General features: G+C 39.7%; 1 protein-coding gene across 1 annotated transcript; it reads left to right on the top strand.

Annotated features, from left to right (window-relative positions):
- The first annotated feature begins 38,221 nt into the window (after window positions 1-38,221).
- On the top strand, window positions 38,222-44,643 carry LOC141587049 (ethylene-overproduction protein 1-like). The gene is made up of 4 exons (XM_074408468.1): window positions 38,222-40,668; window positions 41,317-41,608; window positions 41,864-42,173; window positions 43,713-44,643. Exons 1-4 carry the CDS (start codon window positions 38,612-38,614, stop codon window positions 43,943-43,945), a joined length of 2,892 nt encoding a protein of 963 aa, XP_074264569.1. The 5' UTR covers window positions 38,222-38,611; the 3' UTR covers window positions 43,946-44,643.
- The last annotated feature ends 27,446 nt before the right edge of the window (window positions 44,644-72,089 follow it).

Here is a 72,089-nt window from a genome sequence, read left to right as displayed (position 1 = left end):
AGAAGTGGGTGATAAATGTCTATCCACCGAATTCATGTTGATGAGGGATGAATCGGCCCTACCGTGCCCAAGTTGATGTGGATTTGGATCATGGACACATTTATTCGAAAGTTGGATTGAGCTCAACGGAAGTATTCGTGACCGTAGTCGCATGTGTTCCGGGCTAAAGATAAATGTTAATGTAATTTTATCGACAAAGAGTTCTAAAAGTAGAATCAATCAAAGCGTTAATCCACCGAGTTATATTGATAAGGGATGAATCGGCCCTACCGTGCCCAAGTTAATATGAATTTGGGTCTTGGAATCATTTATCAAGTTGGGTAGAGGTCACTAGATAAATGCAATAAAACTTGTTTAAATTAAATTTTTACGAGTATTATTATTTCGAAAACGACATATGTTTTATTCCTTTTATTTTGTTTTGTAGACCACTCTTATTTCTCATAACCAATGGCCGCTCCAAATACCAACGCCACACCTCTCACTAATACTTCATGGCTCCGATCATTCATAGATCGTTGTAAACTTGAAAAGAATGGGTCAAATTTCTCCGATTGGGATGCCCAACTCAAATTAGCCGCCCAAGGTGACGACAAGCTTCGTTACCTCACCGAGGCCTCTCCACCCGAACCTAATGCTAGGTCGAGTGCCGCTACTAGGGAAGCATATGAGGCTTACCACAAGGAGTCCGCTGCAATGAAAAATGTGTTGATCTTTGCGATGGAGGCGGATCTCCAAAGGAGAGCCTTTAAAATGGGCACCGCTAATGAAATCTATTCCAAGCTTGTGACAATGTTTTCACAAACTCCGAGGATCGTCCAATATGAGGCGGCCGCGACATTCTTTGATCTCGACTTTAAGGAGGGCCAAAAGGTTAGCCCTCACGTGCTCAAATTGATGGAGCTAGTCGAGACCTTGAAGATTCAAAAAGTTGAAATCCCCAAAGAACTCATTGTATATAGGATTCTACACTCCTTATCCAAAGTCAATGCATATATGTTCAATTCCGGGTGAATTTTAACATGCAAGACAAGGACGTGTCTCTTGAAGAGTTGCACAAATTACTTGTGCAAGCCGAAAGAGACATGGGGTTAAATGTTAACCCACCTAAGGATGTGCTTAACATAAGCAACAAGAGCAAGGGGAAGTTCAAGAAGAATGGGAAGAAAGGTAAGAAGCAAGCTCCCACTTTCACCAAGGCTAAGACTTTTGAAGCTAGCACTTCCAAGACCAAGAAGAGTCCTCTTGACAAATGACATTATTGTAATGGTGTTGGACATTGGAAGAGGAATTGTTCCAAGTATCTTGGTGACATCAAAGCTGGAAAGATCACTCCAGTAGGCAAATGACTATCCTTTCTTTTATGTTTCTAATTCAACTATGGTATTGTGATACAAAGTTGTGATAATGTATCCTCTTTTTATTGTAAATAGGGCCTCCACCAAGCAAAGACAAGGGAAAGGAAAAGCAAGCTTGAGAAATCATCAAGAAGCTAGGAGTAGCTTCCATGAAGCTTGGCTTTTTTATTGTCTTATTTTAATTTATGTTTTGGATTTTTAGAACTATTTTGATTTCCGTGTTCGACATGGAAATGTTTGATCCTTTCTAAACAATTGTTGTATTTTGGATTATGATGGCTTGGTTTGCAACCCAAGTCACCCGTTTTATCGTATTTTCTTTGTTCTAAAAATTCGTCTTTATATGCTTGCTCATAGAAACATATGATCATTCACTTAAAGTGATCTAATAGACAACTATAATGATGGGATTCATTATATGTCCACAAGCTTAAGGCTTGTGTATGATCAATTAAAAGTGATGATTGAGTTGATGAACTCTCTAGTATTAGGATTAGTCTTACTTAAAATTTGACACAAAATATTTATTTGTTCTCTTGAAAATATTTCGGTCCAAGAGGAGGAGATTTTGTGGTTTTTATTTCTCTAAAAGTTTCATAAGATGTAGAGAGAATCATAGCAATTCCTCCTTATACTTCAAAATCATTATTTGTGTCTTATAAGCTATCTTTGAATCTCTAGTGTATTTATTCTAAAGATAGAGTGGGAGAAAAATGAAGACACAAAGAACACAAAGTAAATTTGGATACTTGTGTAAATGAGATCTACGCAAGAAAGAATGATTTGTATACCTATATAGATAGTGTACACAAATAGATGAGATCTATGGTCTCGAATAGATGAAATCTACATGACAAAAGAGACCAAGTGAAGTAATCAAAAGAATATGTTCTCAAGATAACCACACGAGGAGACCAAAAGAAAGTTTTGGAAGAAGAATGGCTAATGTAAAGTCTTATCAAGAGATTTGGCTAGTATATGAACGACTTTTGACCAATAGTTTCAATATTGATATTTACTTAAGAGCCTAAATGAAACAAAAGTTGCATCCTCGAAAATAAATGTGATTTATGACTAAAAGTTGCAAAGAAAGATATGCCGATATCTACAAAAGCTAAATTAATTGTTAACCACGCTAGTGTCATTACTTAACCTCATTATGAAAATGAAATGGTTAAACCTCCTTCCGAAAAGGGTATTTTGAGAAGGACGTATAATAAATAAAATTCACATTTAAATAATGACATTGCTACGCATCATTATAAAATGAATGAGTTAGAGATTAAAAATCTCTTTCCATAAGTTTAAGATTGAAACCTTTTCTAAATAGGTATTTTGAAATGATATGTTGGGAACATATATGGTTTGAATCTTAATAACTAACAAAGCAAATTGTATTGTTTCGATTGAGTGGTCAACTACGAAACATGTGGAATTAAGTGGGAGTTGGAAATTATCATGTGAAGACATGGAATTTAGTGGGAGAAATCATCTTGTAAAATTTATAACTCACTACTCATTGAAAATGACGAGCTAATACTATCTTTCACAAAGAAGTATTTGAGTTTTCAATTCTGGATGAAAATTGACTATGATGAATCCAAATCACATCATGAGATGTTGGATAAGTATTGAGATATACACATCGAATCAATGAGAAACGTAGGTTATTCACGTCAATGAAAATGGAATTGCCATTAGCAATCATGGTCGTTCATTGAACCTAAGTATGGTTGATCACATGATTATTAATTACTAATGTTTCCGCCATTAGAATAATCATGAACATGTCCAATTATGAATCATATGCATAAGAGCATGATGATTCATTGACAAGCCATAGAATAATCGTCATGAATTCTCGAGGAGAACCAATGAGCGATTCCAGTGTTGGACAGAACAATCTGTTATGTGTCAAGAGGTTGCACATATTGAAGTTCGAACATACGTAAGGATTTATGAAATTCCTAAGCTATTCAAGCTAAAAGGAGAAATAAGAAGTTTGGAAAGATACTTAGTTAAAGTAAGAAGTTACTCAAAACTAATATTTTCTAATATGCTAGGACTTATGAGAAGTGCTAGGCTAATCACCTTGACAATTGTTGCAAGACTCTACAAAACGTATACCTAGTGCATTGTGAGTGGGTAGAACACTTGACCAGTGCAAGTTATATCATCCACCACAAAAATTCGTTGGTTATGTGATAAACCACCAGAAAGTTCTTTCAAGATAAAGAACCCAAAATCTAGGTTGGGAACCTATATGTGTACTTGGTAAGGTTCATGCTATGAAAGATAACGTGAATATAAAGGAAAATGCAATTAAAGAAGTTTGAACACATGGACACATGGTATGTTAAACTTCTGTTACAATCGACTAGTGTTTACACGCTTACGATATACATCACAAGGTTGTAATATGGTATTGACTACCCAGATGTGATGTCGACATTCGTCGTTTGAGTTATTATTAACTCACCTTATACTTTGTTATATCCAAACGGGTCGTAGAGACAATTGAACACCGTTAAAGTGAATGCGGATTAGCATTGTATTCGCCCATAGTTACTTACATGAGGTGACGTCTCGAAGTGACTAGAGTGTGATGCGATTGATGGCAAGTTCAAGTGCCATGAAGTCATGTGAGATGACTAGTCGATCACATAGGCGGTATTAGGAACACTTTGTCGGGCCTTATGACCGCTTATAGAGTTCGGCAAATTTATATAGCCTGGTCGTGGCGAGAGCTACTATAGTATTCTAATGAGTCGATTCTTTTGACTAAAAGACTGTTCGCCTAAGATGGCACGATTTCGGATTAACTTTGATTTGTGTTACTACGACCTTCGTAAATGGGGTCAAATGGGCATATTTTGGGTTATGATGGCTGTGGCTAGTCGAAGGGAATGAGTGCAATAGGAATTGTCCACCCCTAGTCAGGGTTATAACAATATCTCAGGCCCACTCGAGGAGTAATGAACTGGAAATGCGTGGCCACGCTCGGAAGATATCTTTGGTAGATAAATCCGGTCAATCAGTTATTCTCCAGATCGAGGAAACCACACTCGATATGATCACTTGCAAGTACGACCTGAAAGACACCTTGCATTGAGTGGGAGATAGTAATAGGATAAGAGAATTGGTGACGCACACTTGTCGAGGACAAGTGGGAGATTGTTGGAATATGTGTCCTCCGACAATAATGCGATCACAACTGTCAATCATGATGATCACATGTTTAAGTCTCATTTTCAGAATACATGTGGGATGTAATTATTTTACTGTCAATTGGTCCACACATATCGGTAATGATTGGCTGACTAGAGTTTGACATTACTGTCGTGCGACGGTGGTGATCAGTTGATCCTCTTAGGTCATACCTAAAGGGTAACACTCTTAATTGATTATTTAATTGATCGTATGACGATACGGGTTAATTAAATTACTTAAAATTGACGGACGATTTTGGAAGTAATATTTACGTATCTCATTATAATTTGATGAGATACGGTCTAAGTGATCGAATTGTTTTATTACTTAGATGAAATTTTTGTTTGAGGAAACAACTGCATTTGAATGAATAATTTATTATAAATACAAGATGTTGTGATTTATAATTGGTAAGTTATTTTGGTACAAGTAATTATGAATTACTAAAGTCGATTTTGTACATGACGTATTTTTATTAATACGTTGATTTTTAATATGTTAAAAATGCATAACAATTTTACATGACTTGTGACATGTGACAAATTGACAAATTGACAAAGATAAAATGGAATCCATTTTATCTTAAATAGACCGAAATAAGGGATGTATTAGGCTAAAAATTGTGTTGATTAATTTTAAGTGGAAAACATAATCATTTGCCTACTTACTAGCCATGAAAACCTAGTTGTTTTTGTGAAGAGCAGCTTGATCATGCATTGGCCAATACCATCCCCCCCCCTTTACCCGGTTTTTCATAGAGAAATGCCAAGGGGTTTTTCTCTATAATTTGTCTAATATACACTACTTGAATGCTAGTGTATTATTCATTCATTCATCATCTAAAATAGAGTTTTTAGAGAGATAAAAATCACTTCTTCTTCTCCTTCTCTTAAACCGGAAATTAAGAGACCAAAAATAATATTTTTGGGTCAATTTTATTTAAATTAATATTGTTCTAGTATCAATAATATCAATTTTATTAAGAGGTTATCTTGGGTATTATTCCTTGGGAGGGATTCTATACTTGAATCCTTTGTTCATCCATATTATGAGAGCTCAAGAACAAGTGAGTAGGAGAACTCATTTGTGCCCAATAATCCGAAATTTCCAATGTAAGAATGATGATTTCTTTTATACATTTACTTATGTTTGCATGCATAAGATCTATATTTAATTTTATGACTAAATTATTTCAACACATATATGAATATGTAAAGTAATGAGGTATAGATTTCTAACAACTAGGGCAGAGATGAATGACATGGTTGAGACTGTTCAGGATTGTGAGCTCTATGACCTGAAAAGCTTTGGCTCATTTTACACCTGGAATAATAAACATGAGCATGAGGGGAAAATATATAGTAGATTGGATAGAGTTTTGATTAATGAGCAGCGGGCTAATGAATTCTTTGATAGTTATGCTACCTTCCTGCCAGAGGGTCTTTTGGTTCACTGGCCGTGTTTATTATGTTTTGAGGGTACTAGAGTAAGGAGTGGAGCACCTTTCAGATATTTTAACATGTGGTAAAGGGCCATAGATTTTGAAGGGATTATGCACAGAAGTTGGACTGAGGAAGTACATGGCACTTTAATGTTCAGGTTGATCACTAAGTTTAAAAGATTGAAGAATGAGTTGAAAAATTTGAATAGGGAGCAATTCAGTGACATTGAGAACCTTACCAGGGTCACACTGCCTTGTCTCTTTCTCAGCTACAAATCAAGTTGAGAGCTGATCCCCTCAATGAGCAACTCTGTTATGCTGCAAAAGAATGAGCTAAGGAAGTGGAGTTCTTGGCAAGGGCTAGAACAGACTATCTCAAACAAAAATCTAAAATTAATTGGATGAAGGAAGGAGATAAAAATACTTCCTTATTTCACACTAGCATCAAGAGAAGACGAGCTAGAAATAGAGTGTACCAAGACAAAGACATGAGGGATAACTTGTGCATTCAGCATGATGATGTTAAAGCAGCGTTTGAACAATACTATATCTCTTTATTGGGGTCCTCTAAGCCAGTTAACCCTGTTAAGAAATCAGTGGTGAGACATGAAGGTGTCTGAATAGTACTCATTATGAGATTCTAATGGCTCCTGTGACTCATGAGGAGGTTAAAACAGCCATGTTTGATATTCCAGGTCCAAAGCGCCTGGACCTGATGGCTATAGTAGCCAATTTTTCAAGGACTATTGGGAGTTGGTAGGGGAAGAGGTCACTGCTGCTGTCTAAAAAGTCTTCCAGACTGGGAAACTTTTAAAACAATGCAATAATACTGTTATCACTTTGATTCCTAAAGTTGATGTGCCTGATAATGTGAAGCAGTTTAGGCCTATTGCGTGCTGTAATACCCTTTACAAATGTCTCTCTAAGGTGATTTGTACAAGATTGGGAAGAATTTTACCTGATATAGTGAGTACTTCTCAGGGAGCTTTTATCAAGGGTAGAGATATTGTGGGTAACATATTGATCTGTCAGGACCTCATCAGGTTATATAAGGGAAGATCTTGCTCTCCTCGTATTTTGATGAAATTAGATATGCAAAAGGCCTATGATTCTATTGAATGGTCATTTGTGCAAGAGTTACTGCAGTATTTGGGATTCCCTGAGTTAATGGTGACCATCATTATGCAATGTGTTTCTACACCATCTTACTCAATTGCTTTAAATGATGAAGTGTTTGGTTTCTTTAAAGGGAAGAGGGGCTTAAGGCAAGGTGATCCATTGTCCCCACTTTTGTTCACTCTTTGTCTTGAGTACTTGAGCAGAATCCTTATGATTACTCAGAAACATTGTAAGTTCAGATACCACCCTCTTTGCAAAAGGATAAGGCTTTCTCATCTTTGCTTTGCAGATGACCTCATTCTTTTCTGCAAAGGTGAGAGGGCATCTATTGGTCTGATGTTGAATGCTTTTGACTTCTTCTCTAAAGCATCAGGTCTTATTATGAATAGTGATAAATCGATTTTTTACGATAATGGAATGGATGAGGATCTGATACAGGAAGTTGAGAGGCTTACTGGCATTAAAAGGGGTGTTGTGCCTTTTAAGTATCTTGGAGTGACAGTATCTCCTAAGAGGCTCTCTGTATTGGATTGTGAATGCTTGGTGGAGAATGTGGTTAGCAGGATCAGAGGTATGTGGACGAGACATCTATCTTATGCAGGTAGGGTTGTCTTGATCAAAACTGTGTTTAGTGTTCTGCATAACTACTAGGCACGAATATTCATTATCCCAAAAACGGTTATAAGGAAAATTGAGGCCATTTGCAGGACTTTTCTATGGCATGGTAAGGAGGCCAAGGCAAGCCCTGCACTGGTAGCCTAGGAGAAGATATGTATGCCTAAGAGGAAAGGAGGTCTAGGGTTAAAACATTTGTTACATTGGAATGTGGCAGCTCTGGCCAAGTATGTCTGGTGGATTGAACACAAGGAAGACCACCTATGGGTTAAATGGGTCCATGCTATATATATTAAGAAGAACACTTGGAAAGATTATACACCTACTGCCAACACTAGTTGGGCTTGGAGGAAGATATGCCAAGTCAAGGACCTGATGAAGGATTATGTTTTTGATTCTGCTCGCAATACTCAAAGATATTCTGTTAGTCAGGGGTATAAGTGGCTTGTACCTGATGTTGAGGATCTATGGTGGCATCCGTGGTCCACTAATCATTGGGTGGTTCCTAAGCATGGTTTCATAGCTTGGGTCATGGCTCATAGGAAGTTGTTAACTCAAGATAGATTGTAACATATGCAATTGACACAGGCAAATCAATGCTTTCTATGTGGGGTGGCTGCTGAAGACCACTCACATCTTTTTTTTCAATGTGCATATTCTGAAATCTACTGTAAGCTTACACTACTACAAATCCAGGCAACTACAACGCCCCTTTAACAACGATTATTCACGAAAATCACAATAGACGTTGTAGAATGTATGGCGTGAATTTTACTAAAATGAATTACAACGGGTATGGTTATAAAAACCGTTTGTTTTGTGTGGATTTTGCGCAAGGCGAAATCAGGTCAGGGTGATATTGTGCAGGGTTAACTAGCTCTAATTAGATTTCTGGTCAGGTTGACAGGGTACGATTTGAACAATAAATAAAATAATAGAAATAACAAGACAAACAATTTTGTACGTGGAAAACCCTTAAATGGGAAAAAACCACGGGCACCAAGCCAGGAGAGGATTTCACTATATGATTTTGAGAGAATATTCCAATGATAACAATAATGCTAATGGTTTTGTGTAGTATGTGTTCTTCTTCTTGTTGTACGAATGTTCTCCTTCCAATAGCTCCAAAGTGTTCCTTATATAGTCTTTTATCTTGAACGGTTGCTTTGATCTGGTCATTAAAAGGTGAATATTCTCCATAATTCTTTGGTAATAATTACCAAATATATCACTCTTAATTACAATTCTTTGCATAATCTTTACACTTAATCTTTGCATATTTATTTCCTTTAATGTCGCGGATTTGGTCAAATATTGTCGATATTTAGACCATTGTCCTCTCCATGGCCTGGGCGCCTAACTTCATGTGCCCGAGAGCCTGGCACCCCGAGAGCCTGGCGGTCAGGTCGGTGAAAAGCGATCGGGGTGGTGCGGATTTCCAGGCCTAACAATTGCCCCTTATCTCCTTATTGGTAGTGCCCGGACGAAAAAATGAGGAGATAACTTCAATTTTGATAAGATCACCCAACGGTTAATTTTCCCGATCAATTTCTGTAACGGCTCTTTTCGCAAGCTGGCGACGCGTGGATATTTCTGCAACTTCCCTTAATGATTTTAAAATTTGAAACCCTAATCTTTTTTGCTATAAATACTTGGGTGCTTCATTAATTTGATCTCATCAACATAATTTCTTCGTCTTCTTTTTCTTAACTTTCTTTCTCTTGATTATCTTAATTCTCAACTTCCCAATTCTCTTAATCAATCTTCCATAATTCTTCAAACAATGGCTGCAAAGAAAAAAATCTACCGGGCGGCGGTTCTGCAACTCCTCCTCCTCAAAATCGAGGAAGTCTCCTGCGAAACTTTGCACCGCCTCTTCGGTGCTCCTTCTCCCACAGTAAATAAACGAGTGATCCTCCATTGGAGATGATCTCAATATCTCATGGTGCTTTTCAATTTAAGCCCACGAAGGCTTTAAATGAAGTTCGATCTCCCAAACCGTTTGAAGCCCGAGTTCGAAAAAATTTTGAAGGATAAGGGAATCATCCTCGCTGACGCCGAAGTCTGGATCCCTAAGGATTCTCCCATCAGGGTGACTGGGCTTGTCTGGTTGGTTCTGCATTCATGATTTGGGCTTACAGGCATTTGTAAGCTTCCTTTTTCTCCTCTTATGGTTGAGGTTATTAAGGAGATTGGTGTCCCTTCTTATAAATTGATGCCGATGGTGTGGAAAGTTGTATGTTCTATTGAGAACCTCTGTAAAAAACACAATGTCTCTTTTTCTCTTGATGATTTGAAGACTGTTATCTTTGTTAAAACAAACGATCCTGGCCGTATAAGTTTCAAGGTCAGGCCGTCAACTACTCCCCTTCTGAGCAATTTAGATAGTGGCCATGATAAGGGTGGGTTCTTTGGCTATATGTTTGTCGGGACCAGTGCGTGGGTCCCGATCGGCGTATTTAAATCATGAGGCCTGTGTGGCTGGTGAGTCCTTTGATTTCTTTCTTTAACCTGCATGTTTTTCTTGTTAGTGAAAAAATGAAATGAAAATAATAAGTCATACCTCTTATGTGTGCAGTTGATGATTGGGTTCTTGGCGAGTACCCTACTCCCAATGTCTCTGCTTTCCTCGCTATTCCTCCTTTGGAGAGGTCATGGCCTCTTTGTTGTGGGGTTGGTCACCTCCCTCATTGTTTGAAGGTGACGGTGCTCCTGTGGAACTGCTAAAGCGTCGGGGTCTTGGTGCCGAGCACTTGAGCGATAAGTCTTTTCGATTTTTCCTTTCTTTCTACCTGGACTTCCGATAATACTTGGTTTATATTCTTTGATATAGCATTTCGTGTTGCAGCTACTAGGTCGTCTATTCGTCTTGCCGGGTTTGGTATGGTGACCTCTCGGCCCGAGGTTGGCTAAGATTAAGGAGGAAGGTCCTCGGGGAAGTGGGGATCTTGAACTGTCATCGACTTGGTGAGCGATCGATCTTTGCCAAGGTCGCTTTTGCACCCCTCGTCCCTTTGAAACAAGTTCAGCTTTAAGAGAAAAAAGAGGAAAATTGAGGATGTTGATGTTTACGCCCCGGTCGGGAGGTGAGAGCCAGGTTGGATAACTTTTGGAGGCTGCTAGGGTGAAAATCGGGGACTATGCGGCTTCTAAATCGGATGTCATGCTCACCATTGACCCTATTGAGCTGCTACTCAGGCGGTTGCTTGATGGATCATTGAGTCGGCCTCTTGGTGGTGCCGTAGGCTCTTTGTAAAGGGAGGTATGTTGGAATCATTTCCACGTGTTTTGTTTTTGGTAGTCTTCTATTGTTGGTATAGGTTACTCATACTTTTCTTGTCTTTGGTCGGTCTTGCAACTTTGTCTCCACAATGCCTATCAGGCTACTTCTTTGGTAGCCAGATTGATCGATGAGATCAGTTATGATAGGTTGAAGTCCGATTTGGAATTTGCAAGGGTGACTTGGGCCAAGGCTGATTTGACAAGAGTGCGGTGAGAGGATCTTGCTAAGACCGAGGCGACTTCAAGCACGCGGTTGTTGTAGGAGGCCCTGGATAGGAATGAAGAGCTTACCCGGAGAGGGATGACTTGGAGTTCAAGTTGGATGATGCCTCCCTCTATTTCTATATCAAGGAAGGGCATTTTGCCATGTCGGAGAACTGTCGAGGCCAGGGAAAAATGGAACCTGCCAGTGAGATGGCTTTTCTTTGCTTCTAAGTATCTGACCTGCATAATTTGGAAAATGAACAGGAGGTCGATTCTCGGGGAGCGAGAACATTGGTGAGCAGGCTAAGAGTGGGGAGCATGTTGCGTCTTGCTGCTTACGAGGAGAAGCGATAATATTTTATAATTTTCAGTTGGTATTTTGGCCCATCCAGGGGGGATGTCCCTGGACAAACATTATTTTCGTTTTCCTGTTTTGGGTCAGGGGGGCTCTCCCTGGCCTTTATGAATATTTCGGTACATTTGCCCCAGGGGGTAAGGGTTTATTAATATAGATATGATGGCCTTCTTTTGGCTGATTTCACTTTTGTCTTTGGTTTATTTGTGAGTTTCATCCTGTTTGACCTGTCAAATATTTTGTTTCCATGATTTGCACATTATTCTGGTTAAATAACCTGCATATTTTTGTTTCAATGTTTGTCATAAGTATTTCAACCAAGTATAGTTTTTTTGCTATAATGGTTGAAAGGGTGGGAAATCCGGCCTGTCAGGAGGGCTTATGTCCCCTGCCTAGCTGGAGGGCTTGGTATTCGGCCTGTCGAGAGAGCTTTTTAGACTGATGGTCGGGATAAAACACCCTTGCACCGTCTTGCTGCTTCCAGCCGGTTGTTTTATCCGTGGCAGTAAACCTAGTCAGGTCAGGCAATTATTTCATGCCTGATTGGTCCTGACTTTTTACTGTATCCGGTGATGGTTACCAACTCGTTAGGCACAATTAAGTGCTAAAAAATTTTTGTTTCAGGAATGATGTGAATACGAATCACCTTGATGAAATAATTCTCGAAACAAGCGACCAAGACAACCCGAGTCACCAAGCTTGGATCGGTTCGAATAATAGTCGAGAAAAGTGCATGATCACCCGCCAATGGGACGGGTAGAACCATGTGGAGAACCGTGTGGAGCAAGGAGAACCGTGTGGAGCAAGGTCTAACCTCGAAAATGGGCTAGTCCAAAGGCATTGAATAAAGCTCACCTAGTTTTTGTCATAGCCTAGTTTTTACAAAGGTCTTACCTAGTTTTTGGTTTAGTCTTACCTAGTTCTTCCACATAGCCTAGAAGTCACAACAAAGCATTAAAGGCTAGCCTTGGGCATCAAGGATTTCGGCCTATATAAGGCTTGTAGTCCTCATTTGTTTATAATCCAATTTTGAAGTAAAAACTTGAGAGTATTCTCTAACACTTGTCTTGTCTTCTTGTGTTGTTACACGAGTAGTTTGGCTTAAGAGGTCGAAACGCGATTTTGCACCTTGCTTGAACGAGGGACGTGATCCTAAGTTTAAGTCGGATTGTTTGACGAGTATCAAACAATTCACCCATTGGCGTAGCTATAGGTCTAGCTACGACAAATATCCCATTGTTTTCGAGGTCTTCATTGATCTTGAAACAAATATCCCCTTTATTTCAAAACACAAAAACAACCCTACAAAAATGTCTTCCGCTTCCGCCAAAATTCACATCAAAAGTGGTATCAGAGCTTCGGCTCTTGATTTCCATTAATCGAGACGATCCAGGGGTCTTGATTTATTCATCAAAAAAAAAAAGTTATTGTTCACGTCCGGTACTGTTCACGGTACTGTTCATCCGCGGAAAAAAAAACGAAAAGAGATGGAACAATACAAAGATGAAATTTTGTTCATCTTGAGACGGTCACGAGAAATTGAGTGTCTAAGGATTGGAAGAGAAGATTTGGCACGTTGTACTATGTGTCATGGATTTGGACATTCATATATTTCTTGCCCTAATGAGGAGTACATATCCTTTGAACAATATCGATGCTTGAAACAATTACGAATTCAAGAAAAGCATGGAGAGACGCCACGAAGCGTCGGAGTTGTAGAAATGCTGAATTTGTTGAAACGAACGGTGGAGTAGACTGCCAGATAGGCGACTGTCAGTTTCAGGGTGATGAACCAAAAGAAGATGATGAGATTATCAGAATAGAACCCTTAAGTGATGATGATCAAATTAAAGATGTGATTGAAGATAACATATTTTCTTTAGAGGATGAATCTCATACAGAAGGTACTTCTTTATTTGATCCCAATCTACCAATTGTTTTTGATGAAGAATTTGAAGAAGTTTATGATAAAGCTCACGTGGAAGAAAGTGATCATACAAGTTATGACGATGCAAATCAAAATAAACTTAATCTTATGCCAATCTTGGATGAGGAGTTTCTGGGCAATCACATCAAATCAGATTCTCAAGCTAAAGAACCGTATCAATCACCAATTGATAAATACATTGATGAGAAGCTATATGGTGGGAACTCTAACTTCTTATTGAAGTCAATTTTTATGGAAGCTCATGATGATCTTGTTGTTTCGAGCAACGATTATTTGGATTTTGGTAGAATTGTGCACGGAGGATGGAGGGGAGGAAATCACAAGCAAAGATGGCACAAAATGGTTTTAATTTACAATACTCATTACAAATTCAATTCACTGGAGATGGATAAACATGAAGACTATATTGATGATGATGAGTTGAAGAACAGATCAACGGTGTGCGCAAATAGCTTCATGTTAATAATCAAGTTGAATCTAACTTCAAGATTTGTTTTTGACCCCGGTGGCATCAAGAAATTCCAGGAATTGAGGACAATTCCTTTCAAAGGGGGAGGAATTGATGTGAATACGAATCACCTTGATGAAATAATTCTCGAAACAAGTGACCAAGACAACCCGAGTCACCAAGCTTGGATCGGTTCGAATAATAGTCGAGAAAAGTGCATGATCACCCGCCAATGGGACGGGTAGAACCATGTGGAGAACCGTGTGGAGCAAGAAGAACCGTGTGGAGCAAGGTCTAACCTCGAAAATGGGCTAGTCCAAAGGCATTGAATAAAGCTCACCTAGTTTTTGTCATAGCCTAGTTTTTACAAAGGTCTTACCTAGTTTTTGGTTTAGTCTTACCTAGTTCTTCCACATAGCCTAGAAGTCACAACAAAGCATTAAAGGCTAGCCTTGGGCATCAAGGATTTCGGCCTATATAAGGCTTGTAGTCCTCATTTGTTTATAATCCAATTTTGAAGTAAAAACTTGAGAGTATTCTCTAACACTTATCTTGTCTTCTTGTGTTGTTACACGAGTAGTTTGGCTTAAGAGGTCGAAACGCGATTTCGCACCTTGCTTGAACGAGGGACGTGATCCTAAGTTTAAGTCGGATTGTTTGACGAGTATCAAACAATTCACCCATTGGCGTAGCTATAGGTCTAGCTACGACAAATATCCCATTGTTTTCGAGGTCTTCATTGATCTTGAAACAAATATCCCCTTTATTTCAAAACACAAAAACAACCCTACAAAAATGTCTTCCGCTTCCGCCAAAATTCACATCAAGTAATATATAGTAGAGTAGCCCTCAATCCTGAATATTTATGCGTATAATCTTTTATTATGTATAATTGTTCAGGATTCAAAAAATAGATGGGTTAGTTGAGCAGGTATAAAATACAGGCAAGTCATATAAAGCATATAGTTCATCACATAGCACATCAGGTTGAGTAGTGATTGAATTTGTACCTGACTGTAGCCTGATCTGATCTTTACATATGGAATAGTTTTAAATGAGTTACATTCCAGGATCTTGGGATCATTTCCCGTTCTAGTGTTTGGAGCCTGTATGCTCCTTGTCCAATAATTGAATCAATTAAGTAAGGGCCTTCCCATGTGGGAGCTAGCTTGCCTGCTGATTTTTCCTTTTTATTTGGGAATACTTTGCGTAGGACAAGGTCTCCTTCTTTGAAGACCCTGATCCTAACGTTTTTATTGTAAGTCCGGCAAGCGCTTGTTGATATGATGTCATCCGATTTTGGCGGCGTCTCTTAGTTCTTTGTCGGGACTAAGTTATCTTGCATCAGGTCTTTGTTTGTTTCAACGTTATTCAGTTTGGATCTGGATGTTGGTACTCGTATCTGCGGGGATGACGACTTAGCGACCATACACCAGGGAGTAAGGTGTTTGGCACTGTCGCAGATTTTGGAGTTGTCTGTCGCCCATTGTACTAATGGAAGTTCTTGACCCATCGCCTCGTCTTCTTTTCGACTTCTTTTTAGGCGGCTTATGACTACCTTGTTGATTGACTCTGCCTGGCCATTAGCTTTTGGGTATCCAGGGGTTGATGTTACCAGGTTGATGTTCCATTCTTGGCAGAATGCTTGGGTCCTTTTACCCACGAATTGAGCTCCATTGTCACATACTATTTACGATGGGACTCAGATGTATCGCAAATAATGTTTGTCGATGAAGGATATTACTTCTTTTTCGGTTACTTGCCTGTAAGAGTCAGCCTCGATCCACTTAGAGAAGTAATCGGTCATGGCTAACATGAAGACTTTTTGTCCTGGAGCTACAGGCAGTTTTCCCACAATGTCCATGCCCCACTTTATAAATGGCCAGGGCGCGGAAATTGAATGGAGGAGTTCAGATGGCTGATGTATGACTAGTGCATGGATTTGGCAAGCTTCGCATTTTGAAGAGTATTCCAGGCAATCATCCCTCAGCGTAGGCCAGTAGTAGCCTGTCCTGAGAATTTTGCTTGCCAGGCTTTTTCCTCCTTTATGATTGCCATAGTGTCCATCATGTATTTCTTGAAGTACTAGTTTGGCTTCGTCAGGCTCCAAGCATCTCGGGTAGGGTCCAGCCTGCGATCTCTTGAACAAGGTGTTATTGATGATAGCATAAGATGAAGCTCTAATACTAAAGGCCCTTGCCTCATGTCTTCCCTGAGGTAGTATTCCTCGGAGAAACCAATCATAATAAGGTTTAGTCCAAGAGTTACTATCCTGACTGACAGGGTTGACCTGTTCAGGTTTGCTGATGGTCGGTTCTAATAAGTGCACAATTGGTATTTTATCAAAAATAGCGGGGGTAAAGTTCGAACCTAGGTGGCGAGCATCGACACAGGTATTCGTGTCTCTGGGTATTCGATCAATATCAAATGAAGGAAATTTAGCGGTAAGGTCTTTTGCATATTCTAAATACGAAATCATTTTTGCATCCTTAGCCGTATAAATTCCCTTTATTTGATTGGCAATTAGGAGTGAATCAGTTTTTACCTTTAGGTTTTGAACACCGAGGTCTAGACATACCTTTAAGCCTGCTATCAGGGCTTCATATTCTGCTTCGTTGTTGGTAGCTTTGAACTCACAGCTTACAGCCTGAGCTATTACATCTCCCTGGGGTGATTTAAGTACTAATCCTAACCCTGTCCCCCTGGCATTGGATGCCCCATCTATGAACAAGGTCCATTCTTGGTCTAGGGTTTTATTTTCTAGTTGGTTGACCTCTTTTATTAGGTCTGGTTCCAGTTAGGGTCAAGTCACCACAAAGTCTGCTAGGGCTGCGATTTGATCGCGCCCTGGGTTCAAAGGAGATGTCATACGTGCTAATGTCATGTCGATCATTTGGCCATCCTGCCTGAAAGTTCAGGCTTACGTAGGACAGACTTTATGGGTAAGTTGGTCCTGACTATAATTGGGTGACTTTCAAAATAAGGTCTCAGCTTGGTACACGACATTATCAATGCTAAAACATATTTTTCAAGTAGTCCATACCTCAACTCAGCATCTAGCAGGCTTTTACTTACATAGTAGACTGGATGTTGCTGCCTGTCCTGTTCTTTTACTAGGACTGCACTGATTGCTGTGTCGGTGACAGATAAGTATACTGTCAAAGGTTCTCCCTTTTCTGGTTTAGCCAGTAAGGGTGGAGATGATAAATAGGATTTTAGATCCTGGAAAGCTGCTTCATGTTCGTTCGTCCACTGGAATTGCTTATTTTTCCTGAGCAAGTTATAGAATGTCTTGCATCTTTCAGAAGATCTTGATATAAAGCGGGGCAGCTACCGGCTTTGTCAATTTTTGGATATCCTTGACAGACTTGGGTGACTGTAGTTCCAGGATGGCCTTTATCTGTTCAGGGCTTGCTTCTATGCCTCTTTTTGTGACCATATATCCAAGAAATTTGCCTGCAGAGACCCCAAAGTGGCATTTTGCAGGGTTCAGCTTCATGTTATATTTTTGTAATATCTCAAATGCTACTTCCAGGTGCTTCATGTGATCTTCTGCATTCTTGGATTTCACCACCATGTCATCTATGTATACTTCCATGATGTCTCCTATCTGGTCTTTAAACATCATGTTGACCGGTATTTGATACGTTGCCCCTGCATTCTTGGGCCGAAAGGCATGGCGTGTAACAAAGATATGCCTCGGTTTATAATGAATGCGGTACTCTCTGGTCGCCAGGTGCATCTTTATTTGATTGAATCCGCTGGAAGCATCCATGAATGTTAGCATCTCGTGGCCTGCTGTTGCGTCTACCATGGCATCAATATGAGGCAGGGGAACGGATCTTTAGGACAGGCTTTGTTCAGTCGGTGTAGTCGCGAGACTCTCCACTTTCCATTCTTTTTCGCACGACAACTACATTAGCCACCACTCAGGGTACATTACTTCCCCGATCATCCCCATATCCAAGAGTTTTTCTACTTCTTCATTTATTATGGTATTTCTTTGTTTTGCAAATTTGTGCCTTTTCATTGCACGAGGCTTAAAAGATGGGTCAACATTGAGCTTATGAGTAATAATATCAGCGCTAATTCGGTCATATCAAAATGAGACCAAGCAAACCAAGATGATTTATTTTTAAGGAAATTTACCGATTCGGGCGACGACATTATCCGGGTGCGTCGGATCCTATTAAAACATACCTCGTCGGGGTACTCGGGGTCTAGAATCACGATCTGTTTCCATTCGGGAGGTGCTACATACGTGTTCGACGGATCTGTAATTGCTATGCCAAGGACTTTGCCTTGGAAGGCTTCAAGGCTTTTGTGTAGCACTCTGAGCTGTCTTGTGATCCCCTTTGATTGTGGCTATGCCCCGGTCTGTTGGTATCTTGATGCACTGGTGATAGGTTGATGGTACGGCCTTGACGTTGTGAATCCGGGTGCGCCAGGATGGCGTTGTAGGATGACAAGCGATCAAGAACCCAAAACTTTTCATAGGATGAGACTCCTTCCACATAGGTTGGGAGGTGGATCTCTCCTAGAGTGCTCTGGTTTCTCCCTTTGAACCCTACTAGGACGCTGGATTTTTGGTGATTTGATCCTCGTCAATCTTCATGGCTTTCGATCGTCAAGCATGATCGGGTTTCTTGAGCTGCCTCCATCTACCAGGATTCTTCTTCTTGTGGCATTTGTTCCAATCGTATAGAAATGACCAGGCCATCGTGATGAACATCGGGGATGCCTACTAGGTCGCAATCGTTGAAAGTGATTGTTGGGCGGATCCGCTTGCGGGGTGACACGGTCCTCGGTGTCTGGCTATCTTTTTTGCCGCATTTGAGCTTGTCAGGCCGCAAATTTACGAACGCGATATGAATTTTACTTCATAGAGTGGTGGTGGTGGAGGGAGGTCGCGATCCTGCTTGTGCTCCTGATTTTCTTTATCCTGGTTTGCATTCTTGCCTTTTGACTTGATCAGGTCTTTTAAGTATCCTGATTTCAGCGGGTAGGCCACTTCCTTCCTCAGAGTGAAACAGTCATCCGTGGTGTGTCCAATATCCATGTGAAATTCGCACCATTTTGAATTGTCTCTTCTGGGATTTGGATTTTCTACCTTCCTGGGCCATCTAATGATCGTTCCCATGTTGTTAAGCCTCGGATTAATCCTGCAGATATCAACACAAAAGTTATGTTCGGAGATAAGTGGATAAACCTTAACCTTACCTTGATATTCATGAGTCGAGGTTGACTTCCGATTGATCGGCCTGGAATATGGAGTAGGTCCGTAATTGTTCCCTCTGTTGCTTTTCCTATTGCTTTTTCATGATCCCTTGGTCCCTTTGGGTGATCCAAGCTTGTAGCTTTTATCTTCTTCCACTGATGAAGGCAAGGGTCTTTACTGAACATATTCGAAGGTGTGGCGGGGTACTTAGTGAGTTCTTTGTACAAGTCACTATGTGGTAGTAACCCCTGTCTAAATGCCTCCCACTTTCTTTGTTCCAACGTCACACCGGGTATAGATACTTTTTCTTTGTTGAACCTTGCAAGGAATGTCCAGAGTGTTTCATCAGGCTTACGTGTAATTCGGTAAAGGTCTTTGGATCGTTTCTCCAACTCCTCGCTACTTGCGAACTCTTTGGTTGAAAATGTTGATCAAGTTAGCAAAGGAATGGATGCTGCCAGTAGGCAGGTTGATATACCATTGCAGGGCAGGGCCAGTCAAGGTCGTCCCAAATCCCTTACACATGCAAACTTGTCTGAATTCGCTGGGAATGGATGCAACCAACATTTTCTGCTTGTAAAAAGCCACGTGATTTTGTGGATCCGTGGTTCCATCATAGACCCTCATGGATGGAATTGTGAATTTCTTTGGTAGGTCTACTTTGGCTATTTCGTCTATGAACGGTGAATCGAGCATAGCATCGGGCGACTTCTTCCATCTTTGGCGGTACTCCACGGTATCTTGTCAAATTTTTCATTGAGTTTTTGATCTCTGAACTATTGCCATCATGATAGCTGCTGCAGATTCATCAGGTTTGTCATCATTTTTCGGCTCTTCATCACCATCTACGTTAGTGATTTTAGGAGTATTTGGGCTCCCAAAACTGGAAAAATCAATGTTTTTGATGATTGATGAAAATGGGGTTCCTGGTTGGAATCTAGAGCACCCCCTTGGGTTTTTTCAATTTTTGTTTTGGTGACTCAGATTCTTTCAATTGCGGGATCTCTGCTTGATTTGGGCCACTTTTTCTTTCAGGCTTTCCAACTCAGCGATTTTTTGGAGAGCTGCATTCAATTGATCTTCAACGGTGGGTTGGGCCATTTTTGTAAGTTTTTAGGTTTTTGTAAGATGAGAAAAAAGGGTTTAAAGAGCTAGATGCCCCACGGTGGGCGCCAATTGTTTTGTGTGGATTTTGCGCAAGGCGAAATCAGGTCAGGGTGATATTGTGCAGGGTTAACTAGCTCTAATTAGATTTCTGGTCAGGTTGACAGGGTACGATTTAAACAATAAATAAAATAATAGAAATAACAAGACAAATAATTTTGTACGTGGAAAACCCTTAAATGGGAAAAAACACGGACACCAAGCCAGGAGAGGATTTCACTATATGATTTTGAGAGAATATTCCAATGATAACAATAATGCTAATGGTTTTGTGTAGTATGTGTTCTTCTTCTTGTTGTACGAATGTTCTCCTTCCAATAGCTCCAAAGTGTTCCTTATATAGTCTTTTATCTTGAACGGTTGCTTTGATCTGGTCATTAAAGGCTGAATATTCTCCATAATTGCTGGTAATAATTACCAAATATATCACTCTTAATTACCGCAATTACTGCATAATCTTTACACTTAATGCTGCGTATTTATTTCCTTTAATGTACGCGGATTTGGTCAAATATTGTCTTGATATTTAGACCATTGTCCTCTCCATGGCCTGGCGCCTAACTTCATGTGCCCTGAGAACCTGGCACCCTGAGAGCCTGGCAGTCAGGTTCAGGTGAAAAGCTGATCAGGGTGGTCTGCGGATTTCCAGGCCTAACACCGTTGTTATAAGTTTTAACAACGGGTAACACATGCACAACCGTTGTTAATAATTTGGCGCAAAATTGACGCAAAGTTAGTGAAAAGTAATCACAACGGTTACTTTTGAAACCCGTTGTTAAAACTTATTTGACAACTGTTGTTGTTTTACAACCGTTGTTAAAACTTATTTGACAACGGTTGTTGTTTAATAACCGTTGTCAATACCTTCCATAATATAAACCACACAATCACAAGTCTACTATAGCCACAAAACACAAACCTTAATACACAAACACAAACACAGCAGACAAACACAAACACAAACACAAACACAAACACAAAACACACACTTTCTCATCGTCTCTTTCTCTCTTTATCATCGTCGCTTTATCTTCTCGTCATCACTGTTGATTTCATCGTCTAATTATCAGGTAAATCTCGCCGTCACTGTTGGTTTCATTGTCTTTCATCGTCATTATTTTCTTTTTCTAATTATTTCATTTGCATGTGTATGTGTTAGTTTTTATCGACCATTGTGTTATTTCTTTAAGTATTATTCGCTTAATTAGCTAGTAAAACAAATTAAATAAACTAAAACAAAGAAGAAGCAAGATGATAGAGAGGAATGCATGATAAACATAATTTATTTTAGCAGGATTTTCCTGAAAGGATCCGGCTTGAATAATTAATAATAAGGGTATCTAGCTCAAATGAATTTAGAATAATAGTGTGAGTAATTGACAGGAAAGAGTAAATAATATTGTTTGTATTTCCTTGATAAGCTAACCACAAACTCGTGTATACAATTGAGTATTTAGGAAAGAGTAAGAAATAAGTTGTAATACTATTGATGAATAATGATGTGTGTTTTACAATTGTTCGATCATACTATTTATAGTTCCTCAGATGTTAACGTTGTATTCAATCTCAACGTTCTTCCTAATTGTCGGAGTTGTTACCTGATTAATAGGGCACATTCCCTATAATCCGGTTGACTCGTTCTTCCTTAACTAATCTTTGGCTTTTCTCCTTTTACACGTCTTGATTCATGGGAATGAGGTACTCTTGTAGTTAGACTTGGTCTTCCTTGAGAATAGGACGTGAGCATTTATCTTTATATAACCGTCTTGTTGCTTCTCAACTTAATCCAGCCTGCTTAAGTGTCCTGCCAGGCTGTTCTGCACTTATCATCAGGCTTTTCTTATAGGATTTAGTAGCTTGCTTATCTTGTGGTACTCTTCATCTGTCAAATAGCAGTTAGATTTTTCCGGTCCCTGGTTGCCTCAATCAACCTAGTAAGGTCAGGCCAAGTTACAATCAGACCAGGCTAAATTAGGCCTAACAATTGCCCCTTGACATTTTATCCGTGCTGGATCAGGCCAGGGGTGAGATGTCAATTTTACCGGGCTAAACAATAAAAAAGAAACATATTTACTCAAGGACTCTTAGACTTCTAGTGACCGTTAAACACTGCAACGGCTAACTGCATGATGTCACGCTGACAGTTTTGCGTTTTCTAGGGTTTTTGTACCGTTACTCCTCTTCTATAAATATGGTATTTGTGATGAGTTTTATTTTTCACCAAAATTCTTCCACTTTCCTTGCTAAATCTTCTCTGAAATTCTTCCCTATTTCCCAGGAATTCCAGTTTGCTAACTTATAATTTCTTATTAAGTAAAATTTATCAAGATAAATAAAACAATAAAGGATATGGGAGCCAAAAAGTGTCCTGCTTCTCAGAAAGCTGCAGCTGAACCTGAGCCTACAGGCGTCCATGAGGAGGAGGTGGTTGAAATTGATCCTCCTGCTCGTGCTATTGCGTTTAAATATCAAGATTCCATTTTTTACGCTCTTGATCTACGGATGCTTATTTTCCTGAAGAAAACTTATTGAAAACGAACTATGATAGGGTTTTAAGAGAGAAAAAATTAATTCTGATTCGGCGAGGTTTGGATTCCGAGTCTTGTCGATCGAGCTAATTAGGTGTCACCCGGTTGGTTCTGTATTTATGAATGGGCGTTCAAAGCAGGTTGTAAGTTACCTTTTACTCCTTTAATGATTGATACTATTCGTGCTATGGAAGTATCACCTTTACAAATCATGCCAATGGTTTGGAAACTTGTCCACTCTATTGAAAATTTATGTGCTAAACATAAACTTGTAATTACTATTAATGATATCAAGGCAGTATATCATATGAAAAATCCTTCTACCGGTCGTTTCAATTTGAGAATTAAATCGAAAATGTCTCCATTAATTACTAACTGGACTGGGGATGATAAAAAGTGGGCAAAGACTTTCTGTTTATCCGGATTTTTGAAAGTGCGGGGTCGAACTTTGATTATTTGAGATATCCTCCTTTGGAGAGTGGTAGGTTTCCTGTACTCTTAATTTGCAATTTATATTACACGAAATTAGGATATTTAAGTTTTACCTGTGCATTTTTGGTGATATTTGTAGCTCCTGATTGGAACTTCGATCCTCTTGAAGAGGAGGCTATTTCAAGGATAGAGGCTTTTCTTTCTATTCCTGAGGAAGAGAGGGCTTGGCCTGCTAGTCTAGGCAGGGATTTATTGCCCCGGTATATGAAGATTAAGCTGAGTGTGGTTAAAGTACCCAAAGGCAAGCCTAGCTCCACTGTTCTTTCCTGTACGTCTTCTATATGTCTCTATGTTGATTGTTGTCTTCTTATCGCTTCTCTTCTGATATTTATGTGTACTTTTTATACATTCAGTATACAGGTCTTCTGCTAGGTTGGCCAGCTCTACTGCAAAAGACTTAAAAGCTGGGGTTGCTAGGATTGCTGAACAGTCCAAGAGCCAGGAGGCTAGTGGGAGTGACAAGACGCTTGACGTTTTGGTTTCTGATGTCCAGCCTCCCCAGGAACCGCCCAGGCTAGTATCACCAGAGGTCGTTCAGGCTCCCAAAAGGAGGAGGGAAGCTGTTATTCCTGAAGAAGAAGGGAGAGAGAAAGAGCCTATTCAGGCTCAGCCAATCAGAAGTGTGTCTGCTCGGATTGACGATATGGATGCTGCCCGGGCGCAGATAAATGATTTCTCTGCTAGTATGAGCAGCCAACTTTTATCTGACAATACCTTTGAGTCTTCTACTAAAGTGGTTTCTATCTTGTCTTCTCTTGTGATAAAGGCTGCTGCCCTTGCTTCCCAAGCTAAGGAGGTTAGTTGCAAAGGGACTTTTCAATTATTATGTGTTCTTTGTGTTGCTTTGTGTTTGGCTGATTGACTTTCTTTTGTTTTTCCGTAGGGATTTATTTGGGTTGGTTCGCTTGTCGGCTCAGGATGCCCAGGCTAGGATTTACGGCTTGGAAGAGAAATTAGATAAAGTTAACCTTGAGTGCACACATCCAGGGGTAATGAGGTAGTACTTCAATCTCGGTGGGGTTGACTAGAGAGGCATCCAGTTTGCTTTGGTTTGTGAGGTGGCTGCAAAAAACGCTGAGAAAGTTGTCAAGCAAGAGTTGGAGGCTGCAAGGGAAGAGTTGAAGACTGTCAAGGAAGAGTTGGCTGCCGAGAAGCAGGCAATGCAGGATCAGCTGAGGAAAAATGAAGAGATTGGTGCTGAAAAGGAGCTAGTGGAGGCGCGGCTTTTGATCTTTTCGGTACTTCTTTGGGAAAGGCCGGGTTGATGCTATGAGGGATCCGGAATCTGACCGGGCTAATTGGGATCCGGATCGGGATGAGACAGCTCTGGACACCCAGTATCCTGATTTGGCCAATATGGGTCAAGAAGAAGAAGTGGATTCTCCTCCTTCCAAGGAGAAATCTGGTGATCAGAAAATGGTGGATGGTTGTGACTCGGTTACTGGTTCGAAGCCTGTTTAGATTTATATTTTTCCTTTTCGTTTTGGCCCATCCAGGGGGATGTTCCTGGAATGAATAATTATTAGGTATGTTTTGGCCCATCTAGGGGGGATGTTCCTGGAATGAATAATTATTAGGTATGTTTTGGCCCATCTAGGGGGGGTGTTCCTGGAATGAATAATTATTAGGTATGTGGTAAGGCCGGCTTTTTTGGATGAATATTTTGTTTCGGTTTTGAATAAATATTTGGTCTTTGTTTATTTCTTTTCGTGTTTTGATAAGGTACATTTGTAGTGTTGGATGTGTCTTGGATCGCGATTATTATTTGGATCGGGCGTTTTTTTTGACCTTGGATCGCGATTCTTTGTGTCATGGGTGGGGTTATTGCACATGCGGAGGGCTTATGTCCCCTGCCTATCTGGAGGGCTTATGACCCATCTATGTTATACAAGCCAGGAAAAGATTTTCCAGGTTTGTATATTAAATTGAGCTCAATATTTTAAGGCCTGTTTTTGCAACTGAAAGTTGGGTATCAGTTGGATATCAGTGGGGTGGCCCCCAATCTTTAAAATTTGTTTTAAGTAAAGTGCAGTATGTAAAACAAATATTGAAGATTCTACTCGGTAAAAGGAAATACGAGAATATTGACAAGTACTTGGGCACATAATGGAAGAAATTATATAAGGCATTTATTCATATAATAGCAAATATCATACATTTAGTTTCATATCAGGTCAGGCAGGAAATGGTAAGATGAAGATTATACCTGGACTGGGAGATATATTTTATATGTGAAATAGTTTTAAGTGTGCAATATTCCAGGCTCTTGGGATCATTTCGCCGTCCAGGGTTTGTAGTCTATAAGCTCTCTGGCCGACTATTGAGTCAATCAGGTAGGGACCTTCCCAGGTTGGGGCCAATTTGCCAGCATTCTTCTCTTTTGTGTTTTGAAAAACTTTTATGAGAACAAGGTCTCCTACCCTGAATACTCTAGTTTTTGAGTCTTGTTGTAGCTTTTTGCAACTCTTTCTTTGATATCTTTGCTATTCTAATCTTTGGTTGCATCTCTTAGCTCTTCCGTCAGGTCCAGGTTGTCCTCCATTAAAGGTATATTGCTCGTTATTGTATTCAGGCTGCATCTGGCTGATGGAATGTCGACCTCAACTGGGATTACTGCTTCACATCCATAGACCAAGGAGTAGGGGGTTTGGCCTGTGGATGTTTTAGGCGTGGTTCTGTCAGCCTAGAGGACCAAGGGGAGCTCTTCAGCCCATCTACCTTTCCTTCTTTCTAGCTTCTTCTTTATGCAACTGATTATTACTTTGTTACTAGATTCTGCCTGGCCGTTAGCTTTTGGATATCCTGGTGTGGAGGTTACCAGGTTGATGTTCCATTGAGCACAGAAGGCTGCTGTTCTTTTTCCCACGAATTGCGTGCCATTGTCGCATACTATTTCAGAGGGGATGCCATATCTACATATGATGTTGTGTTTGATGAATGCTATGACATCCTTTTCTTTGACTTGCCTGTATGAATCAGCTTCTATCCACTTGGAGAAGTAGTCAGTCATTGCTAGCATAAAAACTTTTTGTCCGGGTGCTTGAGGTAGTTTCCCTACTATATCCGTGCCCCCACTTCATAAATGGCTAGGGTGCGGATATGGAATGTAGTTCCTCAGATGGCTGGTGGATATATGGTTCATGAATCTGGCAAGCTTCGCATTTAGAGCTGAATTCCAGGCAATCGGCCCTCAAAGTGGGCCAATAATAACCTGTTCTGAGTACCTTGCTTGTCAGGCTCCTTCCGCCTTTATGATTTCCACAGTATCCTCCATGGATTTATGATAGTATCTGTTCAGCTTCTTGTGGTTCCAGGCATCTGAGGTATGGTCCTGTCTGCGATTTCTTAAAAAGCACGTTGTTAATAATAGTATATGAAGCAGCTTTGATTTTGAGTGCTCTAGCATCTTGCTTATTCAGGGGGAGGATTCCTTGTTGTAGCCAATCATAGTAAGGTTTCGTCCATGAATTGGCAATTTATATTGGGAAACTTTCATCTTGTTTGTTTATTGCAGGTTCTAATAAATGTACGATGGGTATTTTATCAAAGTCAGGGGGACTGAAGGTTGATCCTAGGTCGGCTAGGGCATCGGCCTGGGTATTCAAGTCCCTAGGAATTTGATCAATATTAAAATTGCGGAATTTTGCTTTTAAATTTTGGACAACTTCCAAATAAAGCATCATTTTTTAGTCTTTTGCAGTATATACTCCATTTACTTGGTTTGAAATAAGAAGGGAATCAGTACGTACCTTTAGGTTTTGTACACCAAGGTCAATACATATCTTTAATCCAGCTATTAGGGCTTCATATTCTGCCTCATTGTTGGTAGCTTCGAATGCACAACTTATAGCTTGTACTATCTTATCCCCCTGTAACGATTTTAGTACTACTCCCAGGCCTGTGCCCCTCATGTTGGCTGCACCATCGACAAATAGAGTCCATTTTAGGTCTGTTTGGTCATTGGTCAGTCTATTTACTTCTTTTATTAGGTCGGGTTCTAGGGCTGGACTAAAATCAGCCACAAAGTCTGCTAGTGCTTGTGACTTAATTTTTGTCCTTGGTTCAAATGTTATGTTGTATGTGCTTATTTGGGTGACCATTTGCACATTCGTCAGGACAATTGGTTTCTAAGTACGAGACTTAATAGGAAGATTGGTTCGACTATTATAGGGTGGCTTTCAAAGTATGGTCTTAATTTTGTGCAACTCATAATTAAAGCTAAAACGTATTTTTCAAGTAGGCCATACCGATCTCTCGCATTCGGTAGACTTTTACTTACGTAATAGAAGGGTGTTGTTGTCCATCCGCTTCTTTGACCAGATCGCACCGATGTGGCGATTTCCGTGGATGATAGGTATACTGTCAGGGGTTCATCTTTGACTGGTTTTGCCAACAAGGGAGGAGAGGATAGATATGTCTTCAGATCTTTAAAGGCAGCCTGATGATAAGGTGTCCATTGAAAGTCTTTGTTTTTCCTTAGCAGATTATAGAATGATTTGCACCTCTCTGACGATCTTGAAATGAACTGTTCAGGGTTTGCTATTCTTCTGTCGGCTTTTGATATGTCTTTGTCTGTCTTTGGTGGTTCTAGCTCCAGGATGGCCTTGATCTGTTCAGGGCTGGCTTCTATTCCTCTTTTTGTCACCATATAGCCCAAGAATTTACCTGCTGAGACTCCAAAATGGCATTTATGTGGATTGAGCTTCATATTGAATTTCTCCAGTATTTGGAAGGCTACTTCCAGGTCTTTGACGTGGTCTTCTGCCTTTTTTTACTTGACTACCATATCGTCTATGTAGACTTCCATGGTATCTCCTATTTGATCTTTAAACATCATGTTGACTAACCTTTGATAGGTTGCACCTGCATTTTTTAATCCAAAGGGCATAACAGTATAACAGTATATTCCTCTTTCAGTGATGAAGGCTGTACTTTCCTGATCTGCGGGGTGCATCTTTATTTGGTTGAATCCACTGGAGGCATCCATGAATGTTAACATCTCGTGGCCTGTAGTGGCATCCACCATTGCATCAATATGTGGCAGGGGAAATGGATCTTTGGGGCAGGCCTTGTTTAGGTCGGTGTAGTCTACACAGACTCTCCATTTACCGTTTTTCTTTTGGACGACTACTACATTTGCAAGCCAGTCGGAGTACATTACTTCCCTGATCATTCCCATGTCCAATAGCTTGTCAACTTCTTGGTTGATGATTTCATGCCTCTCTGCAGCAAATTTTCTCCTATTCTACTGTACAGGCTTAAAGGATTTGTCAATATTTAACTTATGGGTTATAATATCAGCGTCTATACCAGTCATATCAAAATGTGACCAAGCAAAACAAGACATTTTAGTTTTGAGAAAGTTGACCAGATTGGGTCCGACCGAGTCGGGTGCATCGACCCTACAAGTACCTTCTGTCGGGAATTCTGGGTCCGAATGACCTCTCTGTTTCCATCTGTGATTGTGCAATATATTCTTTCTGACGGGTGACTTTAATTGCTATGCGAGGGACTTACCGACTTTGAGGGTTTCAAAGCCTGGGTGTAGCATTCTTGAGCCGTCCTTTGTTCTCCCACGATGGTGGTTATCCCCATTCGGTTGGTATTTTCACACATTGATGGTATGTTGAAGGGATTGCTTTGACGTTGTGGATCCATGGTACGCCGGGATTACGTTATACGAGGATAGGCGAGTCCATTACCCCGAATCTTTCATAGGAAGCCACACCTTCCACATAGGTTGGCAAGCTAATTTCTCCCAAGGTGTTATTTGTTTCTCATTTGAATCCAACCAGGACACTGGATTTTTGATGATTTTCTCTTCATCTATCATCATAGCTTTGAGGACGTCAAGCATCACCAAGTTGATTAAAGCGCCCCGTCTATCAGGATTCTTGATACCTTAGTGTGCCAATTTGCATGGTTATTACCAAGTTTGTCATGGTGTAGATCGATATTCCTGCAAGTCCGATTCATCAAAAGTAATAGCAGGTAATGACTTAGATCTAAGAGGGGGTTGAAGTTTAGACTCCCTGGATATTCTTTTGGCGTAGGAGTTGGTTAAACCAAAGATTTCGATCCTCCATTTATGAACTTGACTTCATATATGGGGGAGGAGGAGGAGGATCTCTCTTGTTCCTGAATCTCTCTTGTTTTGTCCTTCATCTTTGTTCTTTGTCATTTTCTTTGGATTAAGTCTTTGGATAGCCTTTCTTTAGGAGATATGCCACTTGTTTCTGAGTTGGATGCATTCTTCGTGGTGTGCCCGATGTCTTGGTGGAAATCACACCATCTCGTTGGATCTTTCCTGGGGTTGTCGGATTTTTTGGGCCATCTGACCGTGTCCCCCAAGCTTTTCGAGCGTTTGATTAATCTGCAGTATTTATAGAGAAGTTATATTCGGGAATAGTTGGTAGGTTAGAAAGGTTACCTTTGTGTTCTTGTGCCATGTTGACTTCGGATCGTTCGGCCCTGGAATAGGGTCCGATCCGGGGTTGCCTCCTTTACGGTAGGAGCTTTTCTGTTAGTGTGTCCATAGCCTTGCTTTCCTCCGGACGAGTTTGTTCTGAAGTTGAGATCTTCTTCCAATCTGACATGTTCTAAGGCGATGGATTGAACAGTGGCAAAGGTTGGGCGAGGCTTTTTGGTTAAGTCTGCATAGATGTCACCTGTCAGCGGGGACTCCTTGCACTGAAGGCTTCTACATTGTCTCTTCGTCACACACGGGAATGGCTACCTTCTCTTTGACAAATCTTGCCGGGAATTCTTTGAGAGATTCTTCGGGAAGTTGCTTTACCCTGAACAGTTCTTGGGTCTCTTAGCCATGTCTCTCTCTTTGCGAATTGTTGATTGAAGGCATTGACCGGTTCGCAAAATTCTTGATACTTCCATTTGGGAGATTGATGAACCATTGTAATCTTTGCTCCAGTCGGGGTTGTACCAAAGCCTTTACACATGCGGACTGCCTGAGTTCTTTGGGTATTGAGGCGGCTAACATCTTGTTTGAATATGGCAACGTGATTTTGTGAATCGAGGTTCCATCATAAGTTCTCATGGATGGGACGATAAATTTCTTGGGGAGATCAATCTTTGCAATTTCATCTGCAAAGGGTGAATCGCAAACTGTCAACTTCTACTTGACCCACGTGGTCGGCACTCCAGGTATATTTTCTATTTTGTTGTGGAGTTTTTGAATTTCTTGAAGCATGGCCATCATTATTCTTTGCTTCGATTTTGTTTGTTTCATCGTTGGGAATGATTTGGGTGCCGGATGGGGTATCCTTCTCCGGAGTTCCAAAATCGGAGAAGTCAATGTTTTTGATAATGGATGAGAATGGGGTTCCTGGTTCGAATCTGGTCTTGGAGCCTGAAGCCTTTGATTTTCCAATTTTTCCTCGAGTTAGACTCGATTCCTTGATCTCTCGATTTGGCTTACCTTGGGTGCCTTTTCTTGAATTGTCTCCAGTTCTTTGATTTTAGCTAAGGCAACCGCCAATTGTTGTTCTGAGGTGAGTTCTACCATTTTTGTATATGAATATTAAATGAAGAATGGCAAAAGGAATTTTTTTTTTTTTTATTAATGAACTAGATGCCCCACGGTGGGCGCCAATTGTTTTAGCAGGATTTTCCTAAAAGGATCCGGCTTGAATAATTAATAATAAGGGTATCTAGCTCAAATGAATTTAGAATAATAGTGTGAGTAAGTGACAGGAAAGAGTAAATAATATTGTTTGTATTTCCTTGATAAGCTAACCACAAACTCGTGCATACAATTGAGTATTTAGGAAAGAGTAAGAAATAAGTTGTAATACTATTGATGAATAATGATGTGTGTTTTACAATTGTTCGATCATGCTATTTATAGTTCCTCAGATGTTAACGTTGTATTCAATCTCAACGTTCTTCTTAATTGTCGGAGTTGTTACCTGATTAATAGGGAACATTCCCTATTAATCCGGTTGACTCGTTCTTCCTTAACTAATCTTTGACTTTTCTCCTTTTACACATCTTGATTCATGGGAATGAGGTGCTCTTGTAGTTAGACTTGGTCTTCCTTGAGAATAGGACGTGAGCATTTATCTTTATATAACCGTCTTGTTGCTTCTCAACTTAATCCAGCCTGCTTAAGTGTCCTGCCAGGATTTTCTGCACTTACCATCAGGCTTTTCTTCTAGGATTTAGTAGCTTGCTTATCTTGTGGTACTCTTCATCTGTCAAATAGCAGTTAGATTTGTCCGGTCCCTGGTTGCCTCAATCAGCCTAGTAAGGTCAAGCCAAGTTAGAATCAGACCAGACTAAATTGGGCCTAACATATATATATATATATATATATATATATATATATATATATATATATATATATATATATATATATATATATATATATATATATATATATATATATTATATATATATATATATATATAAATACATAAATTAAAAAAATTACATTAATAAAAATGCAATTCTTATATTTTCATAGAGGGTCTTATTCTCCTCTATGATATCCGTCCTCTCCTCCTTGGCTATTTGGAGGTTCATTGTGATTGCTATATCGTCATATAGCTGCAACTGCTGCTGCTCTGTCAAGCCATCTTCTTTGGCGTCCTTCAGTATGGATCGAGCATCCGCAAGGTAGCTCCTGAGACTTTCCTCAATAATGTGGAGCAACCGGCGGATGAAACTGTTGTTGTTCTCGATCATAGTAAGAGTCTTAAGGATGATATCATTCATTTTGTTGGAGTTTGGAGTTTGTTTTGAAAGATTAAGTAGGGTTAATTTATTTGGAGTTTGTTTTAGCAGTTAGGGTTTGGAGATGTATAGTGAGATAATGGAATGTTAGTTGAGATAATGCATGTATTTATACTAAGCAATGTGTGGTTTGAGTTGTTTTTTAATTAATATATATGTTAGGAAGTTGTGCCATAATCATCATAATATCTCTCTCTGCTGCTTCGAATCTTATTACTAACCTTTCTCATTCCATATTGTCCGTTCATATGCACAGGGATGGCAGTAATAATGCATGCATCGGAATTATAACGGGCCGTAATTATGCATGCATCTAGTAATATTTAATTTAATTTTTATTTATTTATTAAGAACAAACAACAACGGTTATTTATAAAAAACCCGTTGTCTTTAATTATAACAACGGTTTTGTATATTACAACCCGTTGTTATAACTTTCTCCCCAAAATTGAGTCACACTTTCCACAACGGGTTTTTATACTTAAAATCGTTGTTAATAGTTTTAACAACGGGTTCCTTAAGAAAACCAACCGTTTTTAAAACCTTTTACAACGGACGCTTTAACAACGTCCGCTTTTTTATATAACAACGGTTTTTAACCGTTGTTATAGCCTGTATCTGTAGTAGTGTTACTTCAGATTGGTGCAAAGTTCGTCTGCAAGTTCAGGATTGTGTGCATTGGTGGATTTCTGCCAGGTACAGGTCCTTAGGATTGAAACAGATCATTGGGGTCATTTTGACTTCTTTGATCTATCACATTTGGTTGTGTAGGAATACAAGTCGTTGTGACCAAGTATTGTTGAGGCCTGATATGCTTGTAATGAAGGTTAAAACTGATGTCCTTACTAGGTTATCATGTTGTAATCTAGGCAGGAAAAGTGTAAGTGTAACTAAATGGATGGAATCAATTAGTAGTGCTTAAGGAAGTTAGTTATAACTATGCCTTAATTTGTATGTTGGAGTTTTATGATCTTTAATGAAAAGCTTACATTTACCCAAAAATAAAGTTACTTTCTGGGGAGGTCCGTTTGATATCCAAAAACTGCTCAGCAACAGTCGGACAAGTGGGGAATGTTGGAGTGAACCATAAAAGTTTGGGTAGAGCCGGATCTAAACGTTGGCTAGGTAAGCGTCCTGTAGTAAGAGGAGTCGTTATGAACCATGTAGACCATTCCCATGGGGGTGGTGAAGGGATGGCTCCAATTTGTAGAAAAAAACCCACAACCCCTTGGGGTTATCCTGCACTTGAAAAAAGAAGTAGAAAAAGCAATAAATATAGTGATAATTTTATTATTCGTCGACGTAGTAAATAGAATTAGTCTCTTCGTCTTTACATAAAAAAAAAAAATTAGGAGTAATTAACTGTGACACGTTCACTAAAAAAAAATCTTTTTGTAGCCAATCATTTATTATGAAAAATTGATAAGCTTAACACAAAAGCGGAAAAAGAAATAATAATAACTTGGTCTCGTAGGGCGAACGACGAGAATTGTACCCGCGCATGGTGGATTCACAATCCACTGCCTTGATCCACTTGGCTACATCCGCCCCCTTTTATAGTTACGTAAAAAAACTACTTCTTATTTTAATTAAAGAACAAGAAAAGACGAATTGACATAATAAGACTTTTGTAAAGTCGTTTTATTTTTTTATTTAAGGATTTATAGTATAGAAATAAAACAAAATTATATAAAAAAACTAACTAGTAAAAGGGCAATAAAAAAATTTCTTGTTCGATCAAGAAACTAGTATTGCCCCTTTACTTTCAAAAAAAACTCGTACTAAACTAAAAAATAAATTTTATCCATTTGTAGATGGAACTTCAACAGCAGCTAAGCCTAGAGGAAAGTTATGAGCATTACGTTCATGCATAACTTCCATACCAAGGTTAGCGCGGTTAATGATATCAGCCCAAGTATTAATTACACGACCTTGACTATCAACTACAGATTGGTTAAAATTGAAACCATTTAAGTTGAACGCCATAGTGCTAATACCTAAAGCAGTAAACCAAATACCTACTACCGGCTAAGCAGCTAAGAAGAAGTGTAAAGAAAGAGAATTGTTGAAACTAGCATATTGGAAGATTAATCGACCAAAATAACCATGAGCAGCTACGATATTATAAGTTTCTTCCTCTTGACCGAATTTGTAACCTTCATTAGCAGATTCATTTTCTGTGGTTTCCCTGATCAAACTATTATTGTTGTTGTTGTTGTTGTTGTTGTTGTTGTTGTTGTTGTTGTTGTTGTTGTTGTTGTTGTTGTTGTTGTTGTTGTTGTTGTTGTTGTTGTTGTTGTTGTTGTTGTTGTTGTTGTTGTTGTTGTTGTTGTTGTTGTTGTTGTTGTTGTTGTTGTTGTTGTTGTTGTTGTTGTTGTTGTTGTTGTTGTTGTTGTTGTTGTTGTTGTTGTTGTTGTTGTTGTTGTTGTTGTTGTTGTTGTTGTTATGATTATTATTATTAATCATTATAATTAGTAGTATTATTATTATTAGTATTAGAATTATTATTATTAGTAGCAGTCTAATTAAAATTATAATTAGAGGATGCTATATAAGTCTCCTCTTCCAACATTACATTACAACCACAAATTAGACTAGTTAGTTCATTTCTCTCTCAATATTTTAGAACCCTAGATTTAATTTCCTCTCTTCAATTTTGCTCTAGTCAAATTGTAATCTTTACGTCAAATTTATGCAATTGCTTTCTAGTTTATCCTAGTTCTTCATTTCTCAATAGTTTACAATTAGTCATTTGGGTTGTATTTGGAAGACAAGAAGAAATTCAACTTCCATTATTATCCAAGTTTGTTCCTTTCCTCTTAGTTGGTATAATTATCATCTCTTATTTACATCTTATTTTCATTTGATTACATTTCTTATGTTGTTTAATTATTATTCATCCAAAGTATTAATCTTTATCATGTTTACAATGTTTACTTGTTTATTGTTGCAATTTGTTGTTAATTTCTCACCCATGAATATGAGTGAGTAGTCTCATCTAGAGTTTAGGGGGATCTTGGGTCATTAATGGATGTAAAATTGGGTTATTAACATTTGGAATTGGGTGATTACTTGGTATTTACTTTCATGCATATGAAGTGCTCGATGAAATGTTTAAACGAAAGTTTGAGTCTTTCATTAGCATGTTTAACTTATCTTGGTGCATTATTCTATTGGATGGTCTTTATGCTATGATTAGTAGATCGATTGGTCTTGTTCTCATTCATATTAAGTGTTCGTAGAATTGTTTGAATGAAAGTTTGAACCTTTCTTTGACATGTTTGGCTTGTCTTGGTGCTTATGCTATTGGAAGGTGTATATGCCATGTTAGTGTTGAGTTCATCTTAATTAAGTGACAACTTATTAATGAACTTACGGTGACTAGGAAATTAGTCTTAATTCCTTGACTATTGTCATCACCCATCCCCACTAAACTAAAAGAATAAGAAAACTGTAACATTTTCCCGCCTAAATGAATATTCCATATTTGGGCTTCATTATATCTTATCTACAATTAGAACAAACTACTTAATTCCATATAATTTTATTCCAATTACATATTTATATGCCTACAACTGGGCCAATACTGATTAATTACATACAATAACTAACCTACTACAAGATAAGAGCATTCATATATTGTTTTTACTTCTAAAACGAAAAAATTGCCAATAATATATATTTTTCTTACACTTTAATTTAATATCTATTTCTACTCTACACAACATGAACATTTAAATTTTGTAATTTTGTAATTTTTTTTGATTTAATATATACATAAGTATATTTATTACAACACAGATACACACAAAATAGTTTCAGCAATTTTATATAGAGTAACAGTGTTGAATCTTCTTTTTACTATCTCTTAATACAAAACATTACTAATATTAATTTCAAATGGTGTTAAAATAAGTTAAATATAATTAGATAATAGTTGAATTCTCTAATATCCCTATCTAAAAAACCGCGTGTACGCGGGATTTATACTAGTGTCTTGTTTTAATATTGTTTTATGCCCTCCTACCCAAGTGAACCCGAAGACTCTAGTTCTCCAATTAATTGAATGCAACTCCATTTAGTTTAATTTTATTTAACTCGTTTGCATCTTAGTTTACAATTAATCAACCTCTTACATTTGTTTGACTAAACTAAAGACTTAAACAAACCATGTATCTAACCCCCGCCATCTTTGTGTTTGACCCATTAAATACTACTTTTTAATTGAGTTTTATAAATTATTTTTGATTGGGAAACGACGACAAATCCCACCATCAATTGCAATTGATGGGATATGGTTTCTTCTTTAAGGACAAGCAAGATTTTAGCTTGGGGGAGTTTGATAAGTCCATTTTATATACACTATGACCCCATATTTTAGCTCTATTTTACATGCTAATTTGTACTAATCTTAGTGTTATTGAGCTAATATTGCATTCTAGTTGTATTTGCATGGTTTGTCATATTTTGTAGGTATTTGAGCTTTTAGGAGCATAATTCTACATATTTTGCAAACACTAGAAGCAAGGCTAAATAGAAGAGCATGATGGACTAACCAAGAAATGTTACATGGATTTGTATGCATAAAAATATGGATTAAAATGAGAAATGCAAAATAAGATCGTATGCAAAGTTAAGCCCAAGATTTGAAGTCCAATTAAGGTGGAACTTTGGATGCTTAGTGAAGCTTTGGATGCTAATATCACATTTAACCAAGTGAATTATGATGGAATTAGTGGTTCACTTAGGACTCCTTTGGTAATTAATCAAACAATTAAGAGAAAATATTTGGGGTTGACCCCTTATATTTACTCTAAGTTTCACCCCTCATTTCTTATATAAAGGGTGTAGATTTCAACACTTGGACACCTTTTACATATCTTCTTACACACCCTTGTACACAAATTTTCCCACACATTTTCATATATGTTTTAGTCTTAGTTTTAGAATAAAATGTAGGTTAGATTTCCTTTATATTATTTATATTTTCGTTAGCATTTCAATATTGTATTACAATTTCTATTCAAGCATTGTTTTTCAAATTCCAATTCTATTTCCATTGTTGAGGTAATTTATTTCTAGTATTATTTCCCTATCATTATGTTTATCATTTTGTTCATTATTAGCTTAATTTACATAATGCAAGAGTAATATATTTTGTCTAGGGGATAAAGGAACCCCTGCTAAATAACTAATCACAATTTTTAAAATGAGATGTTACGATATTAAAATAGTTTCTATAACATGTTTGCATTATATTGTTTAATCTTTGGTTATTGGCCATAATCGTAGATTAAGTTTGTTAATTCATTCTATAAGTCGAGAGGCACGGAATTGAATTAGACTAAGCACGTGTAGTAGGACGACCTAGTCATAAACGAGAGTTTCTCTAGAACCCGGTCTATAGTTGACACTAATATCGATAGGTGGGTGTCTCTAAGCCTAAGCAATTTATCATTATCAATGCATTTCTAAATTAACATGACTAATTAGTAATTTGCATGTGTGACCCGATTTCCCTAGACGCTTTCTTTATTATCGTTTTCATTTTATTTGCATAACCAACCAACCAACCAACAACCGATAAACCGACCTCGATAGAATTCAATCCATAACAACTTGTTTAGCAAACTCCCGTCACCTAGTGGTTCGACCCCTATTACTACATTTATTTGTGTTTAAGGAATTTATCTTTGCATAGGTGTGCGATAACCTATCAATTTTAAAGTTGTCAAAACAATTCTGATAATTATATCACGACTCCATGAGCTCGTTGATCACCTTCAATATGCATAACTGCTTTGTTTTGAATGCTCTCAAAGTTTGTATTTTTTGTTTTGTTCCTTAGAATTAACTGCTACCCTTTCTAAAGGTTAACAGTTGGATTTATTGGGCTACAAGCTCCTATTAGACCCGTCTTATGCTATGAGACAGTATTATAAAAGAGTTACTAAAACGGAAAAAATATATAATAAAATTTAATAAATTTATGTGCGAAATTTAGCATGTCTTACGATCAGACGGAGTCCCACATAAAACCGATTGGGATGATATCAAATTTACGAATCGATTTGACATGGACAGATCTAACTTTTGCACACAAGCCACATACTTCCAAAACCCCCCTCTCCTCAGAGGATAAAAGATTACTAAAATCCGAACACTCAATTTGGTTTTGTTTGATATCTCTACATTAGAAACGAGAAGAAAAAAAAATGTGAAAAACAAAATAAAGAAATAAAGACAGAGTGGCCTCCCGTTGTAACGGCCAACACCCCCACTCGTTGGCCTGCCAACGTGCTCCCTTCCCTCCCTCCCTTGTTCCTCTTTTCTTCCCTCCCCCAAAAAAATAATAAAAAAAAAAAATCCCCCAAATTTTCTTCCCAGAAAAATCCCATCAATAAATTCCACCAAAAACTTGTATCAATCTAATTTAATCATAGATATACATACATTTTGGTGGTGAATTGGTGGTCAAATGCAGAATAACATATTGTCAACGATGCGAAGTTTGAAACTTATTGACGGTTGTAAAGGTACCCAAGTATACGCCATAAACGCCACCTCCACCGCCACCACGTCAGGCACCGGCGGAGGCGGAGGTGGTGGTGTTGGTGAGAAGATTCTTCACCATCTTCAAGACCACCTCCGAGTCAACTCGGTCCGATCCAAATCAGGTTGCCACCACCGCAGCCATTCTAACCTCGATCATCGAATCATAACTACTGACATTCTTCTCGAAGACCCGCTTCTTCCTTACGGGTTACCCATTTCCGATCTGGTGGAGCCCACTATCGACCCTTATCTTAAACACGTCGATTTGGTGGGGACACTTGCTGATGTGTATCGCCGGATCGACTCGTGTCCGCAGTTTGATTTGTGTTTACTGTATGTACAGCAGTCCGCGGTGTTTCGGGTTGTGTCCGACCCGAAACTGTTCCGGCGGAGTCTTCGGAGTGCTAGGCAGCATGCGGTTGATGTGCACAGCAAAGTTGTGCTCGCCGCGTGGCTGCGGTTTGAGCGGAGGGAGGATGAACTTACTGGCTCTACCGCATTGGATTGTTGCGGCAGGAATATTGAGTGTCCCGTTGGGGCTCTTGTTTCGGGGTATGACCCTGAATCCGCTTTTGATCTTTGCGTTTGTCGCAGGGATCAAAAGCAGGTCAATGAGGATGGTGAGGAGGATGAAGATGAGGTGGAGGAATGTTCCACCTCGTTGTCGCAGGAGGAATTTGATTTGGCATTCGTTGTTGGGGATGAGGAGGTAAGCTGCATTCGCTATAATATTGCTTCGCTTTCTAGGGTGTTTAATACATTGTTGTTTGGAAACTTTGTCGAATCAAGACGAGAGAATATTAATTTCACCCAAAATGGGATTTCTGTCGAGGCTGTTAGAGCCTTGGAATTGTATAGTAGGAACAAAAAGCTGGATTGTTTCGATCCAAATGTTGTATTAGAGCTGCTTTCTTTGGCAGATAAGTTTTGTTGTGATGACTTAAAATCCGATTGTGATTACTATTTGGCATCCTTGGTTACGTGTAAGGAGAGGGCTTTGGCGCTAATGGAGTATGGCTTGGAGGAGAGGGCGTATCTTTTGGTCGCGGCTTGTCTGCAGGTGTTTTTAAGGGAGCTTCCTGGTTCGTTAAATGATCAAAGAGTAATGAAGTTCTTTTGTAGTTCCGATGCTAGTGACAAGTTGGCGTCAGTGGGGCATGCGTCTTTTTTGTTGTACTATTTTCTTAGTCAAACGTCTATGGAGGATGATATGAAATCTAACACCACCGTTATGTTGTTGGAGAGGATGGTGGAGTCTGCCACTGAGGTGTGGCAAAAACAACTCGCTTTTCATCAACTTGGGTGTGTTATGTATGAAAGGAAGGAATATAAGGATGCCCAGAATTGGTTTGAGGAAGCTTTTGAAGCGGGTCATGTTTATTCGCTGGTTGGTGTTGCTAGAACCAAGTTTAAGCGCGGCCATAAGTACACCGCATATAAGATAATGAACTCTTTAATTTGTGATTATAATCCAACTGGCTGGATGTATCAAGAAAGATCACTGTATTGTGTCGGGAAGGAAAAAATGGCGGATCTAGACAAGGCGACTGAATTGGACCCCACGTTAACTTTTCCCTACAAGTATAGAGCAGTTGTATTGCTTGAAGAAACTCAGATTGGAGCTGCCATATCCGAAATAAACAAAATTATTGGTTTTAAGGTCTCTCCTGATTGTCTCGAGTTGCGAGCTTGGTTTTCTATTGCTCTGGAAGATTACGAAGGAGCTTTGAGAGATACACGGGCACTTTTGACCTTGGATCCGAGTTATTTGATGTTCCATGGGAAATTGCCTGGGGAGCAGCTAGTGGAGGCTCTACGCCCTCATGTCCAGCAATGGAGTCAGGCCGATTGTTGGATGCAATTATATGATCGATGGTCATCTGTTGATGATATTGGATCTTTAGCTGTTGTGCACCACATGCTGGCAAATGATCCTGGGAAGAGTCTCCTTAGGTTTAGGCAATCCCTTCTTCTCCTGCGGTAAGTACATACCTTGCTCCATTTTTTTCAATTTAGTGGCATTCCCATATTAGAAAGCCTAGACGAGGGTCTCAAATCACCAACTTCTCATGTAACTTATGACTCAATTTGTACCTCAGATATGAACTTGTCGTCATACTAGTATTTGTTGGGTTTCTTGTTCGTCTATTCACGTATCACGGAGATGTTTACTTAGAATTTCATTCAAGCTACAATTCAGCCAGTTTGTCGTCAACTTGTAGTTGCCCTTGTGAATGTGTTTGAAACTAGAGATTGCTTTTTGTTTTTTCATTAATTCATTACTGAATCTAGCGTTTGACTTTTGTATGGGAAGTATAGTGAGAGAAGATGTTGGTAAAGTATAGATATCAATAGGTGTTATTTGGCGCTAAATAGCTACTTTCTCTTTAATTGCAGACAGTAGTTGACATATTCTGCTAAGATGTTCAATAAAAGATTAATAATGATTGCAGATTTCAAATCTCCTCAAGTGTTTTGCAGTTTAGAATACAGAAAAACAGTTTCTTAACATTTCTTTACATATATGTCCTATTAAGTAGCTGACAAACAGTTATTGCTGCAATATTGTATTGCATAGCGTGACTGAATGTTTCTTGACCTCGTTTCTTCCAAAAACATGTCTGACAGGCTAAATTGTCAGAAGGCGGCAATGCGTTGTCTACGATTGGCTCGAAATTGTTCCACTTCTGATCATGAAAGGCTAGTCTATGAAGGGTGGATCTTGTACGACACTGGTCACCGAGAAGAAGCTTTAGCAAAGGCGGAGGGGTCAATTTCCATCCAAAGATCATTTGAAGCATTTTTCTTGAAAGCTTATGCTCTGGCAGATTCTAATCTTGATCAGGAGTCTTCATCCTATGTCATCCAACTTCTGGAGGAAGCTCTTAGATGCCCTTCAGATGGCTTGCGTAAAGGACAAGTAAGTGACTTATATCTTATAGCTTGTTGCTCCCAAATTTCCACATTTGTAAGACTTTCTTACCTGTATTTATATATTACTATTTTTTATCATGCTTTCCTTTATGTTTATTTTTAAATTATTTCTCCGTCATTGACAGTTGCAATAGATCATTCACTTGTTGTGATCCTATATCATTTTGGGATTTAGGTTCTCTTCTTCTTGCTGTTCTCAAAATGTAGTAAATATATTAATCCATCTTTTGAATTTTTGCAGGCCTTAAATAATCTCGGAAGTGTTTATGTAGACTGTGAAAAGCTGGATCTTGCTGCCGATTGCTACATGAATGCTCTAAATATTAAACACACTAGAGCTCATCAAGGCCTAGCAAGGGTATATCATCTCAAAAATCAGCGCAAGGCTGCATATGACGAGATGACAAAGTTGATAGAAAAAGCCAGGAACAATGCATCGGCCTACGAAAAAAGGTCCGAGTATTGTGATCGTGACATGGCAAAGAAAGATCTTACCATGGCAACACTCCTTGATCCCTTGAGGACATACCCATATAGATACAGAGCAGCTGGTAAGTTTAATGTCCCTGTTTTCTTCTTCTGAGGTATTAGTCTAGGTTTATGAATATGACTACCGGGGATATTTCTCAAGTATAGCCCTATCTTAGTGAACTGTTGAAAGGCCCGGAATTGCCAGAGAAGTATTGTGTTGATGTTTTAGGATGCTGGAATTTCACTCGTATGCACTTGTTTTGGCTGGTGATTATTCTGCACTGCTTGCATACAGTTTATATTTGGTGGCTGTAAATCGGTCAATACTTTCACCTGCCACCTTAATCTTCTGCAGTCTTTGCTCTGTCTAACAGCAAGGTTAATTTTGTAAGAATTTGGAACATTGGTTTGGCTTGAATGCTGACTTCATAGTGGTGGTAGATTTGTAGAAATCACGGGAGTGCTTAGTAGTCGGGATATCATATCATAAAATACTGTTACTAGTCGTACATTTTAGTAGCGCTTTTAGCTTAAAATCTAAAAATAAAAGGGTTTTATTTTATGCACTTTTTATTGATCTTTTGGCAATAATTTGTCGTACAATTAATATAAATATCGTTTACTCAATTGTAAACATATTTTCTTTACAAAATTAAACTATGTGAAACTCGATTTATAGTAGTTGGAGGAATTCATTTTGGCTTTTAAAAAAAAGATAGGGATATCACGTAGAATTTGAAAAAAACACCGGCGTACCACATAGAAAAACCCAAAATAAAAACTCCTGCCCTTCAACATCTCCAAATACAATGCTAGAGGAACTTTGGGGCTTGCATTAAAGCCCAATCAAATAGCCTTCTCGGATCTAAGAATGGCCAAATATTAAAATCTCTATGTGCTGTTTTCAAGTCAAAAACTTCTTGTCCGCTTCTATTGTTGAGCTTTGTAATGTTTAAATTGCCTGTACTGGTAGCTCCTAACTCATTTAACTCATCAATGTAAGAGACCAGGGAATTGTTTGGATACAAAAATAGCAAGGGAAGGGAAAGGGAAGGAGGGGGAGGGGATGAGAGGATGGAGTATTGTGGTTTTCCTCTCAAATATTTTCTCTGTTGGAGGAATTCATTTTGGCTTTTAGGAGCAGAATGGAGTTATCCATTTTCCTCCTCCCACAGTCCCACCGTTTCTATTCCTTATTTTGCTAAGCAAACAGAGGAAATTGCATCTCTCCCTTTTTCTTCAAATTTCCCATCCAAAAAAGGGTATGAATTTGTTTAAATACAAATATTCGAGGGAAAGAGAGGGGTGGGGAATGGAGGAGGGACGATGAAGCTACAATGTTTCCTGCCTAACCAAACAATTGGAATTATCCTTCTACCTTTCTCTCCTAAACTGTTTCCTTCCTTTATGTTTTAACTTTTAAGGCTGGGTCGGAATGAGGGTGCAGTGATTCGGTAATATAGGTCGATTTGAGGTAAAGCTTGTGATCTTAGAAGTACATTGTTGGGGATAACACTCCATCTCATTTTTGTAGTTTAATTATCAGCAGTTCTTTTTCAACTTTGTTGTAGGCTAAAACTTTTATCTCGTTTTTCTATTAACCATTATTACGCCTGCAGTACTAATGGATGACCACCAAGAAGATGAAGCCATTGCCGAGCTTTCAAAGGCCATTTTCTTCAAACCTGATTTACAGCTTCTACATCTTCGAGCTGCATTTCATGACTCGATGGGCAACAATTCTGAGACCCTTCGAGACTGTGAAGCTGCGCTTTGTCTTGATCCCAGTCACATTGATACACTTGAACTTTATAGTAAAGCACGAGAACAGACTGATGAACAACGGAAGTGACACATACAAAATGGGTCGAAATTGTTTACATAGCAATATTTTTATTGCCACAAGCATTCCTGTGGAAGTTGGGAGACAACTACTCGGTGCAATCCGGTAGATTTTGTCTTCTAAAGCACATGCCAAATTCAGTGCGTCTTGTATGTGATAGTGTTGCACGTGAGACCAACCAGTAGTTGTATATTCCTTATACCTTATTTCCTTATATATATGGTTAATGGTTGGTCTCACATGTAAGACCATGTCATATACTTCGTAAGTTTCCAGATTGTTTGTGCTCTTCATGTATACCCATGTTCATGAGAGAACATCCGGGATTAGGGGATCAAGAGACTGATTCATGTCGACATGTAAATATTTATGTTAACTTGGTTGCGGTTTTAAACGCATGAGGATCGAGAGAAGGGATGATATCTCTGGTGCAGGGGCCGTATTTTAGACTGCGGCGGGGATTGTTTTGTGTAGGTGACAATTGTGAATGGAATTAGTCTATTCCTGATAGAAGTTTATGTCAAATTAGTTTTTGTATTGCTGTAACATTGTGAATGCCGCTTTTTGTTTTGTTTGTATAGGCAAACTGGCAATTTTGCCTTCAATGACACAGCAAACTCTGCCAGTCAGATCAGAGTGTCTTATTACACATATAAACCTTTGTTTTTTTTTTATTGAAAAACACTGTTGGGAGCTTTGAAAGTGAACAATCAGTCACTTGTTTTCGCTATGTTTATTCTGATATCCGGGTAGACGGGTAGCCTGAAATCCATGGTCTTGGAACCTTGGGTTTCTGGTTGTCAACTCCGACATTGATCTTTCACCTTAATTGTTTAGTTCAGTGTACTATTCCTCCATCGCGTAAGGAAACCACGTGGTAATTTTGGTGCTGTCGCCGTTTTGACTGTAGCTTCTATTGACATCTTCTCTGATCGTCCTTTCATTATCACTTTCACTAGGATTCTATCAAATATTGGTTTGATTTTCTGGTATCTAGAACGAGAGTTGTAATCAAATTCATTTACTTCGTTTTCAAGTTTGCTACTTATTTTCCCCGACCATAGATACCACTCCATCAAGTTAGATTGCTTATAGCTATTATGGTTTTCTTATGCGTTTTTCAGACATCATTGCATGACAAATTGCAGGTAGACGAGATACAAAAGCGACCTGGAATAATCGAAGTTACTCGGAAACTTTAATGAATCCAGCTTTGAATTGCTTGTCGACCTCTTCTTTGATCTTGAGGGCCCATTCAGTTCTCATTCGGCGTAGTTTATGCTTCACCGGTTTATACCCTGGCTTAATTGGGATCCTATGTTCGGATATTTCGCCATGTATCCCTGTCATGTCTTTGTAGGACCAAGCAAAAATGTCCTTGAACTCGTTTAGAAGGTCAATTAACAGTTTTCTTTCTGTTAGGTTCAAGGTTGTCCCTATCCTAAATTCCTTAGGGTTTAGGTGTGTTCCCACATTTATTGGTTTGGTGTTTTCTATTACAGGTGCCTCTTGTTCTTCTTCTATTATTTCTTTTACGACGCACGAAGGTAGTTCAATTACTTCAGGGTTAGGTCATCCCCATTATCGTCATAAATAGAATTGCAATCAAAATAATAAGAGAAGTAAACAAAATTTGACTTATTCATATTAAAACTTGAGAAAAGTTGAAACAAAGATGCCATCTGAGCAGTGGTAAGTGGCGGTAGAGGTACAACCTCTAGGACAATCCCCATATTACTGTTACTAGATGAAGCTAAATTAGAAGATAAACAAGAAGATATGATGGGAGGGGAAGTGACAACAGGTGGAGACTCCCTATTAACTACTTTGGACTCAAGCTCAGACTCCGACTCCGACTCTTCTGGCTCAGCTTTGAACATCTCACCTTACCTGTCGTGAGCTTAAAGAGCATGTCTTGGTTGTTGGTCGACTTAATTGATTTTCTCCATCCTTTCTGTGACTTAGCTGGATCTGTATCTATAATCAGAGCCGCGGGATTGAAGTGATCGTCACGGAGAATCATGGTAATAATCTCATCCTGAGCCGCTTTCACAAACCGTTCCTCCTCAAACAGAAGCCCAACCGCGTAACACCCCCATACACCAAGATGCCTTACCAAGACCACCTAATGCATGAGAGTGCTACCATCTCGGTTGCCCGAGGTAGAGTATATCAAATAGACCATAAAAGAACGTATTTTAAGTAAACAGTTTAAGTGATTACATGCAAAACCAACTGATAAAATACGATACAAGTGTTCCAACCAAAAATCCATCTAAAGTAAATAAAATGTCTTGACACAACAACCGAAGACTACTAGCTGACTCGTGGTGACTCATCCCCAGCTAACCCTTGCGCATCCAAGTCATACCTGCTCAATAACTGCTCACCATCCCCGAATGGATCACCATAGTTTTTAAAACAATTAAATGGAGTCACTTACTGCATTCACAATGTAAGATAATACAACAACAAGTACACGGTCACAATTCTCCAACATCGTCACATCGCCAATCAACTGGCTAGCCTGAAGGTCTAGCCCTGCCAGATTACGAGTCGCAATCGTCCACTCAGCCGGTGGGGGACGCAGCCGTTCCCACCTAAGCCCCGGTCATCTCCATCGAGCGATCAACCCATGTTCCTTAATGTGCACACACTACTACAAATCCAGGCAACTACAACGCCCCTTTAACAACGTTTATGCACGAAAATCACAATAGACATTGTAGAATGTATGGCGCGATTTTTATTAAACTTAATTACAACGGGTATGGTTATATAACCGTTGTTATACGTTTTAACAACGGGTTAAATTTGCACAACCGTTGTTAATAATTTGGCGCAAAATTGGCGCAAAGTTAGTGAAAAGTAATCACAACGGGTATTTTTAAACCCGTTGTTAAAACTTATTTAACAACGGTTGTTACTTATTTAACAACGGTTGTTGTTGAACAACCGTTGTCAATACTTTCAATACTATAAACCACACAAACACAGATCAGCTACAGCCACAAAACACATACATAACCTAACACAAACACAAACACAGACAAACACAAACACAAACACAGCAAACACACTTTCTCATCGTCTCTTTCTCTCTTTCTCTCTTTCTCATCGTCGGTTTATCATCTCGCCGTCACTGTTGGTTTCATCGTCTCTTACTTTCTCTAATTATTAGGTAAATCTCGCCGTCACTGTTGGTTTCATCGTCTTTCATCGTCATTGTTTTCTTTTTTTAATTATTTCATTTAATTTGCATGTATATATGATGGGTTTTTATCGATCATTATTATGTTATTATTCGCTTATTAGCTCGTAAAACAAATTAAATAAAATAAAACAAAGAAGAAGCAAGATGATAGAGAGGAATGCATGATAAACTTAATTAATAATTCATTAATATATATATATATATATATATATATATATATATATATATATATATATATATATATATATATATATATACATAAATTAAAAAAAAATTACATTTCTAAAAATGCAATTCTTATATTTTCATAGAGAGTCTTATTCTCTTCTATGATATCCCTCCTCTCCTCCTTAGCTATTTGGAGGTTTCGTTTGATTCTTGCTATATCGTCATATAGCCGCAACAACCGCCGCTCTCTGTCAAGCCATTTCTTTTGGCGTCCTTGAGTGCGGCTTGATCATCCACAAGATAGCTCCTAAAACTGTCCTCGATGTGGAGCAACGGCCGGATGAAGCTGTTGTTGTTCTCGGTCATAGTAAGAGTTTTAAGGATGTAATCGTTCATTTTGTTGATGAACTTTGGAGTTGTTAGTTTGAAAGATTAATTAGGGGTTGGAGATTGTTTTAGCAGTTAGGGTTTGAAGATAGTGAGATAATGGAATGGTGGTTGAGATAATGTAAGTATTTATACTAAGTAATGTGTCCTTTGAGTTATTTTTTAATTAATATAATATATGCATGTTTAGGAAGTTGTGCCATAATCATCATATCTCCCTGCTTCAAATCTAATGTAAACCCTTCTCATTCCATATATTGTCCATTCATATGCACAGTACAGGAGGGATGACAGTAATAATGCATGCATCGGAATTATAACGGGCCCCGTAATTATGCATGCATCTAGTAATATTTAATTTTTTTTTATTTTGTAAAAACAAACAACAACGGTTATGTAGAAACAACCCGTTGTCTTTAGTTATAACGACGGTTCTTTGTAAATTAACCGTTGTTATAACTTTCCCACCAAAATTGAGTCACACTTTCCACAACGGGTTTTTATACTTAAAACCGTTGTTAATAGTTTTAACAACGGGTTCCTTAAGAAAACCAACCGTTGTTAAAACCTTTTACAACAGACGCTTTAACAACGTCCACTTTTTTATATAACAACGGTTTTTAACCGTTGTTATAGCCTGTATTTGTAGTAGTGACATCCCCCTTGTGACGGGAACCACAAGGGGCAAATCAAGGGCGTGAAGCCACTCCCGAAAGTGACTCCACTCAGCCGAGGACGCACCTCGCGAACCACAGACAATCAGCAACAACCAATTACAATATCAACAATACTAAATCAATTACGATATAATCACATGCCAACAACCAACAACCATCTTAATATCATGTATATAATAAGTGAGTAGAAAACCCTACCTGAAATGCAGTCACCACAAATCGACACAAACCGCAGATCAAAAGTGTTCCTCTACGAAATCACCTCCTATCAATATATAATCATATAATTACCAACCATCATCAACAATACTTCCAACTACCCCCAAATTACCCAATTAGGGTTTAACCAAAACTAACGAATTAACATAAAAACTGATCTAGGATCTTACGCACAATACGATGATCTCAAAGGTGTAAAGAACTCTGAAATCCGACGACTCAAGCCCTTGGATTTGATAGCAATGTGAGAGAAGGATGCAACGTAGACTTGTTCTCTTTTTTAAAATATTTAGAATGACGTAAAAAGTAAAAGAAACTGATGAAAACTACTTTATATATCATTCTAGCGTTGCTATCAAAACCCGACCAAAACCCGTAAAAACCAACGTACTCGATCGAGTAACTGAGGTACTCGATCGAGTAGGATCGAGTAGGATCGAGTACCCATTAGGCAGAACACTGTCCAGAACGCAAAAATAACTTACTCGACAGAGTAAGCCTTACTCGATAGAGTACCCAACAACTCATAAAACTATTACAGTCTTCCTTCCTTAAAGATGAACTTCGTCCCCGAATTTCAAACCCATACTCAAAAACAAACTTGCTAACTCGACTATGACACAACAACACAACAAAACTCAAAAACCAAAACCCAAACACAACTCATACTGACTAAAAACAACCACTAAATGTACCAAAACTGACATAAAACCGTACCAAAACCTTATGCGATCATCTCCTACCCCCTAAAAGAAACATAGTTACGTCCCCGTAACCACACATACCTGATCAAAAAGAGACGGATAACGCTCCCTCATAACCTCTTCCGCTTCCCAAGTTGCTTCCTCAACATTGTGATTGGACCATAAAACCTTGAGCAACACTGTTTTCCCAGATCTAGTTTTGCGAACCTTGCGATCAAGAATCTCTTTTGGCACCTTTAGATAAGACAAGGATTCAACCAAATCGATGTTTTCCACCTCTAACACATGGTAAGGGTCACTCACGTACTTCCGTAACTGAGACACATGAAACACATTACGTACCCGATCCAAAGCTGGTGGCAAAGCTAACCGATAAGCAACCTCTCCCACATGATCTAAAATCTCATACAGGCCAATGAACTTTTTGCTTAACTTCCTTTTTTTTACCGAACCACATTACCCCAAGCATAGGTGACACTTTCAAAAGAACCTTGTCCCCAACCTGAAACTCGATGTCCCGACGATGTAAGTCCGCATAGCTCTTTTGTCGATCCTGGGTCGCTTTCATCTTTTGTTGAATCACCTTCACTTGTTCTATCATCTCATATACCATATGTGGTCCTAAAACCACTGCCTCAGCACTATCATCCCAGCAAATCGGACTCCTACACCTCCTCCAATACAAAGCCTCAAACGGAGCCAACCCAATACTCGTGTGGTAGCTGTTGTTGTGAGAAAACTCGATCAAATCCAACCTATCTTCCCAACTACCACCAAACTCCATCACACAAGCCCTTAACATATCTTCCAAAGTCTTGATAGTTCTCTCTGTCTGCCCATCTATCGCAGGATGAAACGCAGTACTCATCTTCAAGGTAGTTCCCATCAACTCCTGCAACTCTTGCCAAAATCAAAAAATGAACCTCGCATCCCGATCTGACACAATGTTCTTTGGCACCCCATGTAACCTCGCTACATTCTTCATGTAGCCATTTGCCAACTGCACCTTACTCCACGTATCTTTCATTGGAATAAAATGAGCTGACTTAGTCAAATGGTCAACGATCACCCATATCATGTTATTACCTTGCTGGCTCCTCGGTAAACCCACTATGAAATCCATGGAGATAGATTCCCACTTCCACTCAGGTACCTCGAGAGACTGAATCTTACCTTGTGGTCTTCGCTGCTCCCATTTGACTCCCTGACATGTCAAACATCTAGCCATAAACTTAGCTGTTTCCCTTTTCATCCCAGGCCACCAAAAAGTCTTCTTAAGATCCCTATAAAGCTTATCGGCACTCGGATGCACTGAATACGGTGTGCAATGAGCCTATGTCATGATTAACTTTCTCAACTCATCATCCTTAGGCACACACCATCTCCCATCAAACCGAACACTCCCATCAGAATGAATAGAGAACCAAGACACTGTCCCCTTCTTTACTCCATCCCCCCACTCCTGAATCTTAGAGTCAAGAGCCTACTTCCTGGGAATATCATCATAAAGATCCGGTTCCATTCTCAAGTCTCCCCTAGCATCCCCTTTTTGAATCACATGTATCCCCATCTTACCTACCTCATCTCTCAACCTCATCAAAGACATAATTTGCATAGAAAATGCACACTCTTCCTACTCAACGCATCAGCAACCACGTTTGTCTTCCATTCATAGTATATGATATTCATGTCATAATCCCCGATAAGCTCCATCCACCTTCTATGTCTCATGTTCAGCTCCTTTTGAGAAAAGATATACTTTAAACTCTTGTGATCAGAAAACACCTTAAAGGTCACTCCATAAAGATAGTCCCTCCAAATCTTGAGATCAAACACAACTGCACCCAACTTTAGATCATGCGTCAGATAGTTCTCCTCATAAGGCTTCAATTGCCTAGAAGCATAGGCAATGACTTTCCCGTTCTACGTCAACACACAACCCAAGCCGTTCTTTGAAGCATTTGTATACACCTCAAAGTTCTCACTCCCCTCATGTAAAGCTAAGACTGGAGCCGTGGTTAAACGCTCCTTTAATGTTTGGAACGCCGTCTCACAACTTTCATCCCAACGAAACTTGTTCTCTTTCCTCATCAACGTGGTCATAGGCCTGATAATCTTTGAAAAGTCTTTCAAAAACCGTCGATAGTACCCTGCCAAACCCAAGAAACTCCTGATCTCGGCCATAATCTTTGGTGCTTCCCACTTGGATACTGCCTCTATCTTGCTAGGATCAACAGATACACCCTCTTTAGAAATCACATGACCCAGAAAAGCCACTTTCTCTAACCAGAACTAACATTTAGACAACTTGCAAACAGCTGGTTGTTGCGCAGATTTTGCAACAGCAACCTCAAATGCTTCTCGTGCTCTTCCTTAGTCTTGGAATAGACTAAGTCGTCATCTATAAACACCACCACCAACTGATCCAAAAACTGACTGAAAATCCGGTTCATTAAATCCATAAACACTGTCGGCGCATTAGATAACCCAAACGGCATCGCCACATACTCATAGTGACCATACCTCGATCGAAAAGCTGTCTTTGGTATGTTTTCATCCCGAATCCTCACCTGATGGTACCCCGATCTCAGATCAATCTTTGAAAAGACTCTGGCCCCACTCAACTGGTCAAAAACATCATCTATCCTTGGCAAAGGATACTTGTTCTTCACTATAACACTGTTCATCTCCCTATAGTCGATACACAACCTCAAGCTCCTATCTTTCTTCTTCACCAACAAAACTGGTGCTCCCCATGACGATACACTAGGTCTAATGTGCCTCTTTTCTATCAAATTATCGAACTGTTTCTTCAGCTCTCTTAACTCCTTAGGACCCATGCCGTATGGGGCCTTAGAGATCGGTCCCGTCCCTGGTTTCAACTCTACACGGAAATCTCTCTATCTCTTTGGTGGTAAACCCGGTATCTCCTCCGGAAAAATATCTGGAAACTCTCCCATCACTGGTAGCGCATCTGCTGTCGGCTCTATCATACTATGATGTTTCACATGGCTTAGGACACCCCTTCCTCAAGTAAGACTTCAATGTCACCGCTGCAATCACTTTGACTTTGGGTTTGACAACAAACCCACGATAAGACACACTAACTTCCTTAGGACCTCTCAAAGAAACTTTCTTTTGGTAACAGTCTATTCTAGCCTTGTAATTACCCAACCAATCCATCCCGACTATCATCTCAAAACCATCCACAGGAAATTCTAACAAATCCACTAGAAGATCAACTTGCCCAACTATCATGGATACCCCCTTATATAACCTCCCACAAGACACTGACTCACCCGATGGTATAAAAACTTCATATTTTACAGACTCAAACTCTCTCAAACCCATAGATGTAGCATGACCCGACGATAGAAAAGAGTGTGACGCCCCCGAATAAAACAAAACAAAGGTAGAAACATCGTTAACAAGAAAGGTACCGGTGATCACGTGTGCATCATCCTCAACAACTTTCTTGTCCATCATAATTAGCTTGTCACTGATCTTTTGTCCACCCCTTGTACTGTACTAGCTGAAGTAGAAGGCTTGCCAGCTGACCCCTGATTGTTGTTAGCCGCCGGTTTCTGATAAGAATTACCGCCATTGCGGTTAAACCCACCGTTGTTGTTACTCTGCCCTCCTTGATTATTCCATGACCCAGCTCATCGGTTGCTAGCATAACACTGTGTCAGACCCTGCGAAAAGCTCCCCTGTGATGGCCTCTGAAAACCTCTCCCCCGTCACTAGTACACTCATGCCTCTTGTGGCCCATACTGTAATACTACGGATTTTATAGGCTAGTACTCGACCGAGTATGGTCTACTCGATCGAGTAGTGTGTGTCGTGTAGTCGGTTTGGCTACTGCTGAGGAACACTCGGCCGAGTATGCTGAATACTCGACCGAGTATACTCTATACTCAACGAGTATCCGGTCTGACGAGTAATATTTCAGCGGTTTGATTCGAGAGTAATTAGGGCGTTATATATTTCGTTAATCAGTTTCTAAACACAATTTACAAAACCTAAAACATCACACGATGCTCTAATCACTCCGAATCTCTCCTCTGTGTGTGGACAATCATAAGAAATCATACTCAACCCTTTAATTTTTCGTCGGTAAGTCTTTATTCTCATGTTTAATGGTGGTTGTTTCTAGGGTTTGTCTTTAATCATGTATTGGAGGAAATGGGATTTTGGCAATTAGTGATTGTGTTATGTGATTGTTGTTTAGGCGAAGACTTCATAGAGGAGCCATTCTAGTTGCTTGATCTCCTTCGTTGCTGTTGTGCTAAGGTAGGGTTTCGCTACTCAGTTACTGTTAATTGATTTAAGATTGTGATTGTATTGTGTATGATTGTTGTCTGCTGATCATCGGAGTGTTGGTGTGGTGGTGATGCTTGTGATGATGTTGTGATGGTTGTGGTGGAGTCACTTGCGGGAGTGGCTTCACGCCCTAGTTCACCCTTCGTGGAACCCGTCAGGGGAGGGGATGTGCACATTAAGGGACAGGGTTATCGCTCATTGATAAGCGGGACTTTGGTGAGGATTGGCTGCGGTCCCCCACTGGCGGCGTGGGCTACCTGTTGCGATGGGTAGTCTGGTAGGGCTATACACTTCGGTGTGTAGTCGGTCACTGTGTGAGATCGAGAGACCGGGGATGGAGGATGACCAGCTGGTTACTTTATGCATTTGTCTTATTTTGATTGAGCAGAACTGACCCCTTTGTTGTTTTGTAAAATCTGTGGTGATCAATTCGGGGATGGTGAGCATATTGTGACAGGTGATGCATTTGGTGAGCTTGGGGCAGTCATGGAAGAATCGTCACGCCGGATTAGTATCACCATTACGAGTCTTAGCTTTTGTTTTGTAGTCGTTGTCATTTGGATATTTATTTATTAGATTTTGGAAACATTGTAACCTTTTATACTTACCATACTTTAATAAATGTGTTTGGGACAGTTGCTTTTGATATGTACTAACCTTGGGCAACCGAGATGGTAACAGCCTTTCATGCTGGGGTAGTCATGGCAAGGTACCTTGGTATGAGGGAGTGTTACAAAGTGGTATCAGAGGCGACGATTCCGGCACCTAAAACAAATGAACCCAATGAACTTAGGGAGTCTAAATAAAATGAACCCGTGGAGAGTTGTTTGGAGCTACCGCAAGGACTTGGGAGACGTCCCAGAGTCGCACTATGGCCCTCACAAACTCAAGACGGTCACGGGGGGAATGTGTTGTGTGTTTATTTGGTTCATGTGTGTGGTGTGTCGAAATTGAATGCTTGGAACATGTGGTAGAAGATGTAATGTGTAAAAATTTGTAAAGGACATTCTGAAATTGGTAGAAAGGCATGATGGAATTGATATGTGAAATCAGTTGAAACGGTTTTGGCATGAAAAGTGTTGATATGTTACATGTTTCCTATGTGGGTTTCAGATTTATGACGTAATATGCTTAAATTTGGGTAGAAAGGCATGATAGGATGTATTCTTGTATTGTTTGTAGCTTGTTTTGGCATAACTCGGCATGCGGGGCGGGTACTCGACCGAGTAGAGGGTACTCGGCCGAGTAACCAGGCACTCGACCGAGTGTTGTTTGGCAGTGAGTAGTAGTAGCTACTGGAAGTGTTTTCTCGACCGAGTATACAGGTATACTCGACCAAGTAGGGCATACTCGACCGAGTATGGTTTATACTCGACCGAGTATGTTTCTTTTGAATTTGACGTTGGCTACTGGAGTTGATTACTCGACCGAGTAGTCTTTAATTGACCGAGTATTGCTATATACTCGTCCGAGTGCTTCTTTGGCGGAGGGTCGTCTACATTTTGAGCCGTAGGATTTTGTACTTACGTTTCTTTACTTCTTATCAACTCAAAATGCCGCCAAAGAGAACCGCCGCGCAAATTCAAGCATCCGAGATGACTATCGATGAGATAGCTCGTATGATTGAGCAACATGAGGCTCTTAAGAACGTGGGAAAGGGGGCGGAGAAACCTGCGGATGCTACCCAACTTAGCATCATCATCGCCCGCTTTAACCCTACTACCTATGAGGGCGTCGAGGAACCCAAGTTGTTCGAGAACTGGTATCGTGAGATGGAAAGTCTCATGGAAGTTGTTAAGTGTCCACAAGATATGATAGTTGAGCAGGTAATGTACTACCTGACGGGAGAGGTCGCTGTTTGGTGGCTGAACGTCAAGGAGGACGCCAGAGCTTACTACCAGGCTCAAGGTTTGGGGGCTATACTGTGGATGCGGGCCCACAGGGGCGAAAAGCGAGCAAGCTTTTGTGGATTTATGGAGTCGCCACCAATTTATTGTGGAAAATTGGAAACCGTTCGAATACCTCGTGTCATGTCAGGACACAAAGTAGTGACATGAACACCAAGAACTCGTTACCCTTAGCATTCTATGTCTAGAATGACTCTCGTGGATGCCAATGAACACGAATGTTCACAGAGATCTGGAGTAAGAGGTGAGGGTACGTATTAGGAAGCTCTTTTGATCGAACACCTAATCCCGCCCGCCTTCATAGCGGCCTCTACTAATGATTAGGGAAATTATCTATACTCGATATGTTGAAGGTTATATGCATGCAATGCAACATCCATTAGATTAATCCTAACATGTGAGAATTAATACTAAGTCGGTAAATACGTAATTTAGCATACAATTAATGTCAAAGTAGAAATTTAAGGATTGAATACATGTGAGAGGCATACAAGCAATATAAGAAAAGAAATACAATAAAAATACAATAAAGAAAATTACAATAATTACATTTATTGATTTACGTCGAAAATACATTCAAAACGAATAATTTGTGAAAAGAAAGAATAAAAAAATTAACGAACAAATTAAGGGTGATAATACGAGTAATATTTAATTAAATACGCAATTAATAAACTAGGTCAAAGCAGAAATGGGAGTTCAGAGACAGAACTCAACCCGGAACAGGCGCAGCAGAGCTGCGTCCCTTGGAAGAGGCGCAACAAATGCTGCGTCTGTTCCTGAGTTCAGTTCTGGTTGTGAAGCCGGAATTGCATCTCGTTAATATTCATTGGTAAATTTAATGCTTGATTATCGATATTTGACTCGGATGGAAGTGATTAACCTATTATTTACATGTGAATGAGTCATAAAAACAGTAGAACATGAACAAAGCTAATTAGAACGAATTATTTACAAGATTAAAAGGTTAATTATGATAATTAATAACACAAATTAAACAAACTAATCGAATTAATTATATTAAACAGGTTATTAATGACGAACTAATGATAGTGACGATAAACAAAAGATGAAAATATATCAATGATGAATTCCAGAGACTCAATATGGATAAATCGAACCTCTAAAAACCCGAATTGATTTTAATGACGAAAACCCGCAAATATGAATTATAAGGGATTTAAGTTGGGATTTTGAAAGATGAATTAATTAATAATAATTAACATGTTAAAATTATCACACTCAAATTATTATGTTAAAAGAAATATGAACAATTGATAACAAAGCAAAAACAATAAGACGAACAAAAGACGAAGGAAGAAGAAAGGAAGCAGGAACTGCGGCAGCCTCAGCAAGAGGCGCAGCAGGTGCTGCGTCCCTTCGAAGAGGCGCAGCAATTGCTGCATCCTTTCTCGACGTTTGTCTCCTGTTAATCCGTAAAAAAGGTTTGAAATCGGTTTTAAGTGTGTTTTCGACGTAAATCTTACAATTGATGATTACAATAATAAAATAAGGATTTACACCCTCAGACTTACATGTTTGACGAAACGAGATTGACTAAGTTAACGTTTAGTGATGCTCGACTCGAATGTACGATGAAAGTGCCCTCAAAGAAGAAAACGAATAAGATTGATTAAGATTTATTGATGTGGAGTTGGTCAAATTGGTCGGTCATGCAAAACGAGGCTGGTACTCAGAAAGATCTGAGCTTACGTGGTCGAAAGTTCAAGCACGTAGACGCCAATAAGTAAGAACGTGGTCTAGAATGCAAAGGGAGAAGAGAAGGGCGGACACTCACGTGAGAAATATGTGAGACCAAAGGTCTCTATTTATACTAATCACACGACGGAAATTAGGGTTTCGGAGAAACTTTGGAAGTGAATCTCGAAAAGATACGAAAAATACGCAGAAAAGGACTGAGGAAGAGGCGCAACAAGCACTGCGTCTCTTGGAAGAGGCGCAGCACCTGCTGCGTCCTTTCCTCAAGGGCTTCCTCCTGCGGAAGAAAGATTTCCGCGTTTCTATTATGGAATTGCGGATTGATCTTATTTCCTTAATATTTTATATGATAATTTCGGGATATATTTTACCAAAGATTAAAAGATTGGAAATATGGAATAGAAATATCCGGAACATTCCAGAACATTCTGACTCGGGATTTTAAACTGTTATTAGAAAATGAAGACGATTTTTGACCCGGACTCCAAATGTACTCTAATTACTGTCAAAACAACCGTAATGGCTCGTAGATGACGACTATGAGGTAGACAGAAGTGTTTGAGCTATCACTTGATGATAAACTTACGAACTGTCATAAATCGTTCCGCGTACCAAACATGCGGCCCAATCATCACCGGGTGGTTTGCGGGAGGTGCAGAAATGAGGTATCTACAGAGCCGCCACTTTGACTGAGGCTTGGACAAGACGAAAGTCAAAGTATAGCCATCAGGTCAATCGAAGATTACAACCTGACGACTATGGCGATGCGAGGCGGTTCAAGGGGTCTGAACCAAGGACCTGTCGTCGGGAACATTTTAGAGTCTGTCGACTATCGGGGAGGGTCGTTTAAAGTCCATTAGACTACGTAAGGAGGCTTGCCATCCATAAGAAGAGACCATATCTGAAATTCCTTGACACTCCTTACTCTGTTGGACTCCAAGGGGAAACAAAACGCGATATTGGAAGAGGCAGCAGGACGTCGGTAGAAACTGCTGGGAGAAATCTGCTTGGGTCGGCTTTCAAACAAATTTCGGCAAAAGCTTGGGGTCGATGTTGATCTCCACGTGTTGAGAGGGACGATTATCTGTCCGGAACTCTCGTTGGGGGAACATAATCGAGAACTGATCTCCACGTGTTGAGAGGGACAATTGTCTGTCCAGAACTCTCGCTGAGGGAACAGAATAGAGGTGTGTCGAAACACCTGTCAGAGAATAATCGCTCGTTGTGACAAGCAAGGTCTTGGTAAAATACCATGACAGTTCGCAGTTGGCTTGGAAATGCGGGTCCAGGCAAAGAATAAACATTAAATGGACCAAATATACGATATATGGTATCAAGGAAGAGGCGCACCAAAGATGGGCCCACTAATAACGAACTTATAACGAATCTTCGAAAATTGGCTTGGAGGGAAACTGAGGAAGAGGATTCGGGCTAACCTTAGCCTGGTTTGAGCTTTCCTTGATAAGTTTTGAGACACGACCTCCACCTTTCACATGCCTTTTGGTGAGGTTGGGGTCACGTTGGAGGACTACGGCATGATTTCTAGCTTGCCGTATGGGACTGAGGTGGTGGAGTGGCCGGAGACAGCCATGAGGGTGAACTCGGCCGAGGCTAGGAGCTTGATCGGCTGGAACCTGATGCCGAAAGCTGCTGTGGTACTCGGGTTGGTGCCTAGTTCCTACGTTTGGGATTATTTTGATGGGAAGAGACCGGCGTCGGTGGTGATCGATGGGAGGGAGATGACTCCTCCTCCCTGTACTGCAGAGCAGAGAGTTTGTTTGTGGCTCTGGTGGTTCTTGTCTTCGATCTACCTCGGAGACAAGGGAGAGAGGCTGTCGACGAAGCTTCTTCCCTTCCTTTCTGACTTGGGTGACCTACGCCGCTGGGACTGGGTCACTGCTGGCTTTGCGGTCCTCATTCGTTATATGAGGGCCATGGTTCGTCCGGAGATGATGGAGAAGGGGACTTCTCCTGCCATCGTTGGTCCTGGACTGTTGCTGGAGGTATGAACCTCCATTTCATTTTATGCAAGATCATTTCCTTTTCTTATCGAATCACGAAAGATCGTTATTGATTATCTTGCTTTGCAGGCGTGGGTGTACTCTTACTTTCCGAGCCTCGCGCCCAAGAGGACGGAGCCAGTAGAGAGAGCTTATCCTGTCGTGAGGGACTGGGTGATGTGTCGCACGAAGAGCCAACGTTCCTTTCACGACGCCTGTCGACGGGACGTGAATGCTCTGCAACTGGATGGCGTGAGTACCTTCAACTCATCTTCCTTTATTTGCTTTCTCATTGCTTAGAACTGATCATAAGAATGACCTCTTGTTGTCTTTTCATAGTGGGTGCCCAGGCCATGGGTGGACTACGCTGGCGCTCCTCCTTTTGTGGTTGAGGTCCTTCGACCTAGGAGCTCGAGCCGGTTACTTTTGAGGACGTCGATGGGTCCCGTGTGGTACTTGGGCGAGCGTTTGACTCGTCAGTGCTCTCGAGATGTCTTGACGGTCCCCAACAATCCTCCTCGGATGATGTTCAGGGAGCCTTCCGATGCTGAGAGGGAGGCAGACTTGGCAGACGTCGGTGGCGACGCCCTCCTTCTTCCTGGCGAGGACTACTCGGTGTTCCTCTACCGGAGGTTGGCGTACTGGCCAGTTGTGGTGAGTGCTTTACTCTTCTTTCAATTGTCTTGAAAACATGATGAATGATCATCGATTAATGGAAACCTTTTGGATTTTGCAGGAGGTCGAGGTGGCGGGCATCGAGCCCCCAGAGTACCCCGAGACCCTCGAGTACACCGACGCGACGGGGATGACGATGATCTCCGAGCTGCGCGACTTTGGCGTGGCGGTGACAAATGCTGGCTTGGACGAGTGGCAGCATCTGATTCGGAGGGTAAGTTCCCTAACTTGTATAATTTTGTGTAAGAACAATTTGTTTGAATTTGTCCAATCATTGAGAATGTCTTGTTTATTGAAATGTAGGTTGCGCCATCCCGGTTTGTGGTTTTGTGGAAGGTAGCCAACCGACTACGGGCTACTGATATCGAGGCACTTGTTGGCGGTCGAGGACGTCAGGTATGAACCTTCCGTTTACTTCATCTTTGAATTTTCGAACTTCCTTTATCGCTTGAAATGATTGACATGAGCCAATTTTTGTCGTTTGCAGAGGGAAAGCGACCTGGAGCGAGAGCTAGCCCAGTCCCGGGAGGAGTCAGCTCGCCTGCTGAGGGAGCTAGAGGTCCGCGACGCCGAGATTGCTGCTCTCGAGGCGAGAGTTACCGAGCTAGGCGGCGACCAGCAGTAGTTTGTTTGTTGTTTTTTTGTTGTTGGCTGTACTTCATACATTTTGTACATTTTTTAGGACTTTTATTTTGGACTTTCGGACTTTGTTTTGGGCTCGAGCCTCCAGTTTGGTGTACATATTCCCTTTTTGGTTGTATATATGACGGCCTGAGTGCCTTTGTGTAGACACCTCGTTTCTGCACCCCTCGCAAACCACCCGGTGATGATTGGGCCGCATGTTTGATTCGCGGAACGATTTGTGACAGTTCGTAAGATTATCGTCAAGTGATTGCTCAAATATTAAATGTCAACCTCTTAGTTGTCATCTACGTGCCGATACGGTCGTTTTGGCGATAATTAGAGTGCATTCGAGTCCGGGTCAAAACCGTCTCCATTTTACGATCGATAGTTAAATCCGAAGTCGAATGTTGGAATGTTCCGGATATTTCTATTCCATATTTATCAAATTTTATCTTTTGGCAAACAATATCCCGTAATATTCAAAAGATAATCGAATTAAATCCGTCCTACCATAACTTAAACACGGAAATCTTTCTTAAACAGAGGAAACCTCTCCGGGAATAGACGCAAAGGCCAGTCTTTGCGCCTCTTCCAAGAGACGCGATGGGTCTGCTGCGCCTCTTCCCAGTGCCCTTCTTTGCATGATTTACGTATCTTTTTTATATCTTTCCGAGATTCACTTCCAAAGAGTCTCCGAAACCCTATTCCTTCACGTGATTAGTATAAATAGGAGCTTTCGTTCCTCATATTTCTCACGCGAGTGTCCGCCCTTCTCTTCTCCCTTTGCATTCTAGACTTCGTTCTTACTAATTGGCGCCTACGTGCTTGGACTTCCGACCACGTAAGCTCGGATCTTTCCGGGTACCAGCCTCTCCGTTGCATGACCGACCAATTTGACCACTACACTCAATCAATCTAATTAATCAATCTGTTTAAATCGTTTTCCTCTTACGAGGGCACTCTTTCCTTGCATTCGCGTCGAGCATCACTAATCGATCTTCTTAGTCCTTCTCGTTTCGTCAACATGTAAGTCTGAGGGTGTGTAATTCTCTTTATTTATTGTATTTTATTATTGTATAACAATTGTAAGATTTATGTCGGAAACACCATTAAAATCGATTTCTAAAAACCGTCTTTAAAACCTGTTTTTGCGGATTTCCAGTAGACAGACGTCGAGAAAAGACGCACAAGCTCGCGCCTCTTCGAAGGAGCGCGGCGCTCTGCGCCTCTTCGTGAGGGCCGCAGCAGCGATTCTGCTTCTTTTTCTTCTTCTTCCGTCCTCTGCAATTCGTATCAAAATTGTTCCTTTCGTTTTGTTCTTTAATTCTTCATCACGGTAATTTATAAATCATATGTGTATTGTATATAATTCATCATTCATGCTTAATTAGTCATCAAGTCCGACTTAAATCCCTTATAATTCATATTTGCGGGTTTTCGTCATTAAACTCAAGTTTCGGGTTTTAGAGGTTCAATTCGTTCATATCGAGTTTCTGGAATTCGTTGTTGATATATTTTCACCTGTTTGTTCACTAATTCGTCCTCAATTCATCATGTTTAGTTTAATCAGTTAATCGTTTGTTAGTTTGTTCATTAATTAACATCGACCCTTCACATAATTAATCCGTTTAATTCCGTCTCATCCATGTTCTCTCTTTGTTTTATGACATCTTCATATGTAAAATAATCCATTAAATCACTTTCATCCGAGTCAAAAATCATAATCAATCCATTAATTTACCAATTAATATTAACGATTTGCGGTTCGGCTTCTGAGAACTCACCCTTGGAGAAGACGCGCAAGAATCGCTGCCGCCTCTTCCAAAGGGCGCGATGTCTCGCTGCGCTGTTCAGGGTGATTTCTGTCCCTGAATTCCGTTTCTGCCTTGACCTAGTTTAATTAGCTTACGTAATTAACTAACTATTATCCGTAATATCGCTAATTTCTGTTCGTCTATTTCATTAATTTTATCCTTTTATTCTTTTATTTCTTTTTCTCAAATTATCCGTTTTAAAGGTATTTTCGACATAAATCGCCTGTCTCAATGTAATTATTGTAATTTATATTTATTGTAATTCATAGTTATTGTATCCCTTTCATTGCTCGTATGCTTTCACATGTAATTCAACATTAAATCCTACTTCGACCAATTTTATCCTTTTATGCTTTCACATGTAATTCAACATTAAATCCTACTTCGACCAAATTGTTCATGTCACTACTTTATGTCTTGACATGACATGAGGTATTCGAACGGTTCCAATTTCCCATAAAAATTGGTGGCGACTCCATACAAAATGCAAACGCTTGTTTTCGAGCCCCTTCGCCAAGCGCCCCCGTGGGCGGCCCGCTGTCCACACTTTGCTGCTGGGTTGCTTTGTTTGTACCTGCAGGTTAGCTTTGAACAGGTTTTGTAGATGACGGTTTATGCCGTCATGCCGCCGAAATTTACACAGAAATTGCATATAAAACATATATTTGTACACATGGCCTAAATTAGCGCAAGACAAAGACTCGAAAATGCAAAAATGCAAAAAAATTACTGAAAATGACCGGACGGTAGGGAGGGTTACCCCCTAAAAGAAGAAAAAATAGAAACATATAAGTTTGAAATGTAATATGGAATGGGAGTGAAATGATTCCCCAAGAAAGAAAATTAAAAAGAAATGTATAAGTTTGAAAATGAATAATTAAATTGGTGAAATGATTTCCCAAAAAAGAGAATTAAAAAGAAATGGGTAAGTTTGAAAATGAATAATTAAATTGGTGAAATGATTCCCCAAAAAAGAAAATTAAAAAGAAATGGGTAAGTGTGCTGGAATGACGAAAATGTCGATATTGCCTCGAAATGCATGCCCGTGGAATTAGGAAACGCGAAACATGGCAATTTGACGGATTTACCAAAATAATAACCCGTATGAATAGGAAATTATTCTTTGAGGAATTAGGAAAGATCCAACGCGGAAAATCACAGAAAGAAGGCTGAGGAAGAGGCGCAGCAGGAGTTGCGTCCCTTTGAAGAGGCGCAGTAGGTGCTGCGCCTGTTCCTCAGTGTGTCCGTCCTAACATATTTTAGGAAACAACTTTTAGAATAAATATAGACGTCGAGGGAGGTTTTATTCATATAATTATTCCGTCTTTCTTTCGCCTATTACATAAAAGCTCTCTAATTAAGCATACATCATGAATACTTTAGAAATCCGTCTCAAAGAATGGACAAACGAGTTCTCAAATGTGGAGAAACACGACATGGGTGCCTACAATTTTGGATCCATTTTGAGCTTGAAGCTGATCAAGGTAGTCAAACCATTCCTGGATGCTTGTCTTGAGTATTGGGACCCGAATTATCACGTATTTGCCTTTCTTGGAGGCGATATCTGCCCGTTTCCTAAAGAAATTGCTGCAATCGGCGGTTGGGACCCGTAACATTTATCTGCTATACCCTATACTTCCCAAGGGTATAAGAACAAGTTCAGAGATTTTCTTGGGTTGACAAGAGCTGAGGTGGACCATCTTGTGACCTCAAAAGGAGTGCGAATGCTGGATTTCATTAATCAATTCATAAATAGGGCAGACCCCACTATTTCTCATGTTGCAAGGCGTAGGGCATTCGGGTTTTGCCTACTGCATGTATATGTCCTTCAAGGGCATGTTGATGAGGATTTGAGAGGTGATCCTCGTTACTTAAGCTTAATTGAGCAAATGGAGCTGCGCAGGATCCCAGCTTGCCTATGTTTAGGAGAGATCCTGTTGGGGTTAGATAACTGGAAAGTCAACCGCGGCCTTCCTTATTTAGGAAGTCCCATCATTTTGCAGGTAAAAGAACAAAACTCTTTTTCTTTTTCTTTTTGTTTTTTTTTTGTTTTTTTTTCTAATGCATGCTTTTGGTAGGTTTGGCTTATGGAGCGTCTTCGATTGATCGAGCCCCCAGTTAATGTTCCTACTTATCATGCTCGCTCAATCGCAATGAGGACTAGGCTCTACATCGTGGACTTTTCTCGAGTCTGCAACTACTGGGAGAACAAACTGAAGAGTGAAGATGGTCCCCTGATTAGATGGATCGTACCATGGTGGCATCTCAAATCTGTTTCCGGAGTATCGTCCTTGGATCCTACCCGATCGGTGCACATTCCTGGCTTGGAATTCATGATATGCAACTTCCCAGAGAGGTTGATGAGGCAGGTTGGATTGAAGCAGAGGATTACGAAGCTTGATACTATCCCGCAGACTGCTATGGCGCTTACTACTGAGGCCGAAGAGAGTGGGCCATCAAATGGGCTCAAAGAAACATGTGGTTCCTAAACTCTTCTGTTAGTGCGCTATGGGTATCAGATTCCTACTTGCGGTGGAGGAAAGTTACTACTCCGGAGGAGCGCGAGAGACTAAGGAAGCGGAGCCTGTTGACTACAAGGTTCGTGATGTAGAAAAGGAGAAAGAGAAACATTTGACTGAGGGAGAGGAAGAGGTCGGGTTTCGAGTTGTTCATCCTTCGAAGAAACCGAAAACTTCTCCTACTGTGCAAAAGGTGGTTGATAAGAATGGCAAGGCTAGACCACGAGAGAGACTGTTGGTGATTAGCTCTGAGATAGCGCAGGAGCGCCCGGCTCGAGGTCAAGACAAGAAATATGATAAAAGTGACAAAGGCAAAGGGAAAATGGAAGAATAGCCTAAGTCTTTATTATTTATTATTATTATTATTATTATTATTATTATTATTATTATTATTATTATTATTATTATTATTATTATTATTATTATTATTATTATTATTATTATTATTATTATTATTATTATTATTATTATTATTATTATTATTATTATTATTATTATTATTATTATTATTATTATTATTATTATTATTATTATTATTATTATTATTATTATTATTATTATTATTATTATTATTATTATTATTATTATTATTATTATTATTATTATTATTATTATTATTATTATTATTATTATTATTATTATTATTATTATTATTATTATTATTATTATTATTATTATTATTATTATTATTATTATTATTATTATTATTATTATTATTATTATTATTATTATTATTATTATTATTATTATTATTATTATTATTATTATTATTATTATTATTATTATTATTATTATTATTATTATTATTATTATTATTATTATTATTATTATTATTATTATTATTATTATTATTATTATTATTATTATTATTATTATTATTATTATTATTATTATTATTATTATTATTATTATTATTATTATTATTATTATTATTATTATTATTATTATTATTATTATTATTATTATTATTATTATTATTATTATTATTATTATTATTATTATTATTATTATTATTATTATTATTATTATCTGTAATAAGAAGGTGGGGTTTTTAGAATCCTAGCCTATTACTTTTTTTTTTAGCATTTTATAGAAAGAAATGAAATAAAAAGGTTAATTGGTTATGAAACCGTTGTCATTTTCTTTTATTATTCTTGTCGAATTCTAAATGCATATGCAATTGTCCTTCTATTACATTTAAAATAAATAATGGGTTGTATCCTGTGAAGGATTGCCTACGTATTCATTTTAAAAATGAAATCAAACCCTTGTGCGTAGTTCAAGTAAATGTAAAAGAATAATTGTTCTAAGCAAGAGCTTGTAATGAACTAGAAAATAAGCATGAGCTTTTTACTTACTCCTATAGTGCAATTTAGTTTATTTGATGATATGAGGATGGCGAATTGTCAAAATGCAAGAGCAAGGTGACATTAGCTTTATTTTAGCTTGTCAAGGGGCCGTTTATTTCGTCCCACAGAAGCGACACGTGAGGTTACGCGAGGCGCATTTTTGTTCCTATTCTAGGCATAATAACGTTTCAATTGATCGAGGTTTGTTGGGTTGGCAAATTCATTCCCATCTAAGTCTGTTATTCTAACCGCACCCCCTGGAAGTAAGGACTTGACTAGAAATGGTCCGGCCCAGTTGGGTTTGAATTTTGCTCGTGGATCGACAGGTAAAAGAGCTCTAACTGATTTGAGAACCAAGTCTCCCTCTTTGATATTTCTTGGCATAACCCTTTTGTTGAAGGCTCGTTTGATACGTGCCTGATATGTTTGCACATTATGTAATGCGCGCAATCTTTATTCATCCAGGAGGATGAGTTCTTCATATCTATCCCTCTTCCAATCGGCTTCTGGGATTTGACTTTCGAGTAGAATACGCAAGGATGGTATTTCTAGCTCGACTGGTTGTACGGCTTCCATGCCGTAGGTCAGATAGAAAGGGGTGGCCCCAGTGGGTGTCCTAACGGATGTGCGGTATCCCCACAAGGCAAAAGGTATCTTGCTTGGCCAATCTCTATTGTTGTCAATCATTTTCTTGAGGATTGTGACAACATTTTTATTTGCCGCCTCTACTGCGCCATTAGTTTGTGGTCTATATGGCGAGGAATGGTGATGCTTGATCTTGTACTTGGCTAGCAGTTGCTCAGTCTCAGCCTGGAAATGTGACCCAGTGTCACTGATGATCTCATGTGGGCAACCGTATCGACAAATGATATTGGTTTGTATGAATTTTGCTACGTTCTTGACGGTGAGACTGGTGTAGGAAGCCGCTTCCACCCATTTGGTGAAATAGTCGATTGCCACCAGAATGAAACAGTGACCTCCTGTTCCGGCTGGAGTGATCTTTCCGATGATGTCAATTCCCCAAGCAGAAAATGGCCAAGGAGATGTCATGGTGTAAAGTAATGAAGGAGGGACATGTTGCACATTCCCGAAGATTTGGCAGTTGTGGCAATGTCTTATATATTTGATGCAATCGGATTCCGTTGTGGTCCAATAATACCCCAAACGCGTGATTTTCTTTGCCATCATAGGTCCACTCATGTGAGGACCACATTTTCCATCATGGAGTTCTTCTATCACTTTTCGTGCCTGTGAATGATCAAGGCAACACAGGATTACACCAAGAGGTGTTCTTTTGTATAACTCTCCTTGCATGAGGACGTATTGGGAGGCTATTAAGCGTATAGCACGTTGTCCCCTCTTGTCCATATCTGGTGGATAGGTACCGTTGAGTTTGAAGTTTAGGATTGCTTGGAACCAAGGTTCCTCTGTGATTTCTTCTTCATCAGTGATTTGGTGCACATAAGCCGGTTCTGACCGTCGTTCGATGCATAAAGGCATTTCTACCATATTATCCGGCATATTAATCAAAGATGCAAGTTTTGCAAGAGCATCTGCAAATTGATTCTCATCTCGAGGTAGGTGTAGGTATGTTACTTGATCGAAGAATTGGACAACTTGGTCTATTCTGGCTTGATAAGGTGCCAGGCTTTCACTTCGGATTTTCCAAGATCCTGTAATTTGGTTGATGATCAAAGATAAATCTCCATGTACCCGAATATTTTTGATGCCTAAACCTACTGCCGCTTGTAATCCAATGAGGCAAGCTTCCCATTCTGTCGCGTTATTTGTCACCTCGAAGTCGAGTTTGACAGAGAGTGGTGTATGCTCGCCTTCAGGAGAAATTAGCAACACTCCTATTCCAAATCCTCTTAAGTTCGATGCTCCATCAAAGTAAAGGTACCAGAAGTCTACATAGGTTTGGAGTATATCCTCATCCAGAAATGACCAGGTGTCTATTGTTTGTGCATCGTTGATGGGATTTTCTGCGAAGAACTCGGCAACGGTGCACCCTTTTATAACTTTCAGAGGTACATACTTGAGATCGAACTCTGAGAGCATCAAAGTCCATCTCGCTAGGCGTCCATTGAGAACGGGTTTCTCGAAGAGGTATTTGACAGGATTCATTTTGGAGTATATTTTTACGGAGTAGCTAAGCATGTAATGGCGTAGCTTCGTCGTTGCCCACACAAGAGCGAGGCATGTCTTTTCGAGTGGTGTGTATTTGCACTCATACTCCAAGAACTTCTTACTAAGGTAGTAGATATCTCTTTCTTCTTTTCCCACGGTTTGGGCTAGCATTGCGCCCATGGCTGTTTTAGTTACTGTGAGATATAAACCAAGAGGTTGATCTCGTTGAGGTGGCATGAGCACTGGTGGTTTGGCTAGTATCTCCTTGATTCGATCGAATGCCTTCCGACAGTCATCATCCCACATGGTGTGATCTGTTTTCTTGAGCTTTTTGAAGATAGGTTCACAAATCATGGTGAGTTTCGATATGAATCGACTTATGTATTGGACCTTACCTAGGAATCCTCTAACTTCTTTCTTTGTTTGAGGTTGCGGCATTTCGATTAGAGCCTTGATCTTGGATGGGTCTATTTCTATCCCTCGTTGGCTAACAACGTACCCCAGGAGTTTGCCAGATGTTACCCCGAATGCGCATTTCTGAGGATTGAGCCTCATGTTGTACTTTCGTATTCTGAAGAAGAATTTGCGAAGGTTCGCAATGTGCCCCTCTCTATCCTTGGACTTGACAATCATGTCATCTACGTATACCTCAACTTCTTTATGCATCATGTCATGTAATAGCGTAGTTGCGCTGCGTTGATATGTAGCTCCGACATTGATTAACCCAAACGACATAACCGTGTAGCAATAGGTACCCCATTGAGTGACGAAGGCGGTTTTGTGCATATCTTCTATGGCCATCTTGATTTGGTTATATCCTGCGTATCCGTCCATGAAGGATAACAACACGTGATCTGCTGTATTGTCAACCAATATGTCGATATGTGGTAGAGGAAAGTCATCCTTAGGGCTTGCTTTGTTTAAGTCTCTGAAATCAACACAAACACGAATTCTCCCATCCTTTTTGGGTACGGGTACTATATTAGCTACCCAGTCTGAGTACTCGGAAACTTTGATGAACCCGGCTTTGAATTGCTTATCGACTTCTTCTTTGATCTTAAGAGCCCATTCTGTCCTCATTCGACGAAGTTTCTGTTTTACGGGTTTGAAACCTGGTTTAATCAGGATTCTATGTTCTGCAATGTCCCTGTCGATCCCTGACATGTCTTTGTAGGACCAAGCAAAAATGTCTTTGAACTCGTGTAGGAGGTCTATGAAACTGGCTCTTTCAGTAGAGCTCAAGGTCGTCCCTATCCTAAGTTCATGGGGTTCTAGTTCGGTTCCTACGTTGATGGGTTCAGTGTTTTCTATTACTGGTCCCCCTTCCCCCTCTTGTAGTATTTCTTTGGCTATGTAGGGAGGTATTTCGATTGAGTCTGGGTCTAGGTCATCCTTATTATCATCGTAAACAGAATTGCATTCTGAATAACACGAGGAGTAAGCAGAACTTGATTTATTCATATTAAAATTTGAAAAAAGTTGAAACAATTAAGCCATCTGTTCAGTAGTCAGTGGCGGTAAAGGGTCAGCCGTTGGAACATTTCCCGAACTGCTGATACTACTTGATGCTAAGCTAGGACAAAAAAGGGGAATGGGAGTGACGACAGGAGGAGACTCTCTAGGGACTTCTCTAGACTCCGACTCTAACTACGACTCGAATTCATCATCTTCTGGTTCTCCTTTGAACATATCTGCTTCTCCAGTGGTGAGCTTGAAGAGTCTTCCTTGGTTGTTTGTCCACTTGATCGACTTTCTCCATCCTTTCTGTTGATTTGAATTGGTTTCGGTGCCCAGTGTGGCAATGATCTCATCTATGATGCTTTCGGCGCTTTTGATTAAGGGAAGATCCTGGAGGTAGACATCTTCCTCTATATCCATCCATATCCCATTGATTACCTCTTCTTTTGGGGAGATAAGATGTGAGCAATCTAAGGTAGATTCGTCGCTTGTAAACATCAGAACTCCAAGAGGATTCTGAGTATTGTTATGCTTACCTCCAAGCGGTATTGGTAGGCGACCGTCTTCAATCATGTCTTGAAGTACATGTTTTAGCTTGTAGCATTTTTCTGTATCATATCCCATACCTCTATGATATTCGCAGTACGAATTTTCGTCCCAGAACTTGGATTTCTTTTCTGGTGCGGGCGTAGGGCCTATGGGTTGAAGCTTACCCTGTTTCATCAATCTCTTTAGAGCATTGGAGTATGTATCCCCAATATTTGTGAACTTTCTTGGTGGGGTACTCTTCTTAGATGGCTCGGGAAGGTTAACTTCATCAGTCTTGCTAGTAGAGCCGTAAGAACGACTTGTTGAGCCTTGATATCCATGACCTACCGTTTTGGACAAGAGCCCTTTACGGATGTCATCTTCCATCCTTGTTCCTAGTACAATTAAGTATTTGAAGGTCTTAATGTTTTCGTACCTCAAATGACTTGCATAGATGGGCTTTAGATTGTCCACGAATTTCTCCACAAGGGTAGCTTCATCTGGACGTTCAACAAGTTGGGTACTAGTCTTCCTCCACCTACTTAGGAAGTCGGTGAAACCTTCTTTATCATTTTGGGTAAGAACCTCTAAAGTGCGCATATTGACTTGGATTTCGGCATTATCCGCATATTGCTTAGCAAACTCAATTGCGGCATCGTCCCAGGTGGCCATGTTCTTGTGTTCTAGAGAATAAAACCATTGTCTCGGGATGGTGTTAAGAAATGAAGGAAAGATCCTTAAGAATATTCCGGGTTTAATGCCTTTGATAGACATGTAATCCTTGAAAGCACGGATATAGTTTAAAGGGTTTTCGTGCCCTTTGAATTTCGGAATATCCGACATGTTGAAGTTGGTTGGCAATTTGGAACTCACGGCCTCATATTTGCGATTATTTTCCTTATAGATATCGTCCCCTTTGAGATACATCAATTGTTCCTCCAAATATTGGAGTCGTTTCTCAGCTGCAGTCATACCTACCGGAGGGTTAACCTCATGTGCTCCCATGAAAGGATTTTCATTTCCGAAGTTATTCACGAATTCATCACACACTTCACTTTCTCGAGGAGGCAACCTAGTTACCACAGCAACTATCCGGCCTTCGATTGTGTCGAGGCGATTATACACTTGGTCTTGGGTGACTTGGAGACGAGTTAACGCGACTAGGATTTGATCATTACCATTCAGAGGTTGGCTGTTGCTCACGTCGCTTGTATCAGGCATCTTGGAAACTAAACGAGAGATCGACGACGAATCAAAACATGATCGACCATTCTATCACACTTACTCAAAAAAACGTTTTGACTTGTGGAGTGGGAGTGTGCCACTTGTGTTAAGTGAGTTTTTGAAGAAATGACAAAGCTTCAAAATGTTGGTCCTAGGCAACTGTAGTGTAGTTGTAGGAGTGGACTCGAAGTGAGGTTTTGAAATGGGCTTTGAGGCCCGAATTTTGACTCGACAATCGGACATGGTTTTGACTGGTTTTGCGCTAATACTAGGCCTATTTTCGAAATTTTTACATTTTGAAAGAGATTTTGATTTTTACAAAAATCGTCACGGATTTGTTCAAAAATGGTGATCACATATGGAACAAGCATTTATGCAGGCATTATAACGGGATGCTGAGTGCATTTAAAAGGGTTTTGGTTTAAAGGATGGGTTGCCATACCGAACAATCAAACCCGGGGTTTGTGGAGAGGCTCGTACCAAACAAGAGTAAGGCCGATTCGTAGTCCATTTT

The sequence above is a fragment of the Silene latifolia genome, chromosome 6 (genome assembly GCF_048544455.1).
Source record: "Silene latifolia isolate original U9 population chromosome 6, ASM4854445v1, whole genome shotgun sequence".
NCBI classification, from domain to species: domain Eukaryota; kingdom Viridiplantae; phylum Streptophyta; class Magnoliopsida; order Caryophyllales; family Caryophyllaceae; genus Silene; species Silene latifolia.
The sequence above is the reverse complement of the archived record's forward strand: the minus strand, read 5'-3'. Positions and strand labels throughout refer to the sequence as shown.

What these genes read in the sequence shown, in the direction of transcription:
- LOC141587049 (XM_074408468.1), top strand. Translation starts at nt 38,612, where the DNA reads ATGCAGAATAACATATTGTCAACGATGCGAAGTTTGAAACTTATTGAC. An exon ending in CAATCCCTTCTTCTCCTGCG is followed by an intron (nt 40,669 to 41,316) that starts GTAAGTACATAC and finishes CATGTCTGACAG; the next exon opens with GCTAAATTGTCAGAAGGCGG. An exon ending in ATGGCTTGCGTAAAGGACAA is followed by an intron (nt 41,609 to 41,863) that starts GTAAGTGACTTA and finishes GAATTTTTGCAG; the next exon opens with GCCTTAAATAATCTCGGAAG.